A 71,277-nucleotide genomic window follows, 5' to 3' on the forward strand; every position below is an offset into this window, starting at 1 on the left:
TTTATTATTTAAAAAAAAAAGCATACAATGCAAAAAGAAAAAAAAATAGAAATTATCTTTCTTGTATTTGTTCTTTTCATACACTATTTTTTTAACTACAAGATTCGAAGAATAAATTTTTTGAAGAAGAGAAGAATGATACGTGCTTCAAATGTTCGTGATATGAAGAATTCAAGTATTATTTAGAAGTTATTAATTTATATCTTTAGAATGTTCAATTTAATTTGATGTGTTTTTTTTATTTATTTAGTTATTAAATTGAATTTTATGTTTGTGGGATTAGGGTTTTCTTTGTTTTAACCTGATAAGAGGTTATAAATACCTCTTAAACTATTGTAATCGTCATATAGAATGATTAGAGCTGTAAAACCCCCATTTTGGTTTTGTGATAAAACCATGGTATGGACAAGTGAAGTTGAATAAGCCATTCTCTTATTGCATCGGAGAAATTGGGTAAAAGGTTGAGTGAGTTATTCTCTTGTTGTATCGAAAAATTGGATAAAAAATTGAGTAAATCTCTTTAATTTAATTTTCAAACTATGATATACATAAGTTAAATTGAGGAGTTTTTTTTTTTGTTGTTGCTTCAAGAGATTAGATAAAAAATAAAATGATTTTTTTTTATTCAATTTCAACCTATTTTTCTTATTTTTTATTTTAATTTTAATATATCTTTTTATTCAATTTTACTTATCTTTTTGTTTATTCTTTATTTCCGTATTAGAGAAAGAGGGAGAGAGCGAGAGTGAGCAGTAGGGTTGTATCAGCCATATAAAAAAAGAGAGGGTGTATGAAAAATTTGGAAAAGAGAGTATTTTTGTCCAAAAAATAAAAATAAAACGATTTAAAAATAAAATTTAATGTTTGGAAATTTTTAACAAAAAAATTTTTACGTAGCATTTAGAAGTAGAGATTGAAATTCATTTGATATTTAGAAATTAGAACTAAAATTTCAATTTCAAAACACAAAATTTTAATTATTTTAGTATTTTTTTAAAAAATTGAAATATATGAGATTGAAATTTTTTAAAATAAAAATAAAAATTTTAATAAAATTTATTTTATGAACTGATGAAGAGAAGACTGAATGGTGGTAGTGAATTGGTGGCACAGAGGATGAGCGAGATAGGTGAATCACCTTCAACATGGCGGTGACGATGAATGACTGGATAGAAGGAATGATGAGGAGAGGATAGTCAAAAGTGAGTGAGGGGTTGAGAGCACTGCCAGCATAGCCAAAGGAGGAGAGGAATTAAGGTTTTAATTGTTTATTTTGTGCATTTGTAGATCTGCAGATACAAATATTAAATTTGTGATTCAATCTTAATTGATTACGGATGATTTTGTGGATCAAATTATATATGCAAATTGCAAATTAAATACAAATAAGGTCAATGTTATTGTATAGATGGTCAAAAATGTATATAAATTTAAGGTGTTAAAATGAAATTGAATTTTATCTATAAAAGTAGAATCTATATTGATAAATAAATTATTATTGACAAACCTACTATCTGAATTATTATAAAAAAAAATACGGACACAAGTAAAAACTTCTTAACATTAATTGGACCGGTTGAATGACCGATTTTCGGTTAATTCGATCAAATTAATCGGTTTAATCCGATTTTTAAAATCTTGGTAAAAAATTTTAAAATTTGTGTCTCGTTTAAATTATCTTAATAGTTTTACTTAATATTTAATGAAATTTTTTGTGTTAGGCCAATTATTGAAGTTTTTGGATTGGAGTTGGAGGCTAAACTTTTATGTTAGTTCAATTTTTTGTTATCGTGATAAAAAATTTTATGTTTAAAAATTATTATTAATTAATAAAATTATATCAATTTGTTAAAAATTTCATTTTATCAATGTGAATAATATAAATTTAATTTATTCTGTGTAACAAAAAAATACTATAACTTCTAAATCTTGTTTGGTAAATTTTTTCAATAAAATTGTTTTTTTTTTCGTGCATAAATTTAATGTAATAGTGGAAAAAAATATTAAAAAACAATAGTAATATATTCTTTTGATATAGCCATATATATTAGCACTTAATTGAAAAAAACGATAATAAGTCATGTAAAAGAGGCGATAAACATTATTTCATGACTATTTCTATCATCTTTTATTTTTTTTTTTACTATCACATTAAATTTACGTAACAAAATATATTTTAAAGTCATACTATATTTGTACCATTATTTAAAAAAAATATAAAATGCTTCTCATTTTATTTTTTGTCACTTAGGATAAATTAAATTTATATTATTTGAAATTATAAAAAAATGTCTTTAATAAATCAATCTAATTTTATTATATATATAATTAGGAATTTTTGTTCAGAAACTTTTTTAAAGATAATTGTTTTTTGTAAATATTAATAATTACCATATAAAATAAGAATAAAAAAAATATTATATAATAAAATTTATTTAACAAAATCAATACAAATAATAAATTTTAAATAAAGAAAAAATTTATATTGACATAAAAAGTATGATCTCAAGCTCAAGTCCAGAATTCAACTAATGTTAGTTATGGTCCAACACAAAAAAAAATATATTAATATTAATTAAATCTATTTGTCTAATTTAAAAGAGGCAAAAACAGTAAAATGGTCATATTCTACATACATCTTGTTTCTTGCTGCAATAATTCAAATAATGAGCCCATCAATAATAATTTATTTATTTATGTGAATTTTATTATTATAGACAAACTTTTTTTTTTTTGGTCAAATGGATTGGACAACCTCCAATCTTAGGTATCAAAACTCATCCACACTCACCCACACACATTTTAAGGGTTCATAATTAATACTTGGTACACTCACTAAGATTTGAATCCGGGTGCAGCATATTAAGAGGCGCATGGTGTTACCAGTTGAGCTAAGCCTCAGCTGCAGACAAACTTCAATCTCATTTTAACATCTCAAATCTATACATATAGAAATTTTTGCCCACCTACACGATAGTATTGGCCTACAAATAAATGTTGCAATTCTAGTTGTCGAATCCGAATTATAATTACCTCTGTTGATAATTTGTCTTCCCTTGCTCATATTTTCTTTCTTTCTTTCATTTTATATTTTTATGTTTTTCAGTTTTCGCTCTTCTGCTCATTTTTACCAAAAATTCAATTGGAGAAATTAGTAGCCCAAATGATCTGGGTAAGAAGCCCATAATGGATTGACACTCTCTTCCCCTTTCCTTCCAAGGGAAAAAGACTATTGATTTGCAGCCGAGGCTTGGTATTAGTGGCAGGATCTGCTGCCTCGCAAGTAGTTGCATATGAGTTCAAATTCTATTAAAAAAAAAAAATAAACACTTAAATGAACTTATATAGTGTGTGTGGAAATATTGTGTGAGTGTATAATATATGAATAATGTTTAAAATTAGAAATCGTCTAATTTATCTGACAAAAAAAAAAAGACTATTGATTTTGAAATAGACAAAGAGTGCACAAGGTTTGCATAGCTTTGCCTTTGGAGCTTGTTTAATCAAGTCATTTATATGAGTGCCATCATCCGAACTTGTTAAAGAGCAATGATGGCTATTTTTAAACATCTATACAACTGAACCACTTTTTTATTGACAGGTATATTATTTTTAAACGAGAAAAATGAATTAATTGAATCGATATACCAAAACGTATACATTTTTTTCTCTAAAACATAAATTATCGAATATTTTTTAATCATAACAAGTACATTAAAAGATTCATTAATTTTCGACTAATAATATCTTGTTATCGTAATCATACATAATTAAAGAGGTCTATTATGCAAAGATAGAGATTTTGTATGTATTTATACACTTATTTTAGATATTCACAAAATAACTTAGACATTTAAAAAAAAATATTGTTATCGCCTTTAATATATCTAACATCATTTAAGGTACTTGTGTTTTGTGTATATTGAAGTTAGCTATACATTATAATTAATCACTCAAATTAATTACTAATATAAAATATATATAAAAAATAAATTAAACAATATATATTTATAAGTTTTGGGTACTAATAATATATATGATCATTTTATATAAATAGATTAAAGCTGGATCAATTTTACTCAATTACAATTTTTGGAAACAACTTACATTTTAATCTTGAAATGCTAGGCAGCTAGCGAGACAAAAAAACCAACTAGAAACTTGTCTTATTTAACATTTATTAATTATCGCAACAATTAATAAATACTAAATAAGGCAAGTTATGACTATTTTTGGCTGATTTTCTTTGGTTACCAAACATTTCCGTAAATGAATATGAAGTTTAATTATTTTGTTGGTTTTTATAATTTTATCAAATTTTTAATTAGGTCCTTATATCTTTTTTCCTTTTAATTGGGTCTTTACACTATTTTTAATTTTGTAATTACGTCCTTTTCATATTAAAAATGTTAAAATTAACATAATATTTTTACCAAAATACATACGATCAAAGATTTAATTAAATTTTTAATTATAAATACCTTCAATTTGCGAAGAAATATTCAATTAACTTTAATATTTTTTACACTAAGAAGGACTTAATTATAAAATTAAAGTAATGTAGGAACCCAATTGAAAAAAAAAAAAGTATAAGAATCTAATTAAAAATTTGGTGAAACTATAAAGACTAATAAAATAATTAAACCTTTATATAAACCATAAGAGACCGCAGCGATTTCATCTTTTGTACACAAACTACTACAAATTGTAACCGTTTACATTATTTTCGTAAGTTAAGTAAATTGCTTTAGCTTGCTGCGATTTGTGTAGTTTTTTTTTTTTTAGTTAGAATAAATCAATATATTCTGTAACAGTTTATATTATTTTTTGAATTATGAATCTACGTGAAGCTCTCGCAGTTTATGAACAAATAGAAACTGCTGGAGACAACTACGATTTACGTGATTTGGGCTATTTAAATTTGTGAGACTCAACCATGGATTTCTCATTTCAATTATTTTTAAACTTCATATTCGAGAATTTCTAGAGAAAACAACATAAATATCATACATAAGTTGGCCCATTGAAGAAGCAGATCATGTCTACGGACTAAATAGTGTTGTCCACGGCTGGAAACATTAATGAAGAGCTTATTGCAGAAATTTATACTCTGTTAAGTTCAAAAATATAGTGTTATTATTGATTAGAAGTAGATTTAGAATAATAGTAATAACATTGTTGGCAGTGTTATTGTTGGTTAGAAATGCTAGTGTTTATGTCTCTTCATGCTAAGCACATCTTTCTCTTTATTTTGAAAGAATTATCTAATTTAAAACTCTATTAGAGCATTTGTATCATGCAACCCTAATCTTCAAAAGCATACTCAAAATCTAGTTGTTGCATCATCACCTCCAAATTTAGGGTGAAAAAGTGCGACGAGTATTGCTGTGCATCATAACTTAATGAACCCTATTGTGTGACTGAATTACTCTTTGTATCATCATTATTGTCTCCACCTATTATGGCTGACTCCTCGTTTGAATCATTCTCTCGCATTGCATTTTTAATTGGATCTAGTCTTCTGTCTTTCATATCAACAGAAATCATATGAGGAGAGTCTGTCATTATAACTGCAAGCTCGCCAAATGAACAATCATCTCTCAAAACACAAGCATTCCATCGCAATTTAAATCAATTGCAAAGAACGAAGATGTAACTAATGTTAGTACTGATCCAACTAAAGACGTCGAGCTCGAAGTTCTCCCAAATCAATAGATTGTGAATTTAGAACATATCCCCCAGAATTAGCGATAACATCTTCAAACTTTGCATATAACTCATAGATTCTCACTTATAAAAAAATTCTACGATAATAAAATAAAATTTGCAAATCTTTATTACATCTTATCACAAATAAATTATACTTCAAAAAAATTAGCATCACGACGATCATAATCTTGTAGAATAATTTTTTTCAACCACTTGGATCTATATACCTAAATTGCAATATATTAATTTGAACATCAACTAAAATACTTGTGGGACAAATAAAAACACACAAAATTTTTGTCACTGAACTTTATACACTCTCTTGTTTTTCTTAATCTTCTCTTTATGTTGTTCAAAAATTAAATTTTTTTTACTAGACATTGGACTTATTTTAGCGCTATTATCCTTTTTTTTTTTAAATATCTTTTAAAAAAAAGATGTTATATTTGACTACTCTATATCATAATCATATCAATCAGGATAATATACATCACAATCACATTTATAAATTGCTGCACTTACTCACGAATTAGACTTTCTTCATAAATTTGTAGTAAGGTGGCGTTTTGGAATAATTTTTTCATAAACTATTAATCTATTACTAATTACAAGTGGTCTATAATACATTTTAATTTTTAAGTAAAATCTATTGCACTCTCTAATAATTTACATAAAATTATTTTTCAAAAAGTCGTAATCATCCTTCACAGAGGTAATCGTAAATTTGTAGGTCATAATAATAAAAGCTCTAAAACTTAAGATGAATTATAAGGTACAGATGATGTTTACAGATATTCCTAATGCGTTCGTAAATGACTGACACGTAGTAGTATAAGAATGAGCGCAGAGCGTCTCAGCTGGCTGTGCGTGTGTCTGAAATGTGTAGCTGAAGCCATGTTTTTTTTTTTTCTTTTGAAATGGTGAAGCCCTGTTTTTAAAACGGAATTGTGGTAGGTGGGTCCGTTATTAAATTGTGGAGAATAGTTTTGGGCTTCGCAGTGGTACATGGCTTTGATGCACAAAGTGAAAGTGACAAGATTTACACGTCCAAAACAAAAAAAAGAGACAAGAGTAAGAAAATGAATTGTGAATGGGTTATGTTGTTGCATGTATCAGAAGCATCTTATTTTTGAGAAAAATATGACTTTTGTAAAGAAAATATAACCCCAGGCTTATCAAATTCATGTTGAAATAAGTTGCTTTGATAATGAATAAAATTTTGCAAATGAATAATAAATAATTAAAACTTATTTAAAAATACGTAGAGAATTAAAATATTTAGTTATGCTGAAAATAAAAAGAGAATAATTATAAATTATTTTTTATTATTTAAGATTAATATACCTTTTTCTAGATAATTAATTATTAGAAATTTAAATTTAATTTATATGAAGAAATATTTGTGTGAGTTTTAATTAATAAATTATTTCAAAACCTAAAAATATATCTATTATAAAGAGAATTGTGTAGATTGTAGATGTATCTAGTCATTCTAATATATTTGGTGTTTATTTGAATTAGTTTTCTTGTTTATTTTTTTAAAAAAGTATTTTTATTGAATTTTAACGGTTAATAGTCAAATTCGTCTAAAGATTACTCATTCTTTAAATTGGTTCTCAAATAATTTTTTTTAGTTATATTAGTCTCTCAAAGGTAAAACGTAAGTCAACTTGGTACTTCCATCAGTTAGATGATGTGTTACGTTAGTGTCACATAGCATGATGACATGAAAGGTAAATGTCACGTGTCACAGCATGATTGGTTGACGTATCAGATTAGTGACATGTGGCATACCATGCGTTATTTCACATGTAATAAATTTATTTATAATAAAAATAGTCTTTGAAAGTAAGTACATACATAAATCATTTTCATCTTTAAAATTTTAAAACTTGATCAAATTAGTTCTTATATAATTTTTTTATTTTTTTTATAATATTAAATTTTAAATATATTTTTATACTATTAATTTTAATATTATTTTTTAGACTATAATAAACAAAATTTACTTTATATAAAATAATAAAAAATAATTAAATTATTTACTAACCGCTCAACAGACATCAGTAAATTTTTTGTTATTTTTAAAAGATTAATTATATATATATTTTAAATTTTAAATTTAATAAAATAATTTAAAAATAAAAAATAAAAAACATTTAAAAATAAATATAAAAATTTTATAAGTTATTTAATTTTTAGAACGTATAAAATTTATAATTGTAAAATGATATAAGATATTAAAAAAATTATTATGTTGTTATTATATATAATAAATTTAATTTTAAAAAAATTATATGTTATTATATGTTGTTATTCTACTTTATTATTCAATTGTTTCTCTTAAATCGATATTTTATCTTAGTAATATTACATGATAAAGTTGTTTCGACAATTAAATTAGTTAATTTATAGGCACATAGAAAAAGGAAGAGATACATAAAAAAAAATAAAAAAATTATATTAGATATATATTAAAATTAATTATAAAAGTAGAATATATATTAAAATATAAAATATACTTTTAAAATGAGTTCAACTACACATATGAAATCCTTAAATTAAGTATAATTAAAAATTAATACATTGTTATACCTAAAAAAAATATGAATACATTATTGTTATGTGTAATAAAAGGAAGATAAAAATTTATAAATTAGTTATGGATAAATATTATTAGTATTGTTTATTTTTTAAATAGTATTTAATTTGAAGTAAATATAAAAAATTATAAACCAATTTTTTTATGATTATGAATAATTCTCATAAATAAATTTATTTTAGATATCATATTTACAAAATTAAGTTATCTTTTCATTCTTTTTTCAAATTTATTAATGTTTATTTTTAATACATTCTAGAAGCCTCAAGGGTATGTAACTGAAGACTAACCATCACTAACTTCTAAGTGAAGTCTAATTCCCATGAGTAGCTTGAGTTAATCACTACACTATCATATATTAGAGAATGTTTTTCTTTTTTTATTATCATTTATTGATACACAAGTTTTACTACAATTAAAAATTAACATTTCATTTAAGAGTTTCTTGATATACAAGATAAAATTTAAACTCTCAATATTTATTTAATTAGACTAATGAATTAATTATTAAACCAACCCGATTTAGTTATTAAATGCTCGTTATTATTAGCCACAAAGCATTCATGAACCTTAGTATTATCATATATACATAAATAAAAAGGCTCCATGTTTGATTTGTTATAAAGATTATATAAAAGAAGTAACTTCATGATTCCTAAAATTCAAAAAAGGGTAAATCAGTTGGGAATAGCTATGGCTAATATGAATAAAATAAATGTAGTTATATTATTGTAGTCATATTATTATATCAATACAATTACGTTTATTTTTGTTAAATTAAATTAAATGAATAATTTAAAATATATATACTTAAAATTTAAATTAAAAATTTTATCATTTACAATTTTAAATGATATAAATTAAATGAAAAAAAATAAAACTATATCAATACGATTTAAATTATACGAAAATAAAAATAAATTTGTCACACCCATAAACGATCTCATTAAGTTTTAATGAAGTTCACTTGAACTTCAACAAAATTTGTAAATTCACTGATTTTGTTGGGATAATAAGAGTGAAATTTGAATATAACCAAGAGTAAAAAATACTGCTGTGAATTCATAAAAAATATGGAATTGAACTTCTCGTACTAGATTCAAGGTACGTTAAGTCGTTAACATTGTATATTATGTAGTTAATTTGAAGATTTTTTTTTTTAAAGAAAGTAATTTTGCTTGGAAGATTAGTCCAAAAAAATTAATTTTTATTCTTAAAATAAAAAAAATCATTTTAATGTTTTTTAGTTAAATACGCATGACGCAATTTTTTTTATTACACCTAAAATAAAATTTACAATAAAAGAAGATTTTTGCAAATAATAATAGTAAAAAAATAAAGTTAATTAAAATTATAATATATATATATCTACAATAAAAACATAAAAATTAATATTTTAAGTGGTATTTAAATACATAATTCCATTTATTTGGCATTGGATTAGTAGTTAAATATTTATTATGAAGATAATAAAATTTGTTGGGATAATTTGAGTATTTGACTTTGTTTTAGCATGATCAATTAGGATTTTATTTTTAAATAGTTGAATTGTTATTTTAGTATTAATCATTATTAAAGATGGTAAATATTTATAGTTGAAAATTATAGCTAATATAGTGTATTCTAAATTATATTTTTTATAATTATTAAAAAATTCAAAGAAATTTAAAAAAAAGTTAAATAAATTTAGATAGTTAATCTTTTTATTTGAAATATTTTATTAATCATATAAATGTTAGCTATAAAAGTGAATTTTAATCAAATAGATTAAAATAAATGTTATTTATTTTTTATAAGAAAAGAATATATTATTTAATAATTATGTTAGATGTACATTAAAATCAATTATCAATAAAAAATATATATAAAAATATAAAATATATTGACAATGAATTAAAAAATATATATATTTATATATAAATATATAATAATTAATTTTAATAACTGATTTTAGTATATAAATAATATTTTTAATCATTTAAATATCTTACAAGAGAAAAGCATCATTTTCTCTTTATTAAAACCTCAGTGAATTTGACTTTTCTCAAAACATGTTACTTGCTTAAAATAAAAATAAAGTGACGGTTTTTTATTTTTTAAATAAAAGTATAATAATTTAAAAAAAATCTTAACAGAAAAAAATATTTAAAATTATATATGATCACACAAGATATCATAGGCAAGACCAAGCCTTATTTAACATACTTATTTAATTCAAATGTTAGTATTATTTCTACCTTCTAGTTTTTTCTGAGAATTGAAATAATCAACAAATATTTTTCTTTAAATTTTAGGTTACACTAAAAAAAGAAAAGAAAAATCCTGTTCCACTGTTTGCAGGTTCGAATCCCTTCCTTGTACTCCTTCCCTGCGTTAAGAAAGAAAACCAAAAAGGGTTCAAGAATAATGATTTTTCGTTGCTTATGCCTAGTCAACTAGTCAAGCCATCAATTTCTTGCGCCAGCGTTGCGTGCCAAGCTGCTCCACAAAACACACGTGTCGTAAGGAAAGCTGGTCTACGGGAATCTCTGTAAGAGAGAAAGAGAGAGAGGGAAAGCCCTATTCTGCTTCCTGCTCATACCTGTTTCTTGCTTCTTGCTTCCTTGCTCGCTCGAATTGGAACAATATACACAGATTGGAAAAGAGAACCCTAGTTTCTGAGGATTGAGAGACAGACATGGCTGCGGAGTTAGGGCAACAGACGGTGGAGCTGTCCACCCTGGTTTCCCGAGCTGCCCAAGATTCATACGACAACTTGAAAGAACTGGTTGATAAATGCAGGTCCACCGAATTGTCCGATACAGAGAGGAAGATCAGTCTCCTCAAGTTCCTCAACAAGACCCAGCAGCGCATGATCCGCCTCAATGTGCTCTCCAAGTGGTGCCAACAGGTTACCCCGCCAAAAATCAAATCTTGCTATTTTTTCTTGCATAGCACTACTCTTCATTCAATCCATTGGTCTCTACAAATTCCAAAACTTTGTGTATTTGAGAGATACATAATTGATAATGAATAGAATTACGGGGTGGTTTGGGGGCACTGGTTGAGCTGAAAACTAAAAGCTGTCATAAATCAGGGAAAGGAAGTTTTTTCTTTCTTTCTTTCTTTGTTGGATGGGATGTGCTTATAGGTTTTTTTGCTTTGTAGGTTCCTTTGATAAAGCACTGCCACCAGCTGGCTTCGACTGTTTCAAATCACGATATGTGTTTTACTCAAGCTGCGGATTCTTTGTTTTTTATACACGAGGGGCTTCAGCAAGCCCGTGCTCCGGTTTATGATGTGCCCTCTGCCATTGACATTCTCTTGACGGGGAGTTACCAGCGGTTGCCTAAATGTATAGAGGATGTTGGTACTCAGTATACCTTGAATGAAGAACAGCAAAAGCCTGCTTTGAAGAAGCTGGACGCGCTTGTGCGGTCGAAATTGCTAGAAGTTTCTCTTCCGAAGGAAATTTCCGAGATAAAAGTTTCCGATGGTACGGCATTGATTAAGGTGGATGGAGAGTTTAAGGTTTTAGTGACTCTTGGTTACAGGGGACACTTGTCCATGTGGAGGATATTACATTTGGAGCTGCTTGTTGGTGAGAAGAAAAAACCTATCAAACTGGAATTAATGCGGCGCCATGTTCTCGGAGATGATCTAGAGAGACGAATGGCGGTGGCAGAAAATCCATTTTCAATATTGTACTCAGTTCTTCACGATCTATGTGTTTCACTTGTCATGGATACTGTCATCAGGCAAGTGCATGCTCTTCGACAGGGAAAATGGAAAGATGCAATTCGATATGAGCTCATATCCGACGGTGGAATGGGTCATGCGGCAGGTTCCAGTTCCATGCAGAACCCTGACAGGGAATCTGATTCATCCGGTCCTCGAACTCCTGGTTTAAAAATCATATACTGGCTGGAGTTCAATAAAAATGCTGGCATGTCTGACTCAGGTGCATGCCCATTCATAAAAATTGAACCTGGGCCAGATCTTCAGATAAAGTGCATACACAGCAATTTTGTCATAGATCCACTAACAGGCAAGGAGGCAGAGTTTTTCTTGGACCAGAGTTGTATTGATGTTGAGAGGTTGCTGTTAAGAGCTATTAGCTGCAACCGGTATACTCGTCTACTGGAAATTAAAAGAGAACTGGGAAAAAATAACCACGTCTGTCGAGCAGCGGATGATGTTGTACTCCAGTCTCACTTGGGTGGACCTGATGTTGAATATAAACATGTTAGTGTACATTTGTTAGGGAACATTTGGAGTGTCAATTTGATATGCTACATCAGGCAATTTTTTTTGTTTCTATTGGGTTTTGGCATATGTGGTTTGATGCTTCTTCTTTGGTATCACCCCAATTTGGGGTTTTCCTTTGTTAACATGCTTGTAACTTTCGAGAACTATATTGTGAATAATGGATATTTGACTATTTTCGTATTTTGCCACCATAAGTACTTCTCATCATTCTTGCATGGACTATCTGTAGCTAGATTCTCATATCTTCTGTCTGTTATGTATGTATGTATGTATGTATGTGTGTGTGTGTGGAATTTCCGCTGCTTGGTAAATACTTTGCTGCTGAACACTTTTGACTTGTAGTTAATTTTCCAGTAAACACAGTTGGCCTTTAAATTTTGCAAGCTATGATGCAATTTGTGGCTGAATTTGTGATACCCTTTTACAAATCTTGTAATATTATATCCTACCTCTTTCCCTTTCAACTATTCCTTAAATTTTAAAAGATGAAGCTGGCTTTGTGTGTAGAAGGATGATAAATGCTTCAGCAAGGAATCTGAAGGGTATGAGGTGTTGCGTGTGCGTGCCTATGCCTCATGTTTTTTTACTCTTGGAGTTAATATCAGGTACCTTACTTTTCTAAGATGCTTTTTCCTAAGATCTTAGGCATTTGAGTTTAGTTTCTCAAATTTATGTCCCTGTTATGTTATTCAGAAATGGCCGTTTCCTTCTTCAATCATCGCAAAACATAGTTGCTTCTTCAGCATTGTTAGAATGTGAAGAAGCTTTGAATCAGGGATCTATGACTGCAGCTGATGTATTTGTAAGCTTGAGAAGCAAAAGTTTATTGCACTTGTTTGCATCTATCGGAAGAGTCTTAGGGCTAGAGGTATATTTCCCTGTTTTCATTCCTTTTATTGTTAAAAGAAAAAGACAAATTCCCAAACTATTTTGGACTGAATTTAAGACCACTGGCTTATTGGGCATTCTTGTAGGTATTCGAGCATGGATTCAGTACAGTTAAAGTACCCAAAAATAATTTGAATGGTTCAGCAATGCTAATTATGGCGTTTCCAGACTGTGGGAGCTCTTATTTCCTGATGATGGAACTTGATAAGGATTTTAAACCTTTGTTTAAGCTGTTAGAGACTCAGCCAGATTCTTCTGGAAAAGATACTTTATTTGGTGTCCTTAATCAGGTGCTGCGGGTCAAAAGAATTGATATAGGACAACTGCAGGCACTTGAAGATGAAATGAATTTAAGCCTGGTTGACTGGGGAAAATTACACTCTCTTTTGCCCAATGCTGCTTGTCCAAATCAAGAATCTGTACGTGAGTTTCTTTCTGATATTCGACTTGAGAGTTCCATACAGAATGCAAAAGGTCATCCTTCAGGTTTTTCATCACTTGTTGATGAAGTGTTTGGACTTGAGAAAGGTTCTTCTGCATCTCCATTCTCTGTTCAAAATCATGGATCCCTACCTTCACATTATGGTTCTGTCCCAATGAGTCTCCATAGTCTAAAAGCTGGGACCCCATCTCCAAAGTGGGAAGGAGGCATGCAAACATCTCAGGTTAACAATGTAACAAAACCTTCAGGTGTTACAAACCACTATAGTGATTCCATGTTCTCATCAGGCAGTGTGAAGGGCCCAGTTCAATCCAATTCTGTTGGATCAATTTCCACAGGACAAGGAAGGAGCGCAGCTGGGAAAAGGTTATTTGTTTCAAAGTCTGAACAGGATCTGGCTTCTCTTAAATCTCCGCATTCAGTTGACATTATGTCCTCAACTGCTATGGATGAAGATCAACTTAGAGTACTGAGTGATTCCTCTAATGATGGTTTAGGTGGAAGTCTGTCATCTCGACTATTATCTCCTCCTCTACCAACTAGTTGTCGCATCTCTGTACCTAATTCCAAACCTAATGGACCTCAAGCTGCATCACTCAAGGCTGCTGGAGCCAATTCATGTGCTTCAACTCCCATATGTAAGATACTTTCTTTCTTCTCTTCAACTTTATCATATAATGTATTTGCATGCTGTTATATATATTACCTAACAACACACGTCACTGCCGAAATGACTATTTGCAGCCCAGGCAATGGAATCCACAGGCAATGAAGATGTTATACCCAAACACGATAAAAGATCTCGGAAGAGAACAGCTTCAGATATGTTGAATTTGATTCCATCTCTTCAGGGTCTTGAAAACAACTCAGCAATTTGCAAGAGGAGAAAGAATTTGGATTCATCTGGCTCTCAACTGTCTTTGCTACAAGGGGTTGTACCTAGTGAAATGATATCTAGGGCTGAAGGATACAGCTATGGAAGTTTGATTGCAGAAGCAAATAAAGGGAATGCCCCATCTAGCATTTATATAGCAGCCCTGCTTCGTGTGGTCCGGCACTGTTCACTTTGCATTAAGCATGCTAGGCTGACGAGCCAAATGGATTCATTAGATATCTCATATGTCGAAGAAGTGGGTTTAAGAAGTGCATCCTCTAATATTTGGTTCCGACTTCCATTTGCCAGAGGTGATTCATGGCAACATATATGCTTGCGACTTGGCAGACCTGGTTGCATGCATTGGGATGTTAAAATAAATGATCAGCACTTCAGGGATTTATGGGAGCTTCAGAAAGGGAGCAGTGCTACACCATGGGGCTCAGGTGTTCGAATCGCCAATACGGCTGACATTGATTCACACATACATTATGATCCAGATGGTGTTGTTTTGAGCTATCAGTCAGTTGAGGTAGATAGTATAAAGAAACTAGTGGCTGATATACAAAGGCTTGCTAATGCAAGAACTTTTGCCCTTGGCATGCGGCAATTGCTTGGGGTAAGAGCTGATGAGAAGTCAGAAGAGACAAGTTCTGATGCCAAAGTATCGGGTACAAAGTTTGCTTCAGACACTGCGGAGAAAGTTACAGAACATATGAGAAAAGCATTCAAGATTGAGGCAGTTGGACTGATGAGCATGTGGTTTAGTTTTGGTTCAGCTGTCCTTGCTCGTTTTGTTGTTGAGTGGGAATCTGGTAAAGAGGGTTGCACAATGCATGTATCTCCAGACCAAATTTGGCCCCATACTAAGGTAGGTTTGTTTTTCGTGAACTGATTGCTGTTTGTTTCTTTCCTTTGACTACAGCTGGTCGATTTCTTACATACTCTGGTTACTTATGCTACTTATTGAGTGACATTATTGTGGAGCTTCTTTCTTGTGCTTTGTTGGCTGATTTTTGCAGTATGAAGTATGAACTAGAAAATACTTGAAATTAGTTTATTTATCAGCTTTCTTTCTTTTAACTTGCAATGCTTAAATTGCATCTGTTTTCTGCTATTTCAGTGGTGATAAAAAAAACCAGTTACTTACATGAAGTAACTGGTTTCAGAAACATGTGAAATTGTATTTTTGTGTAGATACAACAATATCATTTGATCAGAATGTTTTTTATGCTTTTACTTTATACAGTTTCTAGAAGATTTCATAAATGGAGCTGAAGTTTCATCGCTTTTGGATTGCATTCGGCTGACTGCGGCTCCCTTGCATGCTCTGGCTGCTGCAACCAGGCCAGCTCGAGCTGGTCCTGTTCCAGGAGTTGCAGCTGCTCTATCTTCCATACCTAAACAGACTGGCATGTCTACCTCTGGTCCTGCGGGAAACACTGCCATGTCTGCTCCTGGTGGTCTTACCAATCAAACCCTATCCATGTTAGCTGCAGCTGGGCGAGGTGGGCCGGGCATTGTTCCAAGTTCACTTTTACCTATCGACGTCTTTGATGTGGTCCGCGGTCAACAGGAAACAGTTTGCTGTTGACATGGGTTGCTTTGCCGGTGATCAACACCGCCTAAAGTATTGTGCCAATAAACTATTAAAATAGCTTAATTAAACTTAACTGCCAAAAGGACTTGATCATGTACAAACCATTCTATATGTGATTGGGTTGCTTTGCTGTTGACATGAGTTGCTTTGCCGGGGATCAGGTGTGGTTGCAGCCAGGGGCGAAGCTAGATTAACTATTTAGAGGGACGGTGTTTAATAATTTACTAAAATTATTACTTGCTGCAAAGTAAAACTGAGAAATTTGAGTGGATGAAGATATTGAGAACAAAAAATTTATATTTTATTTTTTAAATAAAGTAAACTATTAGACTAAGTCTATAACTATTATACTTTGTTAATGTTATATAAAAATGGATCTGATTTTTTTGTTATAAATGAAAGGAGGATTGAAAAAGTATACCCAAAAAAAAAAAGAGGGGACTGGAAAATAAAAAAAATTGGGATTATGTCTATTATTCTTTTTTGTTATATAAAAATGGATCTGATTTTTTAAATAAAGTAAACTATTAAACTAAGTCTATAACTATTATACTTTGTTAATGTTATATAAAAATGGATCTGATTTTTTTGTTATAAATGAAAGGAGGATTGAAAAAGTATACCCAAAAAAAAAAAGAGGGGACTGGAAAATAAAAAAAATTGAGATTATGTCTATTATTCTTTTTTTTTTAACAAAAATTAAAAATTTGGGCAGGGGCCATTGCCCCCTTCCCATACGTGTAGCTTTGCCCTTGGTTGCGGCTGCAACACCGTCTAAAGTAAATAATTATTCTATTTAATATATATTTAAAAGTATTTTTTTTATGAAAAAGAAATATATATGTTACATTGCATTTTATTCCCTTATTATAATTTATTAAGATAAAATTATGTAATTAACTTTCTTAAACATTAGTTATTTATTTTGCATGCAATATGGAAATAAATAAATATAATAATTTGGACAAAAAACAAGAATCCACCAATGGCAGGCCGGATATACGAATATAAGCCAAAACCAAACTCGTTTCAGTAATGAGCCAAACCATATATTAATATAAATCGAACCAGCCTGGTTCGAACTGCGTCTATGAATAATTCGAACCAGTGTAGTTCGAATTACAAGGAAAGCGAACCAAATAAATCGAACCTGGTAGGTTTGAACTAGCAACGCACGTAATTTGAACCAAACTGGTTCGAATTAGAGAGAGAGAAGCTGCATCAAGTAACTCGAACCAGGCTGGTTCGAATTACAAAATCCCTAATGTGATGAAGGCTGGTTCAAATTAGTGGGAGACAGAGCAGTATATATATGGTTGTAAACGTGAGTTGCTCTCATTAGAGGGTGTAAGATGGCTAGTGAGGAGAGTTTTGTTGTTTTGGTTCACCACAGAGGATCCATTAAGAGGAAAACTCGTTCCGGTGTGAAGTTCACAGATAAGGATCCTCTTTGTATTGTCGTGAGTCCTACGACGAGCTATGATGACCTTGTTAGATCTGTGCTGATGAAACTTGGTCAGGAAGGTGCGAAGCGGGTTAAGAAGTTTTACTATCGCATTCCAGTCACGGTCCTCCAGGATACCGTGAAGTATGATTGTTTCACGATCAGTAGTGACGAGGACTTACAAGTCATGTTTCTTTGTCGGCGGCAGTTTCCCGAGGTAAGGACACCAGAATTGTTGGCAAAGCTGCTTGATGTGGTATCCAGCTCAGGGGGTTCGAACCGGAATACCACAACTTTAGCCACGGCAGTCGGTTCTAGTTCCAGGCCTACCGTTGCTTCTACCTCTGTTCCTGAGTACGAGCCACCGGTCTAACCTGTCGCCTCCCCCTCTTTTGCTGTTAATCTCAATGGCAGGGGAGGGGACGAGGTAGGAGCATTTGATATTCTGCCGAACGCTCTACAGGGCGTTGCACCGCTTGGCGTTGGAGACGGATTGTTGGGTGATGCAGAGGAGGATGACGTCGAGCCGGATATGATTGATGATGACAGCGGGGATGATATTGGAGCGAGTGACCCTGCATTGGCGGTAGGTGAGTCTAGCTCTGGCACACAGCGGTATCCACCACATTTTTCCGCCTTGGACTTGGATGCCATGAGGCAGGAGGGGGTTGCTGGGCACTCTGTTGGATTTGGAGCTAGAGATGCGGAAGGGACTGCTGGTCTGACAGAGTTCCAGGTTGGTCAGCAATTTCAGGATAAAGATGAGGCCCTGTTAAGTGTGAAGACTTACAGCATCCGGCGAGGGGTACAGTACAAGGTAGTGGAGTCTGATTATCGCCGGTATGTGGGCAAGTGTTCAGAGTTTGGGAATGGGTGCACATGGTTGATTCGACTGAGTCTCCGGCAGCGCAAGGGCATTTGGGAGGTCAAACGGTACAATGGACCTCACACTTGTCTTGCCACCTCCATCTCGAGTGACCACAGGAGTTTGGATTATCATGTGATATCGGCGTTCATTATGCCAATGGTTAGGGCTGATGCATCCGTCAGCATCAAGGTGCTCCTGAATGCCACGGCAGCACACTTTGGGTTTAGGCCGACTTACAGGAGGGTTTGGATGGCAAAGCAGAAGGCTGTTGCCCTCATCTACGGTGATTGGGATGAGTCATACAACGAGCTTCCTCGGTGGGTGTTGGGAGTCCAGCTGACGATGCCTGGAACTGTTGCAATCCTAAGGACGAGCCCCGCTCGAGTTGGAGGACAGGTGGACGAGTCTCAAGTGTATTTTCACAGACTTTTCTGGACTTTTCCTCCGTGTATCGAGGCATTCCGTCATTGCAAGCTGCTACTCAGCATTGACGGCACACATCTGTATGGGAAGTATGGGGGAATGTTGCTCATCGCGATTGCACAGGACGGGAACTCCAACATTCTACCTGTTGCATTCGCACTAGTAGAGGGTGAGAATGCAGAGTCCTGGACTTTCTTTCTCTCGCACCTTCGACAGCACGTGACACCACAGCCGGGTCTGCTGGTTATATCGGACAGGCATAACGGCATCAAGGCTACGCTTGAGGCTCCTGACGGAGGTTGGTTACCTCCATCTACATACCGTGCATTCTACATTCGACACGTAGCGGCTAATTTTGCCCTTACCTTCAAGGGCAAAGACGCACGAAGGCTTCTAGTGAATGCGGCGTATGCGAAGACCGATGTTGAATTTGATTACTGGTTTGATATTCTGCGGTCTGAAGACCCGGCGATGTGTGAGTGGGCGAACCGGATTGATTATTCCTTGTGGACTCAGTATCGTGATGAGGGGCGGAGATTCGGTCACATGACGACGAACATCTCCGAGTGTGTGAACTCAATTCTCAAGGGTGTCAGAAATCTCCCTGTAGCCTCCCTGGTGAAGGCAACATATGGTAGGCTTGCGGAACTCTTTGTTCGCAAGGGGAGAGAGGCTAAGACCCAGATGGAAACCGGGCAACAATTCAGTCAGCACTTGGTGAAGTCTATTGAGGCCAACTTGAAGACGGCCGGGTGCTTCACGGTGACTTTGTATGACCGGGATAACTCCGAATTCACCGTAGCAGAGACCACTCCGACTGGTTCGTTCTCGTTGGGTACTTACAGGGTATCGCTTGCCTCTCGGACATGTGACTGCGGGTACTTCTAGGCACTTCATTTTCCGTGTCAGCATGCACTTGCATGCTGTGCCTACTCACGGGTTACCTGGACCTCTTACGTTCACAACATCTATTATATTAGTTCGGTATTCAGTGTGTATCAGATGGGATTCACACCTTCGATCCCGGAGGGCTTCTGGCCACCTTACGACGGGCCCACGGTGATTCCGGACCCTGACAAGAGGCGGGCGAGAGAGGGTCGTCCTAGATCCACTAGGATACGGACGAATATGGACGAGGCAGATCAGAACCGTCCAAAGAGATGTGGCCTATGTCGCCAACCCGGACACACACGTCGGAGTTGCCCACAGCTGGGTGGAACGTCTCACACTGGGGGCCCTTAGTAGCCATGTTCTTAGCGTTAGTACTTATTTTAGTTAAGTTTTAATGTTGATTTTTTTACTTTCATGTATTGTGTATGCTGCGTTAAGTAATGAATATGTTATGTTTCACTTTGAGTCTTGTTACAAGTCCCCTAAATGCAAAATTTAATAAATAAATGTACATAATAGACTGTTTAATGATGCGATGATAAAAAAAATGTCACTGAGTAAAAAAGGTAAACATCCTTTTTCAAAGTACAAATCGAGGAACGAACAACAAAGGAAAACATCTCTAAAATAACAACAAAGGAACACAGCTCTAAAATAACAACAAAACTACACATGAATGAACTCTAAGGAAGAAACTACATGAAAAGTGAATCATCTAAACAGATGCGAGCCCGTAAAACAACGACGGGGTACCCGTGCCCTCTGACCTCTGCGGATAAATGGCTCCTCATCCTCGATCTCATCGGCGTCCTCGTCTGGGGCAGGCTGTGCAGGTGGCATAAAATGGATGGGTGCCGCAGACGGCCCAACAACAGACTCTGATGCCGCAGCGTAGGCGGATGGTGGGGTGCCTCCCAAACCAAAATGATCACCAACAGATGCCGTAGGAGGCTCGTTCAGATCAACGTCTAAGGGTGCCTGAGTGCCGGAGGTCTCACCACGCCTCCGGGCCAGCACGTCCTCCTGCATGATGGCAGTAATGTCCACATCAAGCATATCTGAGCCAAGGAAATCTGACCACTGTGATCCCGGAATAACCCAAGGGGTACCCTCCTGCTGAGGCTGGTCATGGGCGGGTACACCAACGAAGTAATTCCCAAGAGACACAGGCCCAAGTCCAGTGTCACCAGGCTCAGCCCCATCACCTATACCTGACCCATACCACTCTCCTCCATGTCCGCCATCGTGGGTACTAACACCACCAACTGCAACAGCCCCTGCACCATCCCCGCCCACCGGACCATGCTGATCGTCGTCATCGTCGTCGGCACCACGCCCTCTCCGTCTCCCTCCCTGGCCTCGTCGTCCGCCTCTAGCCGGACCAGCATGGTCATCATCGTCTATAGCCGCATCAAGCCACCTCCACTCACGCTGGCTCTGTCGTGTGCCCACACGAGCTCTCCTCTCAACCCTGCGCCTGTCAGGCACGTCCTCAGGACGATCCATGTCAGGAACTTTCCCGGCACCCCGCTGTGAGGCCTCAACTAGAATAGGAATGGCTCTCGGATTCCCCAACTGCATATCCGGAGACAAGAACCTCTTTCCATGCTGACTCCACCACTCGAGAAACAAATGTGATGGTCCAGGGTCGGCAACAACATCAAACCTCAGCACCGTGTCCGCACGGGACTCCCAATACAGATGCCACTTCTGAAGATCGTACGGAAACCATCGATCGCCGCCTCTGCCATCCTTCGACATTAGAAAGTCAATGTTCAGTGCGGGATTCGGAGGGGGCTGCACCCCTCCGAACTGCGGAAGAACCCTATCTATCTGATGCCACTCTATGACGGCAAAGTAGATCAGCGACGTCACTGACCGCCACAACGCCATATGCCGAGGCTCCAAAATCTCTGGATGCACAACCTGAAGTACGTCGGGAGTGGTGTACGGCATCCAGATAAACTGCACGGAGAACTCTCCATTGTCAGGCCAACTCATAAAGTGTGGTTAAATAAAGAAACTTATTAAGTAGCGTACTCACCTCCCTGTCCTGTAATCGGTCTATCCTCAGCCTCCACATCTCCACTCTAGGACCCTTCTCACTACCAGAAGGGTTGTATCCTGACCACCTGCATCATACATGTGTCTTATGGCAACTTAAATGTGTGTTTAGGGTTTCTAATACATTATTAATGAACATGGATTTATTTATATTAAAATGAAATAGAAAAGGCTGAGAAGAGTACCTCGACGCCAATGGCCAGCTGAACGTCTCATATCCAAAAGGCCTAAACCGAAGAAATTGCCAGAAGATCCAAGACTGAAGTAGCTGAAGTGGGCCCGCTAACTTGACCACATGTCTGTTCGTCACTCGGCACATGCACCGATACAACCATGCCAGTGCTGCAGAACCCCAGCTATAGGTACCCATCTCCTCCAGCCTAGCTACGTAGGGAAGCCATCTGATGTGAATGCGGTTGCCAGACTTGTCCCCAAACAGCTGCGTACCCAACAACATCATGATGTATGCACGGACATATCGCCGCACAGTCTCGTCATCGGCTCCATCGGGGCACTCACCAAAAGTCTCCTGAAACCAGCTGCAGTTCACTGCGTACTTCTGAACCTGGCTGGGAGGTGGAACCACTCCAAGCAACTCCTGGAACCACACCCAGGCTGGACGGGCATCCTGGATGTATAAATGAAACTCTGATAGGCAGCCGCTCATGTAACGCCCGTCCACTGGCAAACCCAACTGGTATGTCACGTCTTGAAGTGTAATCGTGCACTCTCCGAACGGCATGTAAAATGTGTGCGTCTCCGGACGCCATCGCTCGACGAATGCACTGACAAGGGCCTCGTCTAACCGGAACCATCTATCGTTCAGCCTTGCAAGATGGTATAGTCCGGCCATCTGCAAGTACAGAACGTATCTGTCATCGAGTCGCATGCCCTGCTGCCGCCACATGCTCCTGATGCATCGCTGGGGCTGCACGTGACATGCACCGCATTGTTAGAACCAGCTTCATAAACAACAACAAAGATAACCAAAATAATAAAGCACCAACTAAACATCATACTAAATAAAACCGCACAAAATTCCATGAAGGAGAAGCACATGCGAAACAACTAACATGGACCATACAGCTAAACCACTAACATAAAACAAATAACACAAACCACTAACACAAAACAACTAACACAAACCACTAACATAAAACAACTAACAGAAATCACTAACATAAAACAACTAACACAAACCACTAACATAAAACAACTAACAGAAACCACTAGCATAAAACAACTAACACAAACCACTAACACAAACCACTAACATAAAATAGCTAACATAAAACAACTATACCATACAACTAACATAAACCAACTAACATAAACCTCTAACTAAACCACTAACATAAAACAACCAACACAAAACAAAACCACTAAGTCACATATACCGCTAGCATCAAAAATATTTTCGTACTAACCTCGTCGTTGATGACCCCGGCTATATGAGCAACTCCGTCTAGGCGATATAACCGTGCCGGATCGTCCCCCATCAGCAGAGTATTCTGTTCAGGTCTTCGTCAGAGAGAATCTGTGTCGTTTTCTCTGAGATTTGGTGGGGTAGGAGAAAGAAAGAATGGTTCGAATGAGGCTGATTCGAACTCCTTATATAGCCGAATCACTAGTAATTCGAACCAAGTAGGTTCGAATTATGAAGGAGCCACGCTAAGGGTAATTCGAACCAGGTTGGTTCGAATTACATACGTTGCAAACTTGGCTATAGTTCGAACGAAGCTTGTTCGAACTACCTTGGATTGAAATTCGAACTAGGTAGATTCGAATTACATGCAAAGTTTCCTCAGCCTAATTCGAACTAAGCTGGTTCGATTTATTAAGAAGTCTATTTCGAACCATGCTGGTTCGAATTATATAAAGATAGGGCTTGGCTCATTGCTGAAACGAATTTCACTTTGGCTTATTTAGGTAATTTGCAACTTGCCTTGGCTTATTAGGGTTTTTTGCCCTATTTATTTAGTAGACCCAGTTATGTAAAATATTTTTGTTGCCATATTATCTGATGAACCGAAGAAAAAAAATATTATTTTAAGAAAAATTAGTAATATATTTTTAATAATATTACTAATACAAAATAATAAATTTTAAACGTTCTTTTAAATAGTATATAGTTTTAAAATTATAAATTTAATATTAATAATTAAAAATAAATTATAAAAAAATATTTTAAGTTATTTAACACGTAAAATATATAAAATAAATAAATTTAAATTAAAAAATTAAGATTAAAAAAATAAATTGTTATTATGTGAACAAAATCAATATAAAAATTGACTAATATTATTTGAGGATTACTTATTTATAAATGTTATTAAATTTTTATTTATTTTTTCAATTTTTTTTAATTAAAAACACATTTAAAAATTTATATACAAAATTCATCCATATGAAAACACTATTTATATACAAAATACTTCTAAAATCTGTATAAAAATATAATTATTATTAATTAATTGTATGTTTAAATTATTTCTCTTTTAACAAACTAAAGAAAAAGCATATTGATTCATTGGCAAAACATTAGTGTCAAACTAGTGTTTATTTTGTTTATCCGTGTTTCGAAAGTTCAATTTTTTTTATTTTTTGAGCCATTTTAGTATATGTATTAACATGAAAACTAAATTATCAAACATACTATTAGAAATATTTAAAGTATCAATAGAAAAATATTGTTAAATTAAGTACATGAATAATTAAACATATGTTAAGTTTCAAGTATACTTCATAACTGAATTAATAAATTATTATTTTTATTATTATTATTATTGTCAACAATATTAAACATTATTTATATATATATATATATATATATATGATGAATTATAAGATAAAGAGGTATAAGTTAATTTGTATAAATACACAGATATTCTCTTTTAACTATTACTATAATACAAGATCCTAAAAATCAGTTTAAACTGGTTGATCGTATAAAATCCGCTAAATTAGTAATTAATTAATTAATACATTAAATTTTAATAAGAAAAATTAAAAATGTAAATCTTATATTAAATTAGGATACAACTAATTAAAACGATAAATTTGACACTAATTTTAAAGAATTTGATCCAAAATTAAGTCGAACAGACCGAACTTGTTGAACCGGACCCAAAATAGTCCAAGGCCCAATTAAACCCAACCATATTTTACCAACACAGCTCCCCTTTCTCCTCTCTAACCTCATTCACGCTGGAAACATTCAAAGAAGGGGGAAGAACAAGTAACAACCCTAGCCTTCACTCATATAATCAAATCCCAATAATTTTCGATCTGGAGCTCTGATCGCCGCACCGTTTGCGGCCACACGTTCACCGCGTCGAGCTTTACGATTCCATCAGAACAATTTCATAGGTAAGTCTCATCTCTCGTATCAGCCTCTCATTCTCTTGAATTTTCAAAAATTTAGATCTCTCGTTATTGAAATTCAATGTCTTGATGTTTAGGCTAAAATTAACTTGTGAAAAATATTCACTTTTGCTTGTGTGACGCTTGGATAAGGTGAAGATCATCAATTCTAGTTAATTCTTTGAGTTTGTATATTTTGTATTGAATTTAGGTGTATATATATAAGAGTTTGAATTGTGGACATTGGTGATTGGTGGAAGCTTGGGTTGGTGCTAGAGTTGGAATTGTGGTGAGAAGACTTGCTTTTTGCCTTGTGGGTTGCCTTGGGTAATACTTGGAAATCGGCCAAGATATGGTTTAGGTTTCGCGTATTTATATATAATGTTCTGTAAAAAACTTAGGCTAGAAGACCTTAGGTTAGGTTGGAATGATTAAGCATGTTGAATAATTAGTGCTTGTGATGATGATTGTTGATATGAGTTGAATATATGTTGGTGATCATAGTTATAGTGGAAATATAATGCTATATGGTGTATTGATGAGTGGTTGACAAGTTGGTGATATTGATCATGTATATATGAATGTTAATAACATTGTTGGTTAAGTTGAGACATTTAAGTGTGAATGTGCGTAAGATTAAAGTATGATTGATGTGTGGAGATTTTAGCATTAGTTTGGTATCATATGTTGTTATGTTGATGGATATAGATATGGTAAATTGAATTGAGGTTGAGATTTAATGAAAATTGAGATTTTGAGGTTTTGTGAAAAATTAGTTTTTGGCCAAACTTCAGCGAGGCATAACTTGACTTCCAGATTTTCAAATTGTTTTAAACTTATTTTATATAAAAATTAGGTTTGTAAAGTTTACACCGTTCGAAGAACGGATGAAAAATGTTTTAAAACAAAAAAATTATGCGCGTCGAAAGTTTGAGATTTTAAATAATAAATCTGCAGATTCCAAACTTAGCCAATTTTTTTGCTAGGAAAGCCTTGCATGCGTACGCATACACCCTTATACGCATTGATTACATTCTGTTTGGTACCTATGCGAATGCATACAGGAGCCATACGCATGCGTTCAATTCTGTCTAGTGTACATGCATACGCGGACAGATGCATGCGTACGTACGCTTCTTGCCCAAAAAGAGGCCTATGCGTATGCATACATGTGTATGCGTACGCATACCCCTATTTTCAGCGAATCATTATTTTGTGTTTTCAAAGCAAATTTGACCTTCTAAACCTCTATTTTCATTCCTTTGGCCCTATAACCTGTTAATAAGCCTAATAATAGGAGGAAGTTAGGGTATTGTGGTAACTTGGAGATGAAGGAAGATTTTTAAGAGGTAATGAGTGGTTGAGAAAGATGTGATGAGCTATGAATTATTATTGAGAGTGAAAAATGATATTTATGAGAAATGATTAGTTAATATTGAGCTTGGGGTGTTGTTCTCCCCATGTCAGCTTGGGGTTCGTCCCATGGATGATATTGAGTTTAGGGTGTTGTCTCCCCATGTCAGCTTAGGATCCTGCACATGGTTATCATTGAGCTTGGGGTGTTAACTCTCCCATGTCAGCTTGGAATTCTTTCCATGATTAATTTCATATGGTCATCTACCAGGACATGTCGGGTTAGCTACGTAACCGACAGTTGATATCAACAGCCATATGACAGGCAAACATCATGTGCATATTGTATGATTTGCTTGCTTTTGAATTATATGGGATTGCCTACGTGATTATAATATGATATTTGTTATAATTGCTATATGTATTATCTGTGAACTTCTTGTGTTTGCCTTGTTTTGTTTATTTGTCTGTGTAACTCATCATAGGAGACGGAGGAGAGGTGAAAAAGATTAGTGTGCAGGTTAAGTTTGGTTAGGTTAAGAACCTTTAGACGACCACCTATTTATGGCTTTTGTTTTTAGTTCCTTAAACTTTATATCTGAGTGTCGATGTTTTAGGATTGCTTCTGGCATTCCCAGGACCTTATATCTTATATGCGTGATACCTTTACCATGTTGAGAACCTCTGGTTCTCACCCTATACTGTATTGTTGTTTTTCAAATGCAGGTCAAGGGACTTCCCAGTAGGCGTTTGGACTCCTGTAGCGGAGCGATTTTCTGGGTGTTATTTTGATGTACAATTTATGTTTATATATGTACTTGACTCTTTGAACAGCTACTTTATTTTGTACCTTTTAGAGGTTTATAGAGAAATAGGGTTTATCTTTGTATTTTGGGATTTTGGGGTATGTATATATGTATGTAAATACTGTCCGACTAGCCTTAGTTTCACAGGCTGAGTTAGGAGCTTGTTATTTTGTACCCTTCACTCTCTACCCTTACTTTCTATATATTTAGGTTTACGAACCTTAGTTTTCTTCGTACACAAGTTTTCCGTTTCATGTGAACATTACGATTTTTGTTTTAAACTTTTCTTCATAGGCTCCTCGATATGAATTCCTTTTATCTATCTATCTATCTATCTATTATTATTATTATTATTATTATACTTTTAGAGGTCATAATATCTTGCCACCTCAGCTTTATGACTTAAGCATAAGACTATGTGTGTTAGGGTGTTACAGATCGAACCGTGACCAGGTGGAAACAACGAATCGGTAAGATACTTTAAACGAAAGTTTTAAAAACCGCATTCGGTCGGTCAAACCAAACTGAGATCCAGTCGATTTTCTCTTAAAAGTCCAAAACCCCACCGTTTGGTTTAGAAAGAGAAAATCTAACTAAACTACCAAAGTCTAAAACGCTCAACAGCACCTTCATGCCTCGTCTATCTCACCGTCTGATTCTTCATCTCCTTCCTCTCATCAATCTCCTCCCTCATCCCTCCCTTCCGTCCAGTCACCGCCCTTCTACGGTTGCCGTTGCAACTTCTGGAAGTTGCATCCATTGCACTGCCATCGTCGCTGCTGCAACTGATCTCGTCTCCTGCCTTCCTCGCGCAGTACTATCCGGTCAGCGCTAGCTCTGTTCCACCACGCTCCTCCCCTTTAGTCGCGTCAACCCCTCCGATCGTGCCCTGTCCCTTGTGTGCTCACTGCTCAGTCTGCTCTCTTCTAGGTATTTTTTTTAATCGTCATTGTTGTTAGTTAATCTGTGAACTGTGATTTTTTATTACTGTGTGGTGTAGGATTGTGAAGAATTTTGAATAGTTTATCATATGACATTTTATGGTTGTTTTTTTTAATTTGACTTTTGAGTTTGTATTTGAAAGAGATCATAATAATGTGGTTTATGTAATATTTTTATTTTGGATAATATTTTAAAGTTTATATTAGATTATAATTATGTTTTATTGTGTGTATCTATATTTTATGTATGATTTTATTAAAAATGGGTTTTCGGCTGAACTACAGTCGAACTGATTGAACCATAAATTAGTATTTAGAACGGTTCGATGACCAGTTCATTTTTAGAACTTTGCTATAATGACAGATGTATTGTAAGTACAGTAGTTTTCAACTTTTGTTTTTAACTAGAGAATAGCGTTGCAGGAGTAGTTATGACTAATTGACTAACTTAGAGTGAACTGTGCAAATTTTTAGGAATAGTTTTTGTTATACCTTTATGCGATGAAAATGGACATTATTGGTCTTGTTTGAGATAAAATTGAGTTGAATATTTTTTTTCTTAAGCAAAAAACATTTACATGGATAAAACATAGTTTATTAAAAGGCATGAAAAATTTACTTTAAAACATAAATTCATTTTTTAAAATTGAAAATATATAAATTTGTTCCTTCATCAATTAAAAAAAATTGGATAATCAAAATATAGTATATATTATCTTGTAAAAATTATAAACAAATTAGTCTATCTAATAAAATCTAGCTATGTCACCAAAAAATAGAAAAATAAAAATAAATTACTAAAAATATTTTCAAGAATATAAGTGTCAAAAAAAATAATTTTAAATGACAAAAATAATAAAAATATCACCAACAATTTTAAAATCGTGAAGAAAATAATCTAACGTGAATAAAAACAACAAGACACATATGTAACCTGTGAAAATAACATATTATTTGAATCTTTAGGTACAATTATACTTTAATTTTTCAAAAAGATAAAAACTTTTTTTTAATATTATTAAAAGTTAGTATTCTAGGATTAATATTAAATGGACTAAAATGCTCCTTTAGGTTTAAGTTTTTTCACTATATTACAAATTAAAATTTGAATTTAATTGCAGGAAGACTAAAATACCTACTAAATCCATTTAAAAAATAATTATTTTTTATCATTAATTTTAAAAACACTGAAATACGCTTTTAAAATAAAATTTATTTAATTGTGTTTGACATAATAAATGTGAACTCTAAAAAACTAAAATTCTCTCACAATAATTTTAAAAAGAACAAAGCAATTATTCATATATACACCCATTAAACATGGGTCCAGTCTACATATTGAATAAAAAATGGATAAATCACAAAATAAACTGTATCTAAGTCGACTCAATAACGACAGCTTCAATCTACATGGCGTTGCCCACACGTGTTAAAAATGACTACCGTCTCGACAAACAAATTAAAACCCTTAACTTTAAGTGTTTGGATCTCATGTCCATATTCAAAACCCACCATGATTTCATATTACAACTCGGAATAACTTTTACCGTTAATGTTTTAAAAAATAAATCTAAAATAATGTCATTATAAAATTAATTCATCTTGTTTGATTGTATTAAAAATTAAAAATTAAAATTTGATTTAAGAAAAAAAAACCTTTATTACACTTTTAATTCATTTAAAAAATCCAAAATACTTTTTTTATAACTCAAACAAAGTTAAACTTTAAGAAAAATTTAAAGTTTTTTTCATATATTCTGTTTTAAGAGACTAAAAGATTCTTATAGCATTAGTTTAAAAACAAAAAATGCGCTTGTAGTTTATATTTAAAGTATGAATAAATGGTCAAATTAGTTCCTAAAAGATCACTCGTTTTTTAAATTAGTTCTCGAAAATCTTTTATTAATGAAACTCGTTCTTTAAAGATTTTAAATTATTCATGGTAGTCCTTTTGTCACTTTCTTTGTTGATGGGTAAAAAATATGCTAATATGTCACGTTAAGTGACACCACAGCATACATCTAAGAGTGCGTTTGTCAGCGTTTGGTTTGAGAGACATAGACACAGTGACACATGTCTGCTGTTTGATTTGGTGAGACACAGATTTTCGAAGGACACGCGAGGACACGGATGGACACGGAGACATTAAATTTGTGTACCTCCAATTTGGTGAGACACTAAGACACAACTTGTGAGACACTAATTTTTTACTCTTTTACCCTTATTGAAATTTTAAAATTTGTCCTCTTATCTCCCCAAACCTTTCTTTTTTCTCTTCCTCTTTTAGATTCTATAACTAAATTTATCTTTCTATTTTTTTCAAAAAAAAAATTGTACATTTAATTTTTATTTATTTAAATTTTGATTAATCTTTGATAAATTCTGAGCTTTAGTTTTTTATTTTTTTTAAATATATATATTTAATATTTGAATGATAATTTAAGATGATATTAGAAGAAATAAAGAATATTAAAAGAAATAAAAATTCAATGGTGATGACATATAGTGTTTGGAATAATGGATGTACAGTAATAATAATAAAACTTGTGGTAGAATGAATGGTAATTCAGTCTTTTTAAAATATGTGTGTCTTATTCTTTATTTTTACCAAACACAATACATAGACACAAATATTTTATGTCCATGTTTTTAATGTCTATGTCTTTGTGTCTATGTCTTATCATATACATCAACCAAACGGAACCTACAACCATGAGACACTGAGACAGAAACACAGAGACACAAAATTTTATTTGACATATGAGACATGAACAGAGACATTGTGTCAAGAGACACCAAATTAGTATATTTTGTGTTCATCTAATCAAGAAAGATACAGAGACACTAATAAGAGACACAACTTATTATTTTTATTTTTTTCTTTCATTATTCTTGTTAATTTTTAATAATTATAAATCTTATTATTATATTTTTTCCTAAATTTTTTGAATAAAAAATTGAGAATAAATTAGACTTTCATAGGTTGTTCTAGTTTATCACCAAACAAAATATAAAAACATTAATTTGTGCTTCTGTCATTTCTGTCTAGTTCGCAGTGTCTTGTCTTGTCCTATTTTTAAAATCAAACGCAATCTAAAAGTCTTAATTGACTATTAACATTATAAATTTATAAAATTTGGTCCAATCAAAATTTAATTGAGGGGAGAACTTGAGGTATTGGAATTCTTCAATTTGGGATTCATTTGATCTAATTTCATAAACTAATAATGTTAATAGTCAATTAGAACTACTATGTGTGTGTTGTTATGTTATTTAACGTACTACATCAATAAACTCTGACATCGTTAACAATGGAAGTGACGAAATGACTAACATGATTAATTTAAAATCTTTAAAGGACGAATTTAATTAAAAAATCATTCAAAAACCAAATTAGAGAACGAGTGATCTTCCAGAAATTAATTTGACTATTTACTCTTTAAAATACTAAAATATATTTTACATATTAATTTTAAAATACTAAATTATACTTATAGAATTATTTGAAAATCTTTGATTGCATTAAAAATTAAAAATATTAATTTAATATTAAAATAAAGTTTATCTTAAAAAAAATTAAAATATCCTTTTAAAAGAAAGATTAAAATACTCTTTGAGAATAAATATTTTTTGATTATATTAGAAATTATAAATTTAAACTTTAAATAAAAACTAAAATACCCTTGGAATTAATTTTTATAAAAACACAATATTAAAGTAATTTTAAAAGAACCAATTCATATTATTTAATTGTATTAGGAATTAAAAATTTAAATTAATATTAAAAATATTAAAATACTCTTATGTTTAATTTTTAGGATATTAAAATAGCCTTTTAAAATTAATCTTGGAAATAATAAAATGCTCCTTTAAAATTAAGGTTGTTTAATTATGTTTAAAATTTTATTTTATAATTTTTAAATATTAAAATATTCATTTAAAAAATATATTTAACTATTTTTATTTGTTTCAGTCTTTATATGTATCCGAAATAAAAAAAAATGTTGAGACATAATTTAATCTTATACACTTTATACTAAATACAATAAAAAAATTTATGTAGTCTCTTCATTTTTTAATTTTTATCTTTTAATCTTTCTCTCAATATTAATCTATTATTTAAATTCAGTCTAATAATTTCATTAATATTTGAGAAGCTACATTTAGCTTTAGATAAATAATTAATGAGATTATTATTATTATTATTATTATATTATGTTTGCTTGCTTTTTACCTATATATATATATTTTTATTAAATTTATATAATACAAATTTTTTTATTATTGTATTTATATTTAATATTATAATTTAATTTCACACAAAATAAAATTATTATATATTTATTTGCTATTTACGTGAGTATATATATTTTTTAAAATTAAATTTATATAATATAGAATCTTGTTTATTGTGTTCATATTTAATATTATAATTTTATTTCACATAAAATAAAATTTTTATAAATTGTTTACTTTTTACGTGAGTATATATGTTTTTTTTAATTAATTTTATATAACACAAAATCTTTTATCATTGTATTCATATTTAATATTATATACATAATATATATTTAATATTAATTTTTCTAAAATTCTAATATATATATTTTTTGGATTTGGTGCATAAATTTTTAATTTATTTTTTATGTATTATTTATTTTTATTATTAAAAATTTATCAAATACACTAAAAAATATTTTTTTTATAATTTCTTTTATTGATTTAATGACACCCGACATTATATTTGACCACTCTAAATCATAATTATGTCAATCATGATAATATACATCACAATCACGTTTATAAATTGCTGCATCTAGTCACGGATTATACTTTTTTTTCATAAATTCGTAGCAAGGTGGGGTATTTTTATCGTTTGGGATAATTTTTTTTATAAATTATTAGTCTATTACAAATTGCGGATTTTTTATTTCATTATTGATGAAGAGAGTGAGATTTACGAGAATATTAGAGAAAATGGTGTTTAACAGGGGTCTGGGGGCGCGTTCTTTGGGAAGCACAATACGCAAAGTGCGTATTCCCCTACAATACGCAAAACCCGTATTGCGTGCATGGTCGACACGCGTCAAAGAACTGCAAGCCCGTGAATAAGGTGATGTTTGACTGTCTCTCTCTCGTCAATGTACACGAGCTTTCCCAATTTACAAACATTTTCAGAGACAACCACAATTTCAAACGTTCATTTCCTTCTACTCTTTAATACTTCTTCAGTTCTATCCTTCCATGCTTCCTCCTGCAGAGACTTCATCTTCATTTGCCAAATTTATTGTTTCTTCAAGTTTTAACAAGTAAGTTATTTAAATATTATTAATATAATTAGTAGATTAACCGTGTGTTTTTTTTATTTGAAATAGAGATAATGTGATAATAATATATATAGTTATTATTTAAATTAAATAGTATTTATTTATTAGTAGTTAAAAAAATATATAAATAAAAAATATACCTTTATTATATATTTAGATGAATGATGATGATATTAATTAGTAATTATTACTAATTAAATATATTTTAAATTTAAATTTAATATTTTAGTTAGGCTACTTAAATCAGAAAATAAAATATAATTGTGAATTTAATTTATATGTTAGAAAGTTTAAATTTAAATAAATATTTAAATATGTTTCAGTTTTAATTTTATATTAATATTTGAATTTAAATATATTTTGAATTTATGTATATAAATAAATTTGACGTTACTATATTTTAGCTTTGTTTATAAAATTAAATTTAAATTTAAACATATGTAAATATATTTATAATTTAAATTTAAATATATTTTAAATTTAAATATGTATTTAAATTTGACTTTAAGTTTACGTTGGTTCTGATTATAAATTTAAATTTGAATTTGAATATATTTAAAATTTAAATTTATATTTAAATCTACCTTAAAATCTGACTGTAAATATATTTTGGCTTTAATTAAATATTTAAATTTAAATTTAAATAAAATTTGAAAGTATGAAAATACATATTTATAATTTAAAATTATATATTTTTTGAAATAAAATACAGTCCAAAAAATGTCGTTAATTACATTTTGGTTGGTTTTCGGTATTTATTTAAAATTGAGTAAATATATATTTTAATAATTTAAATTTAGATATAAATTTAACATGTTTCGAATTTAACTATATATCTAACTTTGAATTTGAATATATTTATAGTCATAATATATATTTAAATTGAAAATATTTTAATTGTTAATTTAATATGTATTTAAATATATATTTAAGTTTGATATAAAATATTTTTTAATTTAAATATATTTTAAATATGTTACAGATATTTGATATTTTTTATAAATATCTAAATATAATAAATTTAAATAAGAGTTAATTTTTTAAATTCAAATTTAATTTAAATATGAATATTTAAATTCAGACTAATAAAGTTTATATAATATATTTTTTTCAGGAAAAAATAAACGCAGAATATGGTTCGTGACGTTACGCGTCCTGAAGATCATATTGTTGAATATCTGGATCGTCCACCATATGTAATTATTTTTTATCTTTGTTCATTTATTATTATTATTGTTCTTATTGTTGTTGTTGTTTTTGTTTTTGATACTCATTATATTTCTTATTTTGTTTCAGAATTCAAGAGATTTGGGATCAAGATATCTCCACCAAGATGTGTATGATCCCCGAGTTGAAATCGAGTTACGGGATAGTGGATTTTATCACATATCTCAGATACTAGGAAAACTTACTTTGCACAATGCACTTATCAATGCCTTGATTGAAAGATGGCGCCCGGAAACTCACACATTCCACCTTCCATACGGTGAATGCACGATTACCTTGGAAGATGTTGCAATGATTTTTGGACTCCCCACGGATGGTTTACCGGTGTCAGGATTGACAGATAGCAGTAGTAGTAGCCTCGAAAATGAATTCATGATACAATTTGCGACAGTACCTACTGCAGCTGATCACAAAGGAAGCGGTGTCAAACTTGCATGGCTCCGCACCCTAAAGCGGCGCATGCAGTTGGATACCGCCTTGGGCAGGCAAATGTACGTAAAGATTCATATATTATTGTTGTTCGGCACAAATTTATTTTGTGACAAGTCCGGAATGACAATCCACTGGAAGTTCTTGCCTTTGCTCCGTAATTTTGCTGAGATTAGGGACTTTAGTTGGGGTTCAGCTTGCCTGGCACATTTGTATAGGACACTATGTCGGGCATCACGTTATAATTGTAAAGATGTGGATGGTCCATTGGCGCTGCTTTGTGTATGGGCTTGGGAACGGTTACCGTTCCTAGCACCTGTGCGATCGCAACCAAGCTTTCCGCTTGCGTGCAGGTAAGGTTACTAATGTTAATATAACATGTTACTATGAATTATTTAGTATGCATTGTTCAAATATATGATTTACATGTATAGGTTTAGTATAATATAGTTTCATTTTATTTTAGCTGGATTGCTTGGAGCTCGCAATTTCATGGCTATAAAAAGTGGACCATCTCGCATATTAGGCAGTTAATAGATGATATTCCTGCAGATGGGGTAAGTTTTTTTATTACATTTGTTAGTTTTATTATTATTGTGCATTGTTTTGTAGTTATGTTTATACGTTTGTTTTGTTATGCGATTGCAGTTTGTGTGGAACCCGTACAGCCATGAACGTATGGAAAACATTGTAGTTCCTAATGAAATCTTGCAACATCGCTTAATGTGGAGTGCAACTGTGCCACTGATATCATTTGAGTGCATTGAATGGCATGCATCAGATAGGGTCAAAAGACAATTTGGTTTACAGCAGGAAGTTCCTAGTCAACCGATGGTGCTTGCAGAAGCTCACAACATGGTCCTGACTGGACCAAAGAACAAAGATTGGAGAGATGAGCATTATGCATACATTATGATGTGGACAAACCGTTTGACCTCTGTTCTGGTTGGTGATCCCGTAGTGCACTATGAAGCATCTGAAGCGTATATGCAATGGTATAATGACGAATATGGAGCTCACCTGCATTTAAATGGTTATGTTCCACAGCCACAGCCACAGCCACAGCCACAGCCACAGCCTCAGCCACAGCCTCAGCCACAGCCTCAGCCACAGCCAGAGCCACAACCACAGCCTATGATGCACCCATACCAGTACCCGTACACACAACCGTACACTGAGCCTGGAGTCTCATTCTTTAGTCAGTTATTTGATGACTCACATTCATTACAGATGCCACCATATCAAGCATATTATCGACCTGCCATGTCACAGCAGAGGGACACAGCTGAGCAATCTTCAAATCGTCAGTTGTATCGGTGGGCACCTGAAACAGACACGTCGCAATGGGTAAATGAGTTGTTGGACCCTCAACTGCAAGTGCAACAATTTCAGCCGCAACCTCCTGAAATTAACGAGCAGGCTCCGCAGTGTAGTAGACAATCACCTCAAATTGTTTGTGGTCGGTCATCTGTTGATTCGCAAGTACGACGTCGTAGCCCCTCTCCACGCTCTGGAGCTAGAAGGTCTATTGACTCGATTCAGAGTGATTCGATCCAGAGTGTCGCCAGAGGGATTGGGTTTAGTAATGCTGTTGATTTTCCTCAGGTGCAGGCACCCATGGCTGAAGATGATAATGTTGGCGAGGATGATAGTGATAGTGACAGCGATGGTGATGACGATGCAGGTAATAATATACTATTGTATTCATTACTATGGTTTATTAGTGTATGATTGTGATATATTTTTGTATTCGTTATTGGGATATTAGTGTTTTCTTGTGATATATTTATTATTGTGATATATTTATTATTGTGATTTTTATGTCATATAGGTGGTGCGGTAGGTGCGGATATGGCGGATACTCCAGATATTCATGGTAAAGGGTATAATCTGAGGATTGAGCCAACACGTAGAAGTGCAAGTAGATATACCCCTTCCACAATCAAGAAGGCAGTTAAAAAATGTACTAAATTTGTGAAAAAGACATTTAGCAAATAATTGTTATTTATCTTTTAATTTAAGACCACAATTGTAATTGTTATGAATTTTATAAATTCACATCAAATTCGAACACACAGGGATTTCATAAAGTAGTATTTAATACAATTGATGTAGTATTTAAATCCAATTCCTAATGAAGGAAAAACCAAATGCACTAAGACATAGGTGCAGATCCACCAGCACTAGGCCCTGCACGATGGGGGCATCTACTTCGACTGTGGCCTTCGCCTCCACAAAGCCTACAACGCCTAGGACCACGCATATCACGCATATCCATTTCATTCAAGAAGCGGGTTATTTTGGGACGCCCTTTGGAAACCCGCTTTAAGTGCGGATTAGGTATGTGTCTTGGTCCTTGATACACCGGCCATGTTGCTGGATTTCCTAATGGCTTAAACCGTGCTCTATACACCTTTCTTATCTCATCCATCCTATAGACCTCATGAACGTATTGTTGCCAATCAAGTCGTTGGTTCGCACAACACGCAAAGACATGGCGACATGGGATTCGATCTGTCTGAAACTCACCACAATCACAATACCGTTGACGGAGATTCACAGCATACTCGATACCAATGGGCATCTCACGTACCTCAAAGATCTCATTTTGCCTGTCAAATAGGTTAACCTGTATGTTTCCTGCTGCTTGCTGATTTGATTGCAGTTTGTTGCTAGCATATTCAGAAAATACATGTCCTGCATTCCTTCGAACCTCAGCCTCAGCCCTCTTCCTAGTGAACAACTCATTTAGCCTATAAAAAGTTGCCTTCACAAGTGACGTGATAGGAAGATTTCGAGCTCCCTTCAGTACTCCGTTGATGCACTCCACTAGGTTTGTGGTCATATGACCCCAACGGTATCCATTATCAAATGCCAAAGCAAATTGCTGTCGTGGAATTCGATCAAGCCATCGCGTGTAAGCCTCACCACGTTCACGTAATCTTGCATACTGCACATTAAATTCATGCACAGTCCTACAATAGCCTGTAAATAACCAACAAAACAAAATCAATAAAATGGATGCTATATGCCTGGTAAAAACAAATACGCCTTAGTTTCACAATAATCTACGTACCCATATTGACTATCAGCTTCTGTAAATACGGTGCCTTGAAATTCCTCAAAAAGTTGGATGCTATGTGCCTAACACAAAACATTCGGATAGCTCTTGGAGATTCCCATGATCCATTACTACGAGCTATTGCTGAGGTAATAGAGTCGTGACGATCAGAGATAAGCCCAACACCATCTCGAGTCACCACATGTGTGCGTAAATGAGTAAGAAAGAAGTGCCATGCATCAGAAGTCTCACCCTCAACAACGGCAAATGCAAGAGGCACAATATTGCCATTGCCATCCTGAGAAACTGCAACTAGTAGAGCTCCTTTATATTTTCCGTACAGATGTGTCCCATCCACCTGTACGATTGGCTTGCAGCTCCTAAATGCTCTGATGCAAGGATAAAAGCTCCAAAATACCCGCGTCAGTATCCTTACATCATGGACTACCTCATCCCCTTGGTATGCTGGTGCAGTTTCAATCTCGACTGCTGCTGATGGATCTTTTTGTACCATTGCTTCAAACCACGACGGCAAAGCTTCATAAGAAGCTTCCCAACCACCAAAAAGGTTTGCAATTGCCTTTTGCTTCGCGAGCCATGCTTTGCGGTAACTTGTCGTATAATTGAATTTTGACTGCACTTCAGCAATTATTGATTTCACTTTCAAAGATGGATCAGCTTCAACCAATGGCTTTATCACCTCTGCAATCATGTCTGAATTTAGCTTGGCATGATCTTGAGAAATTCTAGTTCTAGTGCATGTGTGACTACCATTGTATCGCCTTACAACCCAACAAAACTTTCTCTTAATAAGACTAGCTCTAATAAGCCAATCGCAACTTCTTCCGTATTGTACACACTTAGCATAAAAAGTCGTTGGCTCAGATTCACACACCCGGTAATCCACTCCCCTGCGAATGGTATAATCTTTAATTGCTGCAATAACAGTCTCTCTAGAACTAAATTCCATGCCAACAACAAATTCACCGTCCGAAACAACAACAGGATCTACAGCAATAACAACAACAAATAATTCTAACTATTGCTTTACAATTCAATAATAATAATAATAATAATAATAATAATAATAATAATAATAATAATAATAATAATAATAATAATAATAATAATAATAATAACTGCTTACTTGAATTGATATATTCAGGAAATTCTGGTGCATTCATAGCGTCTACATCCAAGGCGTGCATGAAAGAAGGCTCTCTAGATGGATATTGGCTCGCCAGTGCATTTGCCACATCTGCTACGTTAGACTCAACTATTATATCATCTTCACCCACTTCTTCAGTTGGACCAACAATATGGTAGGTGCCCTCAAATTCCTCTTCGCTTTCACTGTTATAAACAGTCCAGTCGATGTTAGCCTCCGGTAAATCAACCTCAACTAATTCTTCAAACTCAACATACAATTCGAGAATAGACACTTGTGCTCGTGTTTGTTGGTAGATCGAAAACATTCCTTGCATACTTCCTTCGTCAACCACACTCATCATTTGAAACTGAACGAAACCACCGAACACTAAAACAGGCTGTCTATAAAAAATATTAACGACTCTCTTTAATACTTGATTATCACCACATTGACAAAGTATACTCTTAAATTCCTCGTATGTTATTGCAAAAGGAATAACAATATCACGTGGATTCTCACAAACAAAACTCACACCTTCAGATGTTTGGGGAAAGATTTGACCATTATAATACATTTTCAAACTAATACCTCTCTCCATTTTATACTCTTACATTCTCAAAAAAAATAAAACACTCTCACACTCAATCAACCTAATACCGTTCCTCCTTTTATAGTACTTCAATTATAATTTTTTATTTACGAAAATACAATACGCAATTTGCGGATTAACAATACGCAATTTGTGTTTTTGCAATTCGCAGTCTGTGGATTGACAATACGCAGTCTGTGTATTGACAATACGCAGACTGTGTATTGTCCCTTTAATATTAAAACACACAATACGCAGACTGTGTATTGTCCCTTAAATATTATAAAATTACAATCCGCCCTTTGCGTATTGTCCTCATGGCTGTGGCAGGCAGAATCTGCTCCTGACAATTCGCAGAGTGCGAATTGTCCCACCGCCAATAATTTTGCAAAACATCCTCACTTCCAATATTGAGGCATTACACCAGGTTTTTTACAATAACTAAAAAAATGAACCACAAATTGCAAGTGGTCTATAATGCATTCTAATTTTTAAGTAAACCGTGATAGAATTTTATGATTACGTGTAAATGTAAAATCTATTGCACTCTCCAATGATTTTTACATAAAATTATTTTAGGACCGAAATGTAACTATTTTCAAAAAGTCGTAATACATCCTTCGCAGAAAGGTAATTGTAAATTTGTAGGTCATAATAATGAAAGCTCTAAAACCTAAAAAAGAAGAAAGCGCTGAGTAAACGAAGAAGGAGAGTCTGAAAATTTGGCATTGAGTCAAGGGCTGAAGGTAAAAGGCACATATATAAATAAGCATTAAAAAAACCAAAAAAACAAAACAAAACAAAACAAAACAAAAACATAGGCATAGCACACCCTCAAAGGCAATGACTTAAAAGGGATGAAGAGTGTGTAAGTGAAAGGGGCTGGCTGCTCTCGCATTTGTTCCTTGTTATTACGGGATTCCAACGAAACCATATACCAAGATAGAGAGAGAGAGAGGGAAAGCCGTATTCTGCTTCCTACTCATACCTGCTTCTTGCTTCATTGCTCGCTCTAATTGGAACAAAATTGGGGAAATTTGCGGCGTACCTAACATAAAACCCTAGCTTCCGAAGCTATTTAATGCCGCTGCAACGAACGGTATAGAACGGAACACAGATCGGAAAAGAGAACCCTAATTTCTGAGGATTGAGAGACAGACATGGCTGCGGAGTTAGGGCAACAGACGGTGGAGCTGTCCACCCTGGTTTCCCGAGCTGCCCAAGATTCATACAGCAACCTGAAAGAACTGGTTGAGAAATGCAGGTCCACTGAATTGTCCGATACAGACAAGAAGATCAGTATCCTCAAGTTCCTCAGCAAGACCCAGCAGCGCATGATCCGCCTCAATGTGCTCTCCAAGTGGTGCCAACAGGTTACCCCGCCAAAAATCAAATCTTGCTCTTTTTTCTTGCATAGCACTACTCTTCATTCAATCCATTGGTCTCTACGAATTACAAAACTTTGTGTATTTGGGAGATGCATAATTGATAATGAATAGAATTACGGGGTGGTTTGGGGCACTGGTTGAGCTGAAAACTAAAAGCTGTCATAAATCAGGGAAAGGAAGTTTTTTCTTTCTTTCTTTCTTTGTTGGATGGGATGTGCTTATAGGTTTTTTTGCTTTGTAGGTTCCTTTGATAAAGCACTGCCAGCAGCTGGCTTCGACTGTTTCAAATCACGATATGTGTTTTACTCAAGCTGCGGATTCTTTGTTTTTTATGCACGAGGGGCTTCAGCAAGCCCGTGCTCCGGTTTATGATGTGCCCTCTGCCATTGACATTCTCTTGACGGGGAGTTACCAGCGGTTGCCTAAATGTATAGAGGATGTTGGTACTCAGTATACCTTGAATGAAGAACAGCAAAAGCCTGCTTTGAAGAAGCTGGACGCGCTTGTGCGGTCGAAATTGCTAGAAGTTTCTCTTCCGAAGGAAATTTCCGAGATAAAAGTTTCGGATGGTACAGCATTGATTAAGGTGGATGGAGAGTTTAAGGTTTTAGTGACTCTTGGTTACAGGGGACACTTGTCCATGTGGAGGATATTACATTTGGAGCTGCTTGTTGGTGAGAAGAATAAACCTATCAAACTGGAATTAATGCGGCGCCATGTTCTCGGGGATGATCTAGAGAGACGAATGGCGGCAGCAGAAAATCCATTTTCAATATTGTACTCGGTTCTTCACGATCTATGTGTTTCACTTGTTATGGATACTGTCATCAGGCAAGTGCAAGCTCTTCGACAAGGAAGATGGAAAGATGCAATTCGATTTGAGCTCATATCCGATGGTGGAATGGGTCATGCGGCAGGTTCCAGTTCCATGCAGAACCCTGACGGGGAATCTGATTCATCCGGTCCTCGAACTCCTGGTTTAAAGATCATATACTGGCTGGAGTTCGATAAAAATGCTGGCATGTCTGACTCAGGTGCATGCCCATTCATAAAAATTGAACCTGGGCCAGATCTTCAGATAAAGTGCATACACAGCAATTTTGTCATAGATCCACTAACAGGCAAGGAGGCAGAGTTTTTCTTGGACCAGAGTTGTATTGATGTTGAGAGGTTGCTGTTAAGAGCTATTAGCTGCAACCGGTATACTCGTCTACTGGAAATTAAAAGAGAACTGGGAAAAAATAACCACGTCTGTCGAGCAGCGGATGATGTTGTACTCCAGTCTCACTTGGGTGGACCTGATGTTGAATATAAACAGGTTAGTGTACATTTGTTAGGGAACATTTGGAGTATCAATTTGATATGCTACATCAGGCAAATTTTTTTTTTGTTTCTTTTGGGTTTTGGCATATGTGGTTTGATGCTTCTTGTTTGGTATCACCCCAATTTGGGGTTTTCCTTTGTTAACATTCTTGTAACTTTTGAGAACTATATCGATATCGTGAATTACGGATATTTGACTATTTTCGTATTTTGCCACCATAGGTACTTCTCATCATTCTTGCATGGACTATCTGTAGCTAGATTCTGATATCTTCTGTCTGTTATGTATGTATGTGTATGTATGTGTGTGTGTGTGGAATTTCCGCTGCTTGGTAAATACTTTGCTGCTGAACACTTTTGGCATGTAGTTGATCTGCCAGTAAACACAGTTGACCTTTAAATTTTGCAAGCTATGATACAATTTGTGGCTGAATTTGTGATATCCTTTTACAATTCTTGTAATATTATATCCTACCACTTTCCCATTCAACCATTCATTAAATTTTAAAAGATGAAGCTGCTTTTGTCTGTAGAAGGATGATAAAGGCTTCAGCAAGGAATCTGAAGGGTATGAGGTGTTGCGTGTGCGTGCCTATGCCTCATGTTTTTTTACTCTTGGAGTTAATATCAGGTACCTTACTTTTCTAAGATGCTTTTTCCTAATATCTTAGGCATTTGAGTTTAGTTTCTCAAATTTATGTCCCTGTTATATTATTCAGAAATGGCCGTTTCCTTCTTCAATCATCGCAAAACATAGTTGCTTCTTCAGCATTGTTAGAATGTGAAGAAGCTTTGAATCAGGGATCTATGACTGCAGCTGATGTATTTGTAAGCTTGAGAAGCAAAAGTTTATTGCACTTGTTTGCATCTATCGGAAGAGTCTTAGGGCTAGAGGTATATTTCCCTGTTTTCATTCCTTTTATTGTTAAAAGAAAAAGACAAATTCCCAAACTATTTTGGACTGAATTTAAGTTGTTATTTAGAAATGACTTACCTAAGACCACTGGCTTATTGGACATTCTTCTAGGTATTCGAGCATGGATTTAGTACAGTTAAAGTACCCAAAAACATTTTGAATGGTTCAGCAATGCTAATTATGGCGTTTCCAGACTGTGGGAGCTCTTATTTCCTGATGATGGAACTTGATAAGGATTTTAAACCTTTGTTTAAGCTGTTAGAGACTCAGCCAGATTCTTCTGGAAAAGATACTTTATTTGGTGTCCTTAATCAGGTGCTGCGGGTCAAAAGAATTGATATAGGACAGCTGCAGGCACTTAAAGTTGAAATGAATTTAAGCCTGGTTGACTGGGGAAAATTACACTCTCTTTTGCCCAATGCTGCTTGTCCAAATCAAGAATCTGTACGTGAGTTTCTTTCTGATATTCGACTTGAGAGTTCCATACAGAATGCAAAAGGTCATCCTTCAGGTTTTTCGTCACTTGTTGATGAAGTGTTTGGACTCGAGAAAGGTTCTTCTGCATCTCCATTCTCTGTTCAAAATCATGGATCCCTACCTTCACATTATGGTTCTGTCCCAATGAATCTCCATAGTCTAAAAGCTGGGACCCCATCTCCAAAGTGGGAAGGAGGCATGCAAATATCTCAGGTTAACAATGTAACAAAACCTTCAGGTGTTACAAACCACTATAGTGATTCCATGTTCTCATCAGGCAGTGTGAAGGGCCCAGTTCAATCCAATTCTGTTGGATCAATTTCCACAGGACAAGGAAGGAGCACAGCTGGGAAAAGGTTATTTGTTTCAAAGTCTGAACAGGATCTGGCTTCTCTTAAATCTCCGCATTCAGTTGACATTGTGTCCTCAACTGCTATGGATGAAGATCAACTTAGAGTACTGAGTGATTCCTCTAATGATGGTTTAGGTGGAAGTCGGTCATCTCGACTATTATCTCCTCCTCTTCCAACTAGTTCTCGCATATCTGTACCTAATTCCAAACCTAATGGACCTCAAGCTGAATCACTCAAGGCTGCTGGAGCCAATTCATGTGCTTCAACTCCCGTATGTAAGATACTTTCTTTCTTCTCTTCAACTTTATCATATAATGTATTTGCATGCTGTTATATATATTACCTAAAAACACACATCACTGCCGAAATGACTATTTGCAGCCCAGGTAATGGAATCCACAGGCAATGAAGATGTTATACCCAAACACGATAAAAGATCTCGGAAAAGAACAGCTTCAGATATGTTGAATTTGATTCCATCTCTTCAGGGTCTTGAAAACAACTCAGCAATTTGCAAGAGGAGAAAGATTTTGGATTCATCTGGCTCTCAATTGCCTTTGCCACAAGGGGTTGTACCTACTGAAATGATATCTAGGTCTGAAGGATACAGCTATGGAAGTTTGATTGCAGAAGCAAATAAAGGGAATGCCCCATCTAGCATTTATATAGCAGCCCTGCTTCATGTGGTCCGGCACTGTTCACTTTGCATTAAGCATGCTAGGCTGACGAGCCAAATGGATTCATTAGATATCTCATACGTTGAAGAAGTGGGTTTAAGAAGTGCATCCTCTAACATTTGGTTCCGACTTCCATTTGCCAGAGGTGATTCATGGCAACATATATGCTTGCGACTTGGCAGACCTGGTTGCATGCATTGGGATGTTAAAATAAATGATCAGCACTTCAGGGATTTATGGGAGCTTCAGAAAGGGAGCAGTGCTACACCATGGGGCTCAGGTGTTCGAATAGCCAATACGGCTGACATTGATTCACACATACATTATGATTCAGATGGTGTTGTTTTGAGCTATCAGTCAGTTGAGGTAGATAGTATAAAGAAACTAGTGGCTGATATACAAAGGCTTGCTAATGCAAGAACTTTTGCCCTTGGCATGCGGCAATTGCTTGGGGTAAGAGCTGATGAGAAGTCAGAAGAGACAAGTTCTGATGCCAAAGTATCGGGTACAAAGTTTGCTTCAGACACTGCGGAGAAAGTTACAGAACATATGAGAAAAGCATTCAAGATTGAGGCAGTTGGACTGATGAGCTTGTGGTTTAGTTTTGGTTCTGCTGTCCTTGCTCGTTTTGTTGTTGAGTGGGAATCTGGTAAAGAGGGCTGCACAATGCATGTATCTCCAGACCAACTTTGGCCCCATACTAAGGTAGGTTTGTTTTTTCGTGAACTGATTTTTGTTTGTTTCTTTCCTTTGACTACAGCTGGTCGATTTCTTACATACTCTGATTATTTATGCTACTTATTGAGTGACATTATTGTGGGGCATCTTTCTTGTGCTTTGTTGGCTGATTTTTGCAGTATGAACTAGAAAATACTTGAAATTAGTTTATTTATCAGTTTCCTTTCCTTTAACTTGCAATGCTTAAATGGCATCTGTTTTCTTCTATTTCAGTGATGATAAAAAACCAGTTACTTACATGAAGTAACTGGTTTCAGAAACATTTGAAAATGAATTTTTTTTGGTAGATACAACAATATCATTTGATCAGAATGTTTTTTTTTATGCTTTTACTTTGTACAGTTTCTAGAAGATTTCATAAATGGAGCTGAAGTTTCATCGCTTTTGGATTGCATTCGGCTGACCGCGGGTCCCTTGCATGCTCTGGCTGCTGCAACCAGGCCAGCTCGAGCTGGTCCTGTTCCAGGGGTTGCAGCTGCTCTATCTTCCATTCCTAAACAGACTGGTTATATACAACCACAAGGACTTCTTGGTAGCTCAACTTCAAACGTTGGCCAGCCTACCTCTGGTCCTGGGGGAAACACTGCCATGTCTGCTCCTGGTGGTCTTACCAATCAAACCCTATCCATGTTAGCTGCAGCTGGGCGAGGTGGCCCGGGCATTGTTCCAAGTTCACTTTTACCTATCGACGTCTCTGTTGTGCTCCGCGGTCCGTATTGGATACGAATCATGTACAGGAAACAGTTTGCTGTTGACATGCGTTGCTTTGCCGGTGATCAGGTGTGGTTGCAGCCTGCAACACCGCCTAAAGAGGGTCGTCTTTCTGGAGGGTCATTACCATGCCCCCAGTTTCGCCCTTTCATCATGGAACATGTTGCCCAGGAGCTGAATGGATTAGATCCTAATTTCACTGCGCAACAGGCAGGCGGACTGGCAAATTCAAATAATCCAAATCCTAGTTCAAGTTCCCAGTTAATGGGTGCAAATGGAAGTAGAATAAACTTGCCAGCTTCTGCTGCAATGTCTAGGACAGGAAATCCAGCAGCTGGTTTAAATCGTGTGGGAAATGCATTGGCAGGGCCTTCAAATTTAGCTTTGATGAACTCTGCTGTCTCTCTACGTAGGCCACCTGGAGCAATTGTCCCTGCCCACGTTAGAGGCGAGCTGAACACAGCCATTATTGGCCTTGGTGATGATGGAGGATATGGGGGTGGCTGGGTTCCTCTTGTTGCACTTAAGAAGGTTCTCAGAGGTATTCTTAAGTATCTTGGAGTACTATGGTTATTTGCCCAGTTGCCAGATCTTTTGAAAGAGATTCTAGGATCCATTTTGAAGGAAAATGAAGGTGCACTTCTGAACTTGGACCCTGAGCAGCCTGCATTGCGTTTTTTTGTGGGGTAAGTAATTTTTGCCTTACCATACTATCTCACTCATTTATGTGCTACATTTTCTGCTGTAGTTTTACTCACATGTGTATCGCTCAAAACTTTATTACAAGAATCATGTTTACTGTGTCTAAATGGGGTTTGTGGTCATAGTCCTACTAACATATATTCATACAGCACACCTATTAATTTCTTATGTTCAACGACTGGGATAATTTGCAATTGGAACTAGAGGAACCAAAATCAAGTTTGGTGAATATATGACAAATTGTGCTTAAATTCCAAAAAGAAAAATTTATATATTTTGGTTTCATTCTTGCTATTCATATTGGGTGCACTAAATGGCATCTGTGTTCATTCATATGCAGGGGCTATGTGTTTGCTGTCAGTGTCCACAGAGTTCAGCTGCTTCTTCAGGTGTTAAGTGTGAAACGCTTTCATCACCAACAGCAGCAACAGCAGCAAAACTCAAATCCTGCACAAGAAGAGTTAAGTCAAACAGAAATAAGTGAAATATGTGACTACTTCAGTCGTCGGGTTGCATCAGAGCCCTATGATGCTTCTCGTGTTGCATCATTCATAACTATGCTCACCTTACCTGTCTCAGTTCTTAGAGAATTCTTGAAATTAATAGCTTGGAAAAAGGGATTATCCCAGGCACAAATTGGGGACATGGTTTCAGCTCAAAAACCACGAATTGAATTATGTCTTGAAAATCACGCAGGGTTGACCACAGATGACAACTCTGAGAGCTCATCTGCTTTCAGAAGCAACATCCATTATGACCGGAATCATAATTCTGTTGATTTTGCACTGACTGTTGTTCTTGATTCTGCTCACATCCCTCATGTCAATGCTGCCGGTGGTGCTGCTTGGTTACCGTACTGTGTTTCAGTAAGGTTGAGATATTCTTTCGGCGAAAGTCCCAGTGTATCCTTTCTTGGTATGGAAGGTAGCCATGGAGGTAGGGCCTGTTGGTTGCGTGTCGACGATTGGGATAAGTGTAAACAGAGGGTGGCACGAACTGTGGAGGTTAGTGGGAGCTCACCAGCCGATGCAAGTCAAGGTAGGCTAAAATTGGTTGCAGACAGTGTGCAAAGGAATCTGCACATGTGCCTTCAAGGGCTAAAAGATGGTAGTGGGGTTCCAGCCAACTTTGGAGCAACATGATTGTTTTGCTGCTAGCAGCAGTGTTTATACATATAGTTTCGGGGTAGTGTTGTCAATACTGCATGGGTTAAGTTATAGGTTGTGCAGTTTCCTTTGGAAATGAGGTTTTGCTGTAATGGAGAAAAAGGGCACAGGTGATAATAATAGCCGATTTTTTATGGAAGAATGACGTTTTCCGGGCGCCAATACTAGATTACTAACAGAGGTTCATAATAGCAGTATTTGAAGTTTTCTTCAGAACATTTAAGATTGGAATTAGGTTGTACAATATCTTTTGGTGATAGTGTAGTCATGGTATAAGCTTTTGGGTGGTGGATTTTCTTTCTTGTACAGATGACAATATCAAATGAATAGATTAGTAAACCAAACTTAGTTTTCTTACTTTTTTTTTCATCACCTCATGTGACGCTTTTGGTCTTTTAGAATTTGAATGATAATTTTGTGCGAAGAAAATAGGTGGGCTTCTTTGCATCCCATTTTTTACCATGGTGAGTGAAAAATTAGAAGCAAACGGGGGGCAAGATTATTGGTTTCTTAAATAAATCAACCCACCAAACTCTACATCTACTTGCTAATATTATCCTTTTTAAAGTTCTTTTCCATCATGCGAGGTGAAAAATGAAGAACTAAGACTTGGTCTCAATAAGATAAGAATGGTGTTCCCAAAACGCACAATTGATGCCATGGTGAAAATTTGGTGCATTACTTAATCATAATATGTTGATACACACTACACGGTTCACACACTATCCTTAGAACTAGACACCTCCATGCCTTGCTTCTTCTCCTCCTGTTCACTCAGAGCAACAGGCTTTTCCTCTGATGGACCCTCTCCTGGGGACTCAGGATCCTTCTTAATCTCTGACTCAAACTCCTTTGCTGCCTACAAAGATTAACAAAAAACACAACAAATAAACAATCTTGTATGCAATGAAGAAAAATGTTTCACAGTTAACAAATGATAACATGGGGCAATCTCAAACAATGCATAATCAGTATGAGTTTATCCATAGCCATATGAAGATGTCAACTACTATGGGATCAGTTCTTTGAAGGCCCTTGTATAATGTTTGATAGATTTAGGGTTAAGTGTTCTGTATGCTCTCAATGAGTTGTATCAACATATTGCAGAACAAGTCAAATCATTCAATTGAGTAAATCATCACATTTCAGGACACATCAATATAAAAACCCAAAACCCTAACTTCAAGGCATATTAATAAGCTCACATCAGAAAGGAACACAGATCCCGTGAGAAACGACCAAAGATACGAACTTTATCAGAACCCAACTTCCAAAAAGGTACAATTGAATTAAACTCTATTGAATCGATGAACAAGAGAGAGACAGAGAGGAAAGAGGATGAACCTGTTGGAAGCTCTTAACAGTTTTGCCGATGCTGCGACCAACCTCGGGGAGCTTCTTGGGGCCGAAGACCAGGGCGGCGACACCGGCAATAACAACGAGCTCGGGGACGCCGAGGCCAAAGAGGGCGTTGCAGGTGAGACCCTTCTTCTTTCTGATGGCGGTTGGAGCAGTGAGAGATAAAGAAGCTCTCCTGAAGAGTGCAACGTTGGCGGAACAGAAGGACGAAGTGGAAGCGGAGAAAGGAGGAGCAACATTAATGGAGGGTGTGGACCTTAAGGGGATTGCGGCCCTCATACTCATACTCGTCATCTCCATCTTCTTCTTCTTGTTTTGGTTGGTGGCTCTGTCTCTGCTTTCTGCTAAGATATTTTCTTTTTTCTTTTATTATTATTTTTATGAGAAATGGGAATGGGCGTAGGAGTAACCTAACACGACTCTGTCTCTCAAAATTAAAATGAAGACAGCATCATTTGACCAGCGGGTCCTTTCCTAGATAACAGTATAAATGTATAACACAACTAACAATAAGAAAATCATTTGTTCCTCACGTGTATTATAGTATATCTACCTAACTTTAACCATCTTGACCTAATATTCAATTTGGTCATTCTATTTAGTATTTACTTGCAAATTTTAATTTAATTTTTTAAATTTCAATTATTTTTATTTAGCTTTAAATTTTACAAACATAATTTACATTCGCAAAATTTATAGTTATTGACCCATTCATACGACCAAATTACTGAATTACTAGTTTAACTGATGGGTCATTGATCTACCCAGTTGATCCGGTCATAATTAAATAAAAATATAAAATTATAAAAATAAAAATAAAATAAAATAAAAAATTAAATGACTTTTCAAAAAATATATTAATGATAATTAAATATTAATTTTTAGATATAATTTATGATGCAAAAACAGATAATAAATTAGTCACTAATACAAAATATTTTAATTTATCAATACCAATATATCAATACATTTGTATATTATATGTTGTTACTTGTTTAGTATTCATGTTAATCTATACTTAAAAAAATTAAAAAAAATAAAAATTCATTCCTCATTTATTATATATTTAATTTTTGTCACATATATTATTAAGAAGTAAGATGGTACCGTGGCAAAGGAGAAGGATTGCATACTTGCCAATCCGGTCCGATCTGTTTCTAATAACAATGTCAAAACTCCTAACATTATCTTGTCTAGTTTTTTAGTTAAACCAGATTATGTGGTTATCGAAGTAATAGTTTTCAATATCTTAATTGCAGCAATACAAATTTACAAAATTATTAGTGTAATTGAAATTTTAGATACTATTTTAGTGCATCAAAGACCACTTTTGGAGCTTCCAATTTTATTTAGTGGAAATGCATTTAAAAAAAAAAAAGACTTTTTCAGATCATACGAAAGGGGCATATTTTTTAGGTCACGGGCTTGCGTTTTGGGATCTATTAATACTGTCAAGAGTCATGACGAGTAAAAACTTAATGTCCATGAACAGAAAAAATAAAAAAACCTTGATTGTTACTTTTGCATTTTTAGTAATTAATTTTAGAAAAATACTAGGAGTCAACATTCCTCTTAATTTTATTGTAAGTCATTATCCAATCTAGTAGTTATCTCTATTTGCACCCAATCTAAGAGTAAAACAAACTGTAGCCACTTCGAGTCATTGTTCTTCCTTGCTAAATATTCTGATCTTGTTATCTTAATTTGTTGAGCTTCACATCATAGCTCATTCTTCTAATCCTCAGGTACTTCTTTGTATCAGTGTTACTTCTGCCTCAAGTAGAGGGAATATTATGCATGGTTGCATTGATGGTCACAGAAACTAACAATAACTAAAGACATATGAAGTAACGGATATACAATTCTGCATTTCTGAAGTGAAGAAGCTAACTCTACAAACATTTGTACTCCAAACTGAAAGCATCACATGCCCAATCATCCTAAGAAACGTCAAATTCATTTACAAAGTAAAATGGTGTCAAGAATCGAACTTTGCTTACAGATAGTGAAAATAATATTTAATAATGATTTTGCGGTTAAGGGATTGTTTAACATCGCTATTTTTATTGGTGCTTTCCATTAGAAACAGGAGCAGATGAATCCGGATTGCCACGGATTCGCTTCTGAAGATGTTCCAAGCTAGCCACCCTTGGCAAGGAAGATGTTCGGTCCATCTTGTTCCCACCAGTCGATGCGGTAGCGTTATGCTGCACATTTTCGTCTGAAGATACGTCTGCCAACCAATTGTTGACTCCATGATCATGGCTCGACATAGGATTGTTTGAAGTGCGTTGAAAGAAGTGACGATTCGTGTCTTCTTGAACAGGAACTGCTGCATCAGTTGATGTCTCAGAAGGGCTTCCATCAAATGATGGCATTCTGATTGATGATAAATCAGCCATGGCTGGAAACATTGGATTCAACCCAGTAATTCTTTTGACAGTTTCTTCAGCCATCTTTACCTGAAAAAGAGAGCATGTAAGCAGAGATGATAAACGCCATTGTAGATGGCAAAAAGGACAAGGCCCTGATTGGGCTCAATCCTCAGCTTGTCAGAAAAACCAGGCCAAGTGAACAAATTTGAATGAGCATTAGACTTCATAATTTCAATTGATGCTCATGGAAGGCATTACCTTTGCTCTTAAGGTTTCAACATCGGCTTTCAATACTCTGTTGTCAACAGCAGCATCATTGTATTTGTGGCTAATATCTGTCAGACGCTTTAACAATGATGAATTTTCACCTCTTAATTGAGAAACCTAAGAGAGAATATTAGGTCAGAAAATATGAATACTAATTTGCAATGGCTAATACAGAGAGCATAAGCCAGATCTACAAGAAACCTACATACCTGTGTCTCAAGCTCGGTTAGATGAGCCTGCTTTCTTCGTCTTGAGCGTCTTGCAGACTCTCTGTTAGAAAGCATCCTGAAAGACAACATTATTAGTTGTTGAATAACAAGCAGTGTCCTTGAATTTCACAAAATTAATGTGTTACAATAAAGGAAACTAAATAAAGAATATATGAATTCTATGGCTATGTTTACCTCCTTACTCGTTTTGCATCAGTAGGGTCCATGTTTTCAGTCATATTAATCTCTTCCTCAGCTTCATCATCATCTGACTGGTCTTTAGATGATCCACTTGTGGTTGATCTGATTGCAACAGCAGGCTTATTTTGCACACCAGATAAGGAAGGAATCCCCACTGGTACTTTGGCATCTTTATTTTGTACTTTAGATGAATCATTTCCGGAAGGGCCAGATCCTACAAAGAAAATACAAGGAGATATATAACTTTTTATTTCAGTAGATGCAGATGTTACATGTATACAGAGAGACAACACTCAACCTCTAAGCATTCTAGCAAAAACAAAACTGTAAAACTTGATCTGTTCATTCACCATACTCATAGTTTCCTTTACAAATGTAATCTACTACCTTAGGTTTATGCTCTAATTCATGCATAAACTATCATAAACAAATCCAAATGAATGTGCTAATTCAAACCTTTTAAAGTAGCATGAGATGCAACTTGAGAAAGATTAGTTGCCTGTGATGTACATTCAGAAAATGAGGCAGGAACTTGAGATTTTACCAAAGATCCCTATTACCATGAGCAGCAGAAAACATTAGATACTGGTTGTATTCATCACAAAGGGAAAAAATGAAATGCAAATGAGGAATGGCTGCAACTCTAAAGACTAGGATTGACATACATAAATCTAAAATAGAATCTCATGTAGGAACAGACTCATCCATCCATGCATTTATGCATAACCTTAATTTTTAAAATATCATCATCTAATTACTATGCTTTCTGTATACCTAATAGTCAAAAGAACATTATCTCATTTTGTCCAAATGAAAATTAAAAGGCTAACTTGATCTAAAACCTTTTCTTCTTTTAACTTTTGGAGATGCAAGTGCTACTACCAGCTGCATCAGTGCATCTAAAGATGCCTCTTTCTTCCATGAAGAGCCAACTTGTTTGCCCATTTTAAGTAAAACTTTTTGGCTTCATAAATAGTTTATTGTCTACATAAGAATCACCTTTTGCTTTTTCTACTAAAATTCCTTCCATTAAAAAAAAAAAAAAAAGTGGATCCTTTATGATTTATGCCGAAAGAAAAACCATTGTTATCAAACTCTCAAGTCAAAATGTAAACTCCTAACAAATTCTCATGAAATTTTACCTACACTCGTATAGATGAACTCTTGAATTTGATTATCCATTTATGCAGTAAAAAACACAACCAGTAAATTTAACAAAAAAAAATTCAAATTGTGTTCCTGAAAAGTTGGAATTTTTATCAACAGAAAGATACGAGAGAGAAGAGAAATTAAAGGAGAATGTTACCCTGGTCAAAGCAACGGCGGCGCAAGCGAGCTTGAGCTTGGTCTTAAGGATAGCTTGGTAATCCTCTGAATCAACGGCGACAGAAGAAGAAGAAGAAGAAGCAGTGGCATTGGGCAAAACGGCAACGGTGGTGCCGTTTTGAAGAGGCTTGGTTTCCATGTTTTGGGAGAGGTCCTGTTTGATCTCAACCACAGAAGACGACGAAGAACACGGCGACGCCACTGTTGCTGATACTGCCGAAGAAGCTTCTTGCAGAAACCGTTGGAACGCCCACTCTGAAGCGCTCCGGTTCATCGTTGACTTCGCCGTCAACTGATCCATCTTCTTCGCCGCCGGCAGAATAAATGGCTCCGATATTTCATCAACTGAGAAGACCCTTTCCATCTTATTCTTAACTCTCTCTCTCTCTCTCTCTCTCTCTCTCTCTCTAATATTTATATGCTTAATATTCAAATTTATCATGAGATAACTAATAAAAGGCAGAATTAATGGATAAGGATAAAAGGGAGAATTTAATTTTATTACTCTATTAATGTAAATTAATTTTATATTTGTATCTAATCTAATTATAATACGTTAGCAAAAAAAATGCATTTTATATATATTATGTAAATGATCATTTAATAAAATATATGTAATTAGATTATTGTATATAATATACATCAAAATTAAATTTTAAAAAATAATTAAATAAAAAATATTTTGAGATTTTTATTAGGGTGCCCTAGCTAGGCAGCATGCTAACAATGGATGTTAATAAAAAAATGATATATATATATATATATATATATTAAATTAATTATTATATATTTAACTTATTTAAATAATAAATATTTTATATTTTAAAATATATATATATTATAAATATCAATTATATTAGATATATACTAAAATTAACTACTAACATAATATATATATATATATATATATATATATATATATATATATATATATATTATATGATACATATTAAAAATGAGTTAAACAAATATATATTTAATATTTATATACAAATATGATTTTAATAATTGATTTTAATATAAAAAGTAAAAACATCATTTTTAATAAAAATAACACATTAATTTTAATTAATTATATTAGTGATATATTAAAATTAATGATCAAAATAAATTTTTAAAATAAAATATATATTAAAATATAAAATATATTTTAAAAATAAATTAAATTATATTATATATATATATATAAATACATAATTACTGATCTTAGTAATTAATTTTGGATATAAATAGTATTTGAATTTTAATATACCATTATTTGATATTGATAAGTTGTATGGATGTGTAAAAGCGTAGTACTAGTAGTGTAGTAAATCAAATGATCACCACAAAAATAATGTCACGTTTAATTTAAGATATTTGGGGGCACCACTATCACTATTAAATAAATTTAATTTTTATAGTATTTAGGAGAATTTAATATTGTGGGGATGAATGGGCGGTGATATGGCATGAAAGGTTCATCCGTTTTGGTTGGTGTTGTGTTTGTGCATCCTAATCCACATCTCTAGTCTCTGCCTTTTATGGAATTCAAGAGTGGCTCCATCCATCGCTTTCTCCAACCAACTTGTTAGTAGCAGTTTGTATTTTTGGAACAAATCTAAGAAATCCTCCTACACTCTATGGATCATGTTTCAATATCAATACTGCCCTATCCAAAATTTCAGCCTTTAATTTTCAATATCATAAACCCCTTTCCCTTTTTGAATGTTTCCTTTTCCCTCTGATTTTTTTTTTTCTGGTCTCTCATCTGTTCGTTATATATACCAACATTACCAACAGAGTGCACGTCAAGTGTGCATGCTTAGACCTAACATTTCTTAAATAAACATTAGATAAGATCATAAGAAGATTCAATAAATGTATCAACATTGAAATGAAACTGAAAAATTGGAACAGGAGTGGTAATGAGTAGGGTAGGTTAGGATAAGGTTTTATGTCAATCTTAATTTTATATGCCGTTGAAAATATTTCAATTCTAATCATATTCATTCTTAATTTGTGGATATTCGATTCTATTCGCGAGTTATAAAAAGATACAATATTATTATGTAGGGAGTTACTTAAATAAAGATGTCTAAAAAGTCTTATTTTTAAAGATATTTTTTAATAATTAAAATTTAATACATATAATTAATTAAACCGTGTTATTTTTGTTAAAATTAGGTCAAACAAATTAATTTGACAAAAAAATGGTAAATTAAATCTTGAACCGAACTAAATTAATATTATTTTTTATAAAAATAATTATAATATCCTTATTATAAAAAATGACTAATATATATATATATATATATATATATATATATATATATATATATATAACTTTAAATTCTAACCCTATAACGGCGGAGAAGTAAAGGACTAAAATTTAGGATTTTCAAAATTAATATTATATAATAAGAGTATTTTAGTCATTTTTTATAATAAGAATATTATAATTATTTTTTATAAAAAATAATATTAATTTAGTTCAGTTCAAGATTTGATTCACCATATTTTAGTCAAATTAATTTGTTTGGCTTAATTTTGACAAAAATAACACGATTTAATTGATTATAGATGTTAAATTTTAATTACTAAAAAACATCTTTAAAAAAAGACGTTTTAAACGTCTTTATGTGAGTGACTCCCATATAACTTGATTATAATTTAAAATAGAACTGACTTTTACATAAAAAAATATTAAATTATCAATTAATAATATTTTTTTAGTAGTTAAGAATCATTTGTATTTAGTGAGAGATCTTTTGTTCAACATCTACTTGAAATATATTTTTATATAAGTATATAACATATACATATATAAAATACGAGTAGGATTAAAATTCAACCCGCACTCTATCCGACCATCACAAGAACTCTATCTACACTCTACTTTATCTTCTATGAATCGGGTTAACAATTCTATCATACCAAATAGAATCGAATCAGCTATCCATGATTGGGGGTGTATGTTGCCACCTTAAATAGGAATAGGAATGGAATGTGTAGTAGTGAAATTGAAATTGAAATTGGAATTAGAATTGGAATAGCACAAGAGTTTTTGTGTTTTTTTATTTTAGTATTATGTGGTGCTTTTTAATTTTAGTATTATAATTTCAGTGGTATTTTTTAATAATATAAAAATTTGATATATATTTTTTTGTGTAAATAAAATATCTTTTAGATTTTTAGTTTTTAATTTTTTTTAAATATATAAATTTGAAGATAAAATTTAATTTTTTATTTTAGAATTTTTTAAATATATAAATTTGATCTCTACATTTATGTTTTAATATTAAACAATTTTTTAAATATACTAATTAAATATTTCGATTTTTACATTATAAAATTTAACTTTTCAAATAATTATTTAAAATAAAAAAATATACTAATTAATCATGATACTAAATTACACGCTATTTTTTTTTCATTTGTTAAAAAATTAGCCAGTTTTGGTGACAAAGAAGGAAGGAACGAATTAGTTTGGGATTTGACCATTTGGGTTAACGAGGGATGCGGCGAGGCGTGTGTCCAAGTCATGGTTGCGTTGTCACTGACTCAAATGGATAAACACAAGTGTCTCCGTGGCCCCCACCTTTCTCACCTCGCTTTTAAATAATCAATTATTAAAGTATTCAACTCACAATATATTAAAGTAAATTTTATAGTGTTTTTGTTATGATTTTTAAATTGTTTAACGTAAAATAAAAAATAAAATATTTAAAATAAAAATAAATTATATAAAATTTATTAAATATTATTTATTTATTATTTTTAATAATTTAAGTACAATATGATAAGCACGGTAGTATTTACCATATATTAATCTACTTTTCAAAAAGTCTTCACCTTTTTTAATCTTGACTAGATCTCATGAACATTCGATCAAATCTAGTCTATAATTTTTTAAACAAATTTGATATCGTTTATTTTCATTTACATGTGTATTTATATTTTACAACGACCTTGTTGATTTGTAAAGACCGAAGTTTTGCATTAGAAAATAAAAAGTATCCCAAAACATGAATCATATTTTAATGAATAGAAATACAAGTTAATAAAGGAGCTTTTGACAAGCTACTTATAACAAACTAATTCAATTAACTATGTTTAAATTAAACTATGCAAGTTAACATAGCTTCATATTTAACTAACACTATTAGTTATGGGTAGGGGCGTGCATGGCCTGATCCGGCCCAAAGATTTGGTCCGGTTTCGAATACTTTAGAAGTTAATTCGGTGTGATTTTATCGGATCTAGAGTCGGGTAAGAGTCTCAAAAATAGACCCGGTCATTATTTCGGATCGAGTTCGGGTCATAACTCGGGTCACCTGAAATCGGTCCGGTAGTCCGATCATCATACACAATTAATATTTTATGTTATTAGTGATGGATGATGGCTATTATTATGTGGAATTTAAGTATTGTAAACCTTAATATTTTGTGTTATTAGTCATTATATATAAGAGTATAAATTAATGTTTTATGTTTAAAATGCATAAGACTTTAGACTAATGTATAATCTTGTATTATTTGTATTGATTTAAATATTTGGTGTTATTAGACAATATTAATATTAATTATGGTTATGCTTTAATCTTAGAGAATAGTTGGATCTTGTTATATTTTTCGAAATAAATTTTACCATGTCAAATAATGGTTAAAGTCTTAGAAATTTGGAGATTTTTACATGCTAACTTACAAGAAAGTATCAAGGTAATATAATGTTAATGACTCAGTTTTTATCCGGTTTTTATCTGGTATAATTGTGACCCGAAAGTCTATAGATTTTATCGGGTCTAGGACAGAGTTTGAGTCTAACAAATAGACCCGGTATATATTTCGGGTCGAACCGATTTTATCTGGCCCATACACACCCATAGTTATGGGTGATGTATCAACTACCAACTAACCCTTAGCTGCATCTTTCCAAAAAGCGAAAGTTCGGCAAAAAAACTAAGTGGACCATTATTTGGGCCCTATTCTCAAAATATTTGGACTAAGCTACGGTTTGGGCCACAGTCCAACATTTTCGAGATTGAGTTGTTGAGTGTGGAAGGTGGAACATGTGAATAAATTAAATTAGGAAGGTGCCTTGTAGAGCCCCCGGAATCCAAATCCAATTCCGTAATATAAATAATTGATTATGGTTCTACTCCAAATACATGTTATTTGTTCTTGGGTCGTTGGGCCCTCTGCCCAAAATAAATAAATAAATATATAAGACAAATTGATACAGTGCACCTTAAATCTTATGGTATTAACATATCCAACTACAAATGTAGTGTAGCCAACAAATAAATCATGGTGCTAATTACCAAAAAAAAAAAAAAACCATGGTGCTAATATATTATCATATAATTTTACGTATATAAAATTAAATTAAATTGGTTTAATAGTCAGTTCACTCACTTAATTTTACTTATAAAATTAAATTGAATTGATTGAGTGATTAACTCACTTACTTAAGCAAGTGTAAAGAATTTGAATCCCACCACAGTCCAATATTTTTTAAGTGTGGAAGGTGAACCATGTGAATAAATTAAATTAGGAAGGTGCCTTGTAGAGCCTCCGGAATCCAAATCCAATTCCGTAACATAAATAATTGATTATGGTTCTACTCCAACTCCATGTTAAAGCTTGTTCTTGGGTCGTTGGACCCTCTGCTCAAAATAAATAAACAAATAAATACATAAGACAAATTGATACAATGCACCTTAAATCTTATGGTATTAACATATTCAACAACAAATGTAGTGTAGCCAACAAATAAATCATGGTGCTAACTACCAAAAAAAAAAATCATGGTACTAATATATTATCATATAATTTTATGTATATAAAATTAAATTGGGTTGGTTGAGTGGTCAACTCACTCGTTTGCTTAAATAAGTATAAGGAATTTGAATCTCACATTCTGCATGCATCAACACACTTGTTCATACCTTGGCCCAAATAACAAAGCCAGACCCAAATCGAGTTAAAAGGTCCAATCTAGCAGATTGGCCTCTACCGCTTATCCGACCTCCTTTAAGAGGTCGGGTTCGACGTAAGTAGGCACTTAACACTTATCTAAATGAATAACGGCCTCCATAAATATCTCTCCCACTTCTAGAAGAGAGATCTCAATAACCTTAAGATAAAGTGACGGTTATCCACCATCAGAAGTGGAACTACTTCAATGGTGGTTATTAGCTTGTCTCCATAAATACTCTGACACACTCAAGTACCTTTAGGTTCCAATATTCTAGACCTGCTTAACCCCTCTTGCAGGTACCACCCCTACCTATTCAAGTATACAAACAACTCGGAAGGCGACTCACAGACGCAAACCAGTCGAAGACCACCTCTTTTTAATGTTTGGGCCACACATTCAAGTCCAATCAATCCGGTTTCAGGAAACCCCCGGAACATTGGCGCCGTTGCCGGGGGGTTAATAAACAAAGCAAAGCTCGAGCGTATACGAACAAAGTAATGAAAAGCAAGAAATGGAAAAGTCCCTTTGGAAATCGAAGGTAAAGGTGTCCTCATAAAAACCTTACTAAGATAGAGATTATTTAGTAAAAGAGTTTTTCTCAAAGACTTTGCTAAACAGCAGCAAAAATTATCTAACATAAATAAAATAAAAACTTTGCGTAAACAACTACTTAGATAAAAAAGGACAAAAAACGTCCAAAAAGCAAGCAACAGTTGTTGTTAAAGATATTTTTTAAGGGATCAAGAGTCAGGAACTATCAACAAAGCAAAAATAAACAAAAATACATGAAGTGTTTAAAAAACAGACCCACAAACCGGGCCTTAAAGGGCAGATTCAAATAGGACCAATGGGAGGATTATCATCTAGAGGGGAAGTCGGGTTGGCCACAGAAGTCGGAGCAGTATCAGGTAGGGCAGAAGAACTCGGCAGTAACTCCTCGAATACATTAACTTCATGAGGAGGGGATTCAATTATGCATTGGCCCGCCATCTTCAGCTCGGAATCAATTACATGATGGAGAGCAAACACTATTTCGCCATTAATGACAACCTTGTTAGGGTGAAGAGGTGACAGGTCCATGTCGGAAGCAATAACTCCGACCTATTCCTTCAGAACCCTGAACACCTCCTCAGTCCCTTCAACAATGGAATCCTCCAAATCCTGATAACCTTCCCAGAGCCGTTCCAACTCCTTTTTTAAGTCAATATTGTCCGAAAAGATCCTGACATAATTTTGCTCGACTTTCTCCTTCAAGCCCTCAGCCATCGCACAAGAGGCCATCAGCTTCTTCTCCCTCTCCTGGGATTTAAAAAGTTCTTCCTTCAGCTGAGCATTCTCCTCCTGTAGCCTCTTCTCATCTTCTTGATACATGGCCAGTCGTCCTTGGAGATTCTCTAAAGAATGCTGGGTCACACTTAAAGGGATTTTTTCCAACATATCAAGAAGAGAAGTACAGACCACGGTAGTCTAAATTCCTCCTCGGATTAAAATCTGAAGATGATTGTGGATAGTAGCATCATCCATAGCAATTTGACTATGTGAAAGGATGTGCTTTCTAAAAAATTTCACTCTGTCAAAACTAGTGTCCCCGACGTTAGAGGCACCGGCTTCCAAGATCTTGCTTTTTTTCTTTTCAAGTTCCGAGGAAGAAAGAATTGGGGGGATAGGGGCAGGAGGAGGAAGAGGAGGAGTAAGAATTGGATTTACCAAAATTGGCTGAGAAGAAGAAGTCCCCAAACCTGAGCTTTGAGAAGGAAGAGTGGCAGAGGTTCTGACCTCTTGTGCAGCAGCTCGGGCATGAGCATTCCTCTTGGCTTTCTGCACCTTTTGGTAAGCTTTCGACCCGCTTTTCATTTTTTATGAAAAGGGAAGTAAAAACGATTAGTACACAAGTCGAAAGTAGAAAAAGTTGTCTACAAAATAAAAAATAAAAACTACCTAGCTTGGTCCTGACGTAGCTCGAAGATCCAAGAAGAAATTTCTTGGTGTCCATGTTTGGAACCCGTCCCCAAGCTTCTCGAAAAAAACTCTACCATAGCCTCCTCTACCTCGTCCAACTCTACCAGGCTATATTTCTCTACAGGAGAAGTTTCAACCTAGTATAGAGAAAATTAGGACTCATTATTTTCATTTAGAAAGATGATGGCCTTCAGTGGCTTGGACTTTAAAAAAGAAATTTTTGAAGTCATGGAAAGACTCATCAAAAATGAAAAAAATTTTCCGGCCTTGTATAGCTCAGAAGGAAATCCACTGTTGCTTATTTTTAGCACTAAAAGGCCTTGTTAAGTGAAAAAGATAGAAAAAGGTCTTTAAACAGATAAAAAAATTAAGTGCATGGCTGACAAGCTGGTAAATTTTGAGGAAACCCTAAAAATTGAGATGAAGTTGAGAAGGAGCTACCCCACAATGAGATAACACCTCCATTTCAAAACCAGAGAATGAAAGGATAATCCCCAAGCGGATAAACAGACAATCGTACATAAAACCAAAGTGGGGTCAGAGTCATTAATCCTCCCACAGCAAATTCGGTCTTCAGGGTCTGGGACCACTATCTCGTATTTGGGTTCGTTAGCATCAAGACTACAGATCATATGGTGTTTCCTAAGTTCGGTTATAAAAATGTCATCTACTATTAGGTGTTTTAAAAGGACAGAAGAATCTACCCATCTCAATAAGGCTTCTGAAATTTGGGAGGATATTTTCAGAAATGGAAAAATATATAGGAAGATATACCTAAATTGCACAAAGAAAAAGAAACCATCAAAAATAAATTTTGAAACAAGACAGTTCCTTTTTAAACAAAACAATCAACCACATCAAAGGAAACGATTTTTGTAAAAAGAAAAGCACGAAAATCTAAAGTTTCCTACTACAAATAATGAAGGTGCCATAAAGCCTACTCAGAGTCTCTTCCTCGATTATTCAGTACACTTAATAAAAACAACGAAGATACTGTAAAAGCCAATAAAGAGTGAAGGTAATAAGAAACAAACCTTTCTTGGAGAAAAGAACTGATAGCAAGATTGAAAGGGACGCCGAAAGTGCTGAAAAACCCAGGAACATAGAAGGCAAGCACCAAAGCGCGAAGGTCTTTCGAATATGGAAGAAAGCACGAAGAGAAAATTTGGAGAGCAGACGAAAGAGGAGAAAGAGGAATATTGAAGAGTACTTATAAGAAGTCAGGGGGCATAACTATAAAAGTAGCCCACTGATTGAAGGGGGCGCAATTACCAATGTAACTGCTCTCAATGTGTAAATGCGAAGAGCCAAAAGATGCGACGATTGATAATTTGAAATCAAGTCGGTTTTAAAATCAAAATCATGTCGGTTTTCCGACTTGAAAGGAGAACCTTGACCTAAGTATCCCCGAGTTCGACTAATACTCAAACCTAACTCACAGTAAAGATATCGGATTCGAGTAGGGACACTGTTCATACCCTGGCCCAAATAATAAAGCCAGGCCCAAATCGAGTTAAAAGGCCCAATCCAGCAGATTGGTCTCGACCGCTTGTCCGACCTCCTTCAAGAGGTCGGGTTCCATGTAAGCATGCACTTAACACTTATCTAAGTGAATAACGGCCTCCGTAAATCTCTCTCCCACTTCTAAAAGATAGATCTCAACAACCTTAAGATAAAGGGACGGTTATCCACCATCAGAAATGGAACTACTTCAACGGTGGTTATTAGCTCATCTCCTATAAATACCCTAACACACTCAAGTACCTTTAGATTCCAATATTCTAAACTTACTTAATCCCTTGCTGACTTAGGCATTTGAGTGTCTTGCAGATACCACCCCCACCTATTCAACTATACAAACAACTCGGAAGGCGGCTTACAGACGTAAACCAATCGAAGATCACCTCTTTCCAATGTTTGGGCCATACATTCAAACCCAATTAGTCCGATTTCAGGTCATCTCTAGAACAATACTCTTAGATTGTTAGATACGATATATTGAGATAATAAGTAAATAAATAAATATGAGTATGTATATAATTCTGTTCATGATTTAAATTATCTATTTCTATTTATGTGATTTAAAATTTTGGAGGAGATTATTTACAACATATTATTGGATAATATTGATAAAAAAAGTTAATAACTTGGATGATTTTATGTGGGTATTTAAATTATTGGATTCTTACTATTTAGATCGCATTTTAAAAAAATAGTTGATATATATATATATATATGAGAATCTAATCGAGAGATACAATAAAAAATGAATTATGAGAATTGATATTTTGAATAATAATAATAATAATAATAATAATAATAATAATAATAATAATAATAATAATAATAATAATATAAGTGTTTATCTTATTTAATTTACAATACCTTTATTTTAGCCATTTTATTTGTAATTACACTATTGCATTATAAACATGTTAATTATTGATCATATATGAATATGTAATATAAATTTGTATTTTTTTAGTAATTATTGAAAAATATGTATACAAAAATATAATATAGAATAATAAATTACGAGTAAAAATTAGAGGCCTAATTCATCTTCCTAATACTTAAAGAGTAAGAATTTAAATATATATGTTATTTTTTTGAAACATTAAAAAGATAAAAATCATAAAATTTTATTTATTTATAAATTAGAAAAATAATTAAAAGGATAAATTAGGACTCTTAATCATTTTTATAAATTGGTAAAACAAACTTAAAAAATACTAATAAAAACATAAACTAAATAAATATTTTTTGTACATCTCGCAAATAAATACACATCAATAAATATTTATTGAATAAAGTAAATCTTATAAGAGATAAAATAAAAAAACTAATTATCATCTCTAAAATAAGAAAAACTTCACTCAATTATCATAAAAATCAAGAGATGTTTTTCGATAAAAAAAAACACATTTTGTATTTATAAATTTCATTTAAATTATTTAAAAGGATTATATTTTGAAATTAAAGAATGAGAAACAATTGAATGAATTGATTCATATAGGTAAAACCAGGGGTGGAGTTAGAAGAAATATTAAAGGGGATTAAAAATATTTACACAATAAAATAAGATTAAAATAAAATTTTAAGAGGGGTTAAACTAAAATTTACATATAATTTATATGTAAAAAATTAAAATTTAAAAGAATAATTATCCCTTTTAATATATGTAGCTTCGTCCTTGGATAAAACAAAAAATATCATAACTTAATAAATTATAATTTAAATAGCATAAATTTTTTATATTCATAAAAAAATCGTGAATTCAAGTGTTTTTATCTTTTGGTTAAAAAAAAAAAAAGGAAGAGATTAGTGAATAGTGAGGGTGGAAAGTGAATGATTTCGTTGCATATGAAAATCGTTGTGATATTAGTGACAAGTGAAACGAGAGAAATGAGTGGTCCGCAGTCCTCACTGACTTTACAGTTCAGAAACAGTGTATATATTTATATATAAAACCTATCGCACCATTCTTCTCCTTCCCAACTCACTATCTCTTCCTCTTAGCCTTCCAATCTCACCTTCAGGTACCTATTTTCCCTTTTTCTACGCAATTTCTCTATCAAATCCTCTATTTACTTCTTATTTTCTTTCTGCTTTGCTTCAATTTCAATACTTTCCTGTCATTTAGCTTTGAATATATTAGAATTTTCTTGTTTATTTCCGTAATTGTAAAAAAGTATGTTTTTTTCCATAGGGAAATAGAGCGAGTGATTCATTTGCATATGCTGCCCTTATTTTTATTGTTCTTATGTAATAATTGACGTTGTCTTCCATGTGCAACCATGTGTCTTATGTTGTTGTGTTCTAATTTCATGATACGCAATTGTTTTTGCATTTAATTCCCGGAACAATTATGTGCCTTTTTTGTGAATGTGAGTGATTATGATTCTGTTTGTAGAATGGGAAGTTCTGGAACAACCGACTATGGTGCATACACCTACCAGGAGCTTGAGAGAGAACCTTACTGGCCATCAGAGAAGCTGAGAATTTCCATCACTGGTGCCGGTGGTTTTATTGCCTCTCACATCGCGCGGCGCCTCAAGACCGAGGGGCATTACATCATTGCCTCTGACTGGAAGAAGAATGAGCACATGACTGAGGACATGTTCTGCCATGAATTCCATCTGGTTGATCTCAGGGTCATGGATAACTGCCTCACTGTTACCAAGGGTGTGGACCATGTTTTCAATCTTGCTGCTGATATGGGTGGCATGGGTTTCATCCAGTCCAACCACTCTGTCATTATGTATAACAACACAATGATTAGCTTTAACATGATTGAGGCTGCCAGGATTAATGGTGTTAAGAGGTTAGCAAGTCCATTGTTCAATTACATGTCACAAACAGTTTTTGGACTGATCTTTTAGCAGACATATATATAGTTTCGATTATATGATTGCTTTATCTGTGTCTCAAACATTTGTTTTAGGTTTTTCTATGCCTCTAGTGCTTGTATCTACCCTGAATTCAAACAGTTGGAAACTAATGTCAGTTTGAAGGAGTCTGATGCCTGGCCTGCTGAGGTTTGTTGATCAATTTTAATTGTTTGATTCAGTTATGTTGGTTATTCAGCTGCAAATTAGACTCGATATAAATGTGTTTTTATAACTCCTCCTAGCCACAAGATGCATATGGGCTTGAGAAGCTTGCAACAGAAGAGTTATGCAAGCACTATAACAAGGATTTTGGAATTGAGTGTCGCATTGGGAGGTTCCATAATATATATGGTCCTTTTGGGACATGGAAAGGTATACATTTTCACTGAATTGAAAGTTTTGCGTTATCTTAACCAACAAATAACCTTTTGAATTTGACAAGTTGTTTTGCTTTGTTTTTGTATATTGTGCAGGTGGAAGGGAGAAGGCTCCTGCTGCATTTTGTCGAAAGGCAATTACTTCTGCAGATAGATTTGAGATGTGGGGAGATGGATTACAAACACGATCATTTACCTTTATTGACGAGTGTGTTGAAGGTGTTCTTAGGTTTGTTGTTCTTTCATGCAGCTATATTAATTCTTTCTAGCGTTTCTCATTTTGAAATTGAAATCTTAGATTTGTGGTTCTGTTAATGATGAACTTGACATTGGTAATTTCCATTTACGGTTGTCAGAAATTTAAAGAAGTTTAGGATCAGTCTCTGTTAGTAATGATTTCTATTTCCAAAGATGTTGTTAAAGTTAGTTTAATAATATTTGCGTTCCAAAATTCTTAGGAAGGCTTCTTTGCAAATTTCCATACATTAAGTTGAGCTTTCAAAATGGAAAATTATCTTATTAAATAGCCGTATCCACCATTGAATATATGAAAGCAAGAGGGATTTTTCTGCCGGAAAACCTCATAAGTTTGTTGCTATATATATGAAAGCATGTTCCCTGTTTATTGGTCAGTTATTTTTAACATGGCCTGGTTTTGTTTGTAGATTGACAAAATCAGATTTTCGGGATCCAGTAAATATTGGAAGTGATGAGATGGTCAGCATGAATGAGATGGCTGAGATTGTTCTTAGCTTTGAGAACAAGAAGATTCCCATACACCACATTCCTGGCCCAGAGGGTGTTCGTGGTCGTAACTCAGACAACACACTAATCAAAGAAAAACTTGGTTGGGCTCCAACTATGAAATTGAAGGTATTGATTCTATTGATGTAGTGAAAGTTACCTTACCTCTTGATTCCATTTTATAAAATTTATTTCTAGCTCTGAGTTCAGATCTGCTTAACAATCATATACCCATTGCACAGGTTTCAGTTTAATGTGTGACAAAGCTTCCCGTTAGTTCTGTCTGATTATTAATTATTAATCCTGCTAATTTCAAACCATCATCATCTTCAAGAGAAGAGTACTGGAATAATCAAAACATTCTTCCTGCCACGCCTCCTTTCGATCCTATCTTACATTCTCAGAATATTCCTTTTGTAGTTTATCCATCAAATATTTGATTTTATCCGTCGAATTTGACTCTGCATAGTTGATCTTATCTTCCATGATGCTGCTTCTGTCTCAGTATTGTCTTTTTCTTTGTATCTCTTGGATAAGGATTGTATGGTTTACGGATCAATATATCAATTCTGTTATTGTAGGATGGTCTAAGAATTACATACTTTTGGATTAAAGAGCAGCTTGAGAAGGAGAAGGCTCAAGGTATTGACTTATCAAGCTATGGCTCATCCAAAGTGGTTCAGACTCAAGCCCCGGTTCAACTGGGTTCACTTCGTGCAGCAGATGGCAAAGAATAAAGTTAATATAATGCAGTGAGATGTTGTGATAATCATCTAAATGTTTCATGTGTACTTCAGGTTGGAGGTTCCTATTGTTCAGTGTAGTCTGTTAAGGCAAAATTGTGGTGCATAAGGTGCTATTAAGGCATTATAAATTTTAAAATAGCATGTGCTTTAAGTCTAAATAAATGGTGGAATTTTAATAAATTTTCGAAATTTGTAATTTTCGCCTCTATGAATTTCAATGCAAGTGATGTCCATGACGTGGCGAAAATAACAAGTAAATTAAAAATTTTGAGTATTACAATAAACCGAGTGTAGTAGATCTAATAAAGCAGATGTTACACACAAGTTATGTCTTAATTAAGTCAGTTATCATTATGTAGCCTGTTACTTGTTAATCTTTCAGTTTCGTTTTTTGGACGAGATCTGAGTTTCTTATCAATCGAGGTTTTGTTATCCTTTAATATATTTTGTTGATATTATTTGGTCTCAAGTTATTTGTTTGTTTGTAGAGCCGTAGAGACCATAAGAAAAGTGTGACTTTGATGAGAGCCACGGAAAAAGAGCAAGTGGGGTTAGATTCTGTCGGTAGGTTTTGTAAGTTGTCTCACTTTTCTTCTGGGCTAAGCTACGGACTTGGTAATGGGATTAGGATGGGCACACCACCTTTTTGTTTATGTCGTTGTCGGGCGCGGCTTATATTTGATTCCTGTGAGCCAACCTTTGCTTACACATTCTTCAACCAACGTGGAGGTCCAACTAATTGAAGTAATGACTAATCCTACTCGTACGTAAAACGCTGACCGCACATTTTTCTAGTCTTTCTTCTCTTGTCGGAGTGGAACTTGGCCAATGTGTGTTGTGTGTTGATGTTGTTTCTTGTAAAGTTCACACTGCTACTTTTGCCATGATGCCAATCAAATCGATGGTTCCCCAAATGGGTTGCTGGTTTATTCTGAATCACTTTCCCAGGCTTTCGGATATCTGCACTCATTGCTGGTTGTGTTTGCTACTTTGCCAACGGTATTCACCACCAACTTTCTATATGATCTTAGCAAATGATTCCAACCCTCTCTATATATGGTTTACACTTTACACAACTGTGTCCAGTTTCATGTAGTAATTATAATATATTAATATTTAATAATAACAATAATGATAGTAATAGAGATACTAATAATGCCACGGGCATGCTACTGAAGCAAGCTTCACATCCGTAAAATTCATTACACAACATAATCCTCCTGTGTGAGATCCCAAATCATGGTTCGGCATTTTAAACATACATCACTCACTAGGTATAACTTACAATACATGTGGCTCTTTACTTACCTCAAGCTTCCTCGAAAATAGGATTTGACTGGAGCTGCTCTGCCAATCTTTCTAGTATATCCTTCACAAGTTTTACCAGCTCCTCTTTCTCTAACTCTGCACTGCCTTTTGCTTTCGCAACATTAGTAAAAACATCATCGTACAGAAGAACAACTGCCTCGTTAGCTTCAGATCGTGGTAAACCTAACTCCTTAGCGTTTTTCTCCAGGAAGCTCCTTATTATTTCTATGCTTCCTAACCCATCCTTTGCCTCTGCTTTTTCCTTCAATACCTTCTCGACGATGCTGTTTAGCTCCTCTTCATTGCCCAATACCTGCAGCATCGTCCATAACATACACTGATGAGTCAAGTTTGTGTTTTTTTACTTTTTTTTATTTTTTATTTTAATCATGATGATGATGCATTACTCTTCTGTAAACTAGAGGGAAGGCCAGAAGTCAAACTTTACAACATGAAGATACATGATGTAGCCACAAAGGAGGGGAACAAAATACCTGTCTTAGCTTAGAGCCATTTATGATTTGAATATTGTGGATATAAACAACATTCTTTTTAGAAAGTTCTTCTTCCAGATCTTGCAGTACAGACTGGAGAAGCTGTGCAAATTGTGCCTGACCCAATTCTTCCTCTCCATCCGCTCCATGTTTTCTCAACAAGTCATTTAGCTGAGGAAATTCTGCTCATTTGCGCTAAAAATATTAGTTTTTATCGGAGTACTCAGTTAATCAAACTGAGTGCACAACGGGCAAAAAAATTAGTTCACAATGTGATGAGTCATGATCGTCAATAAACAAAGTCACAGACTCAAAGCTATGTTGCATAACATATAGCTTACGATCTTGCATACCCTCAATAATTTTGAGGGGTGAAAGATAGAATGCATATAGATTTCTCAATTGTAAATACCCCCGTGAGGCCATGACAATCCAAGGGATCAGTTTTTATTTATTTAATATTATTATTGAAGTCTTCTAATAATTGTGGTAATGTGATGCAAACTCCTGTGCATTCCAAAATTGAACAACGAACAGAGTCACATAAGCCTCGGGACTAATCACTAGTCAGGGCAAGCTAAAATCTTTGTTTTTTTCTCAAGATAGAATATTTTGTAAAAATCTGCAGTCAGCAAATTTCTATTAAAATGCATTGGGAAACCATTTTGATACCATATAAAACTTAAGACAAGAATGCAATTGTCTGTTACAGTCTTACAGATGATAGCATTATATTACCTGTTCCTATAAATCTAACATAGCTTAGACAATAATTCATGGAACCAAAAAGAAACAAAAAAGGGATGAGA

The 71,277-nt window shown here is 33.9% G+C and overlaps 7 protein-coding genes and 1 pseudogene across 9 annotated transcripts in view; 4 read left to right on the forward strand and 4 right to left on the reverse strand.

Moving 5' to 3' along the window:
• Positions 1-10,651: 10,651 nt before the first annotated feature.
• On the forward strand, positions 10,652-16,499 carry LOC130935507 (mediator of RNA polymerase II transcription subunit 14-like). Of its 2 annotated transcripts, none has more exons than XM_057865275.1 (7): positions 10,652-11,201; positions 11,459-12,535; positions 13,067-13,164; positions 13,253-13,427; positions 13,534-14,527; positions 14,634-15,634; positions 16,013-16,499. In XM_057865275.1, the coding sequence occupies exons 1-7, from the start codon at positions 10,989-10,991 to the stop codon at positions 16,355-16,357; spliced, it is 3,903 nt and encodes a 1,300-aa protein (XP_057721258.1). In that variant the 5' UTR covers positions 10,652-10,988; the 3' UTR covers positions 16,358-16,499. The 2 variants fall into 2 exon arrangements, with proteins under 2 accessions (XP_057721258.1, XP_057721259.1); XM_057865276.1 differs by having other exon boundaries at positions 13,070-13,164.
• A 1,216-nt stretch (positions 16,500-17,715) lies between these two features.
• LOC130933507 (uncharacterized) lies at positions 17,716-24,011 on the forward strand (annotated as a pseudogene).
• A 13,643-nt stretch (positions 24,012-37,654) lies between these two features.
• Positions 37,655-40,308, reverse strand: LOC130933509 (uncharacterized). Its single transcript, XM_057863142.1, has 3 exons — positions 39,708-40,308; positions 38,576-39,568; positions 37,655-38,484 (listed from the first exon to the last, which is right to left on the reverse strand). Exons 1-3 carry the CDS (start codon positions 40,306-40,308, stop codon positions 37,655-37,657), a joined length of 2,424 nt encoding a protein of 807 aa, XP_057719125.1.
• An 801-nt stretch (positions 40,309-41,109) lies between these two features.
• LOC130933438 (mediator of RNA polymerase II transcription subunit 14) lies at positions 41,110-49,142 on the forward strand. Of its 2 annotated transcripts, none has more exons than XM_057863053.1 (8): positions 41,110-41,672; positions 41,929-43,005; positions 43,547-43,641; positions 43,730-43,904; positions 44,038-45,031; positions 45,138-46,138; positions 46,514-47,568; positions 47,925-49,142. In XM_057863053.1, the coding sequence occupies exons 1-8, from the start codon at positions 41,460-41,462 to the stop codon at positions 48,724-48,726; spliced, it is 5,412 nt and encodes a 1,803-aa protein (XP_057719036.1). In that variant the 5' UTR covers positions 41,110-41,459; the 3' UTR covers positions 48,727-49,142. The 2 variants fall into 2 exon arrangements, with proteins under 2 accessions (XP_057719036.1, XP_057719035.1); XM_057863052.1 differs by having other exon boundaries at positions 43,544-43,641; positions 47,925-49,140.
• A 241-nt stretch (positions 49,143-49,383) lies between these two features.
• Positions 49,384-50,569, reverse strand: LOC130933441 (sec-independent protein translocase protein TATA, chloroplastic). The gene is made up of 2 exons (XM_057863055.1): positions 50,095-50,569; positions 49,384-49,609 (listed from the first exon to the last, which is right to left on the reverse strand). Exons 1-2 carry the CDS (start codon positions 50,407-50,409, stop codon positions 49,466-49,468), a joined length of 459 nt encoding a protein of 152 aa, XP_057719038.1. The 5' UTR covers positions 50,410-50,569; the 3' UTR covers positions 49,384-49,465.
• Positions 50,570-51,709: 1,140 nt separating this feature from the next.
• On the reverse strand, positions 51,710-54,885 carry LOC130933439 (light-inducible protein CPRF2). Its single transcript, XM_057863054.1, has 6 exons — positions 54,468-54,885; positions 53,618-53,714; positions 53,156-53,375; positions 52,961-53,036; positions 52,743-52,868; positions 51,710-52,571 (listed from the first exon to the last, which is right to left on the reverse strand). Exons 1-6 carry the CDS (start codon positions 54,849-54,851, stop codon positions 52,173-52,175), a joined length of 1,302 nt encoding a protein of 433 aa, XP_057719037.1. The 5' UTR covers positions 54,852-54,885; the 3' UTR covers positions 51,710-52,172.
• Positions 54,886-65,721: 10,836 nt separating this feature from the next.
• Positions 65,722-68,846, forward strand: LOC130936781 (GDP-mannose 3,5-epimerase 2). Its single transcript, XM_057866933.1, has 7 exons — positions 65,722-65,947; positions 66,322-66,732; positions 66,853-66,946; positions 67,042-67,171; positions 67,273-67,405; positions 67,842-68,049; positions 68,502-68,846. Exons 2-7 carry the CDS (start codon positions 66,323-66,325, stop codon positions 68,655-68,657), a joined length of 1,131 nt encoding a protein of 376 aa, XP_057722916.1. The 5' UTR covers positions 65,722-65,947; position 66,322; the 3' UTR covers positions 68,658-68,846.
• A 952-nt stretch (positions 68,847-69,798) lies between these two features.
• The window catches only part of LOC130936782 (uncharacterized), a 2,709-nt gene continuing 1,230 nt past the window's right edge, over positions 69,799-71,277 (reverse strand). Inside the window, exons 3-4 of the mRNA XM_057866934.1 lie at positions 70,469-70,650; positions 69,799-70,287 (exon numbers count right to left, since the gene is read on the reverse strand). Coding sequence (XP_057722917.1) covers positions 69,976-70,287; positions 70,469-70,650 — 494 coding nt within the window. The 3' untranslated portion in view covers positions 69,799-69,975. The remainder of the gene's footprint in view (positions 70,288-70,468; positions 70,651-71,277) is intronic.

Source organism: Arachis stenosperma, chromosome 6 (genome assembly GCF_014773155.1).
Source record: "Arachis stenosperma cultivar V10309 chromosome 6, arast.V10309.gnm1.PFL2, whole genome shotgun sequence".
NCBI classification, from domain to species: Eukaryota; Viridiplantae; Streptophyta; class Magnoliopsida; order Fabales; family Fabaceae; genus Arachis; species Arachis stenosperma.

What these genes read in the sequence shown, in the direction of transcription:
- LOC130935507 (XM_057865275.1), top strand. Translation starts at nt 10,989, where the DNA reads ATGGCTGCGGAGTTAGGGCAACAGACGGTGGAGCTGTCCACCCTGGTT. An exon ending in ACTCTTGGAGTTAATATCAG is followed by an intron (nt 13,165 to 13,252) that starts GTACCTTACTTT and finishes TATGTTATTCAG; the next exon opens with AAATGGCCGTTTCCTTCTTC. An exon ending in ATGTGCTTCAACTCCCATAT is followed by an intron (nt 14,528 to 14,633) that starts GTAAGATACTTT and finishes GACTATTTGCAG; the next exon opens with CCCAGGCAATGGAATCCACA.
- LOC130933509 (XM_057863142.1), bottom strand. Translation starts at nt 40,308, where the DNA reads ATGGAGAGAGGTATTAGTTTGAAAATGTATTATAATGGTCAAATCTTT. An exon ending in TCCTGAATATATCAATTCAA is followed by an intron (nt 39,569 to 39,707) that starts GTAAGCAGTTAT and finishes TTATTGCTGTAG; the next exon opens with ATCCTGTTGTTGTTTCGGAC. An exon ending in GAAGCTGATAGTCAATATGG is followed by an intron (nt 38,485 to 38,575) that starts GTACGTAGATTA and finishes GGTTATTTACAG; the next exon opens with GCTATTGTAGGACTGTGCAT.
- LOC130933438 (XM_057863052.1), top strand. Translation starts at nt 41,460, where the DNA reads ATGGCTGCGGAGTTAGGGCAACAGACGGTGGAGCTGTCCACCCTGGTT. An exon ending in CTGATGTTGAATATAAACAG is followed by an intron (nt 43,006 to 43,543) that starts GTTAGTGTACAT and finishes TTTTGTCTGTAG; the next exon opens with AAGGATGATAAAGGCTTCAG. An exon ending in ATGTGCTTCAACTCCCGTAT is followed by an intron (nt 45,032 to 45,137) that starts GTAAGATACTTT and finishes GACTATTTGCAG; the next exon opens with CCCAGGTAATGGAATCCACA.
- LOC130933441 (XM_057863055.1), bottom strand. Translation starts at nt 50,409, where the DNA reads ATGGAGATGACGAGTATGAGTATGAGGGCCGCAATCCCCTTAAGGTCC. An exon ending in CTGTTAAGAGCTTCCAACAG is followed by an intron (nt 49,610 to 50,094) that starts GTTCATCCTCTT and finishes TAATCTTTGTAG; the next exon opens with GCAGCAAAGGAGTTTGAGTC.
- LOC130933439 (XM_057863054.1), bottom strand. Translation starts at nt 54,851, where the DNA reads ATGGAAAGGGTCTTCTCAGTTGATGAAATATCGGAGCCATTTATTCTG. An exon ending in ATCTCATGCTACTTTAAAAG is followed by an intron (nt 53,376 to 53,617) that starts GTTTGAATTAGC and finishes TTTTCTTTGTAG; the next exon opens with GATCTGGCCCTTCCGGAAAT. An exon ending in TTGAAACCTTAAGAGCAAAG is followed by an intron (nt 52,572 to 52,742) that starts GTAATGCCTTCC and finishes TCTCTTTTTCAG; the next exon opens with GTAAAGATGGCTGAAGAAAC.
- LOC130936781 (XM_057866933.1), top strand. Translation starts at nt 66,323, where the DNA reads ATGGGAAGTTCTGGAACAACCGACTATGGTGCATACACCTACCAGGAG. An exon ending in CTGATGCCTGGCCTGCTGAG is followed by an intron (nt 66,947 to 67,041) that starts GTTTGTTGATCA and finishes AACTCCTCCTAG; the next exon opens with CCACAAGATGCATATGGGCT. An exon ending in TCCTTTTGGGACATGGAAAG is followed by an intron (nt 67,172 to 67,272) that starts GTATACATTTTC and finishes TATATTGTGCAG; the next exon opens with GTGGAAGGGAGAAGGCTCCT.